This window comes from Elaeis guineensis, chromosome 12 (genome assembly GCF_000442705.2).
Source record: "Elaeis guineensis isolate ETL-2024a chromosome 12, EG11, whole genome shotgun sequence".
Taxonomy (NCBI): Eukaryota; Viridiplantae; Streptophyta; class Magnoliopsida; order Arecales; family Arecaceae; genus Elaeis; species Elaeis guineensis.
In genome coordinates this window covers 13004220-13076308 of record NC_026004.2, presented here as the reverse complement: position 1 = coordinate 13076308, position 72089 = coordinate 13004220, and the positions used below count along the sequence as shown (strand labels likewise).

Sequence of the window (72089 nt, the reverse complement as noted above, 5' to 3'; positions counted from 1 at the left end):
AATCGGATCATCAAATTTCTATCTATATCCGAATTAATTTGAATACGAAAATAGATCCGTACGAATAATATCTATATTACTTTCACTTCTATTACTTAAGCTATTATCAATTGAGCAGAAGAATGACCAACTTAGGCTAATAAAACAATGTGGCACTTCTTGATCCATCGAAGTGTGATCCATCCAAGTGTGACTATGAGGCTTATGTATCAAAATAAATAGGACATAGGTCAGCTACTTTGTTGACCGAGACCTTTTTCTAAGAGAGGTTTTGGTTCGAACTAAAGTAGTGGCTTTTTTCATCATATTTTTAACGAAACGAAAGAAAAAACATAAAATCTTCAACCATAAGATATGGCAACTTAAGACTGATGAACATGATGCACCCTTGGCACCTTGACAAGCAGGATTTGTAGTTCCTAAACAGGAATAAAAGCGACACATTCTACAGAGAATGTGAGTCTAAATTCCAAGCATTTTATGATACATTTGCATTACCGTACAATTTTTTTTCCAATTTTTTTGCCAATTATATGTTATGTTGACTATTTTTAGTTTTACTGTATCCATGGCTAAACATTACAAAACCAAATACCTTATACTTGTTACCAAAAAAAAAACCTTATACTTTATAAGCTTCGTTCGGCCTGAAAGTGACCTTTTGTGGGCCTTTACTCCATGAAATGTCAAGTACAATTTTAAAATGGAACCGACGTCTCTCATCCACCTCTCATTATTGCGTTGGGATCTTTTTATATTTCTACCCAAACCAGAGAGCACTGGTTCTCTGTTCATGATTGGCTCGAAGACCATGATTGAGTAGGCCGTATAGCATAGGACCCATTCAATCGTGATCATCACACCAATCATGAATGGTCATGATTGGAGAATCGGCCGGCTCTCTCATCAGAGAGGATCTAGACTCGCTTATCAATCCTTCTTTTCGCGTCTGTAGCCGCAAAAATTTTTTACCAGTCGAACGTGGTAGTATCACTTTACCAGCCTATTACTAAAAAAAAAAATAAAAAAAAATCAGCTATCATCATTTTTTTTTTTTGAAAGGAGATTTGTTGAATGGACGATGTGCTGAGAGCTTTGTGATGATTACATTTAGCAAATATGTGATCAGAGAAAGTTGGAGTCTAAAATCGAAGTAAGAATGGATAATTTTTATTTCAACCATTTGGTTGGAAGAAGTTTTATTTTGATTTCGATTCTGATATCGAAACGAAATGAAAATAGTCTAATCTACTTAAAATTTAATTCTTATTCTTTTGTAAAGATTCAAATTTTTATTCTAATTCTGATTCTAATTTCGATCACGAATCAAATACTTTGGAGAATTTGATCATTTCGATTCTAGTTGCGAACCAAACACCTTCTTATTGTCCTATCCTTTATACTAAGTAGATTTTAGATTCAAATTTTAGTATGTTATTTCTTGAATAGTTACATTACATAATTTTCTTAAGCAGTACCTTATTATTATTCTAAAAGGAGTATAAAAATATTTCAATGGTAACTATTGTGTGTTGGAATTTGGTAGTGGATACTTCTTGTACATATGCACTGATACCACTTTATAAAGATGGATAGAGGAGTACTCAATTACATATGATAATAAATGCTTGAGAGACGAGAGGAACAATATCACAACTTATATTTATTTCATATCGAACTCCTACTACACACTCAGAAAATCACTTCTATTTATACTACTCATAAATACATTAATTATTCAAATTATATGACTCTTTGATCTCCATAATATATTAAGTAGTATCTCACACACTTTTATAAAAGACACACATATTTCTAAACTTCTAATACATGCATTCGTACTTTCCTAAAAGCTACAAATATATTTCTAGACATAAGTTCATGTATCCACATTTAATACATCTCTTATCTAGACATGCATGCATAATCCCACTCACATAATTCAATGTATTTTATGATAACAATAAATTCATATTTATCTTCCAACATCTCCTCTTAAACATAAATTTTTGTTTAACTTTTCTTCTTTAGTTTTTCGTAATTGATCCACATCCTGAAGGAAAATCTCTAACAGCTAAAACATATCTTTGGATTGAATATTCTTTCTTCCTGTCATAATTATTGTCGAATTTCTCTACAACATTATCCAATGTCGCTAGCTTCTTTTTCAATGCATCACATTTCTTTACCACTTTCTTGTACATCTCAGTCTTAATAGTCATATTTCATATCACATAATTTTTTGTAGTTCACATCTCTTATTATAAAGTCATAAATAGTTCTGAGATGTTTGATTGTTTTTAACACTGCTTTTTACTTCGCTTCTCTCTTTGTACTAGCTTTACCTCTATAAATCACATATCTCCCGTATCCATCATTAAGATTAATATAAGCCACAAAAATAGGATCATGGTCTGATCCATCCTTCTCACATAAAAATGAGACTGATGGTAAATTTAATTTCTCAAGTAAATCTTTGAGTACTGTTTTAAATGAAATTATCACAACAGCTGATATTACCTCACTAGATATATAGTTTTCCATTATACTTTACCAAAATTCATAATTCACTTGACAGTTATGCTTCTTCAGAGACTTTCTTTCGTCTCTTTCATGAAAGACTTCTTATCTTCTTCACTTATGAAGTCACTCTTTTCAAGTCGCACTGTCTTAATGGGTCTTTATTTTCTATCCTAAATCCGAAGCATCACACAAGTTGCAAACTACACACTCAATAGATCTTCTGGCCTGGAGTTTTCTGCTTCAACTATGGAGAATGTTCTTCCACTTTTATAGTTTCTCGGATTATACCTTGCTTTAATTGTTACATTAGAACCATGCTGGCTCTTGATTATTGTCGAAGGATTGTACCAGCTTTAATACCACTTTGTTGGAATTTGGCAGTGGATACTTCTTGTATATATACTCTAATACCACTTTGTAAAGATGGATAGAGAAGTACTCAATCACATATGATAAGAAATGCTTGAGAAAGGAGAGGAACAATATCACAACTTATATTCATTTTATATCCATCTCCTACTACACATTCAGAAAACCACTTCTATTTATACTACTCACAAATATATTAATTACTAGAGTTATATGACTCTTTGATCTCCAAAATATATTAATTAATATCTCACATACTTCTCTAAGAGACACATATATTTCTAAACTTCTAATACATATATTCATACTTTTCTAAAAGCCACAAACACATTTCTAGGTATAAGTTCATGTATCCGCGTTTAATATATCTCTTGTATCTAGACATGCATACATAATTCAATATATTTTATGATAATAATAAATTTATATTTATCTTTCAATATTGTGCAACTATGACTTACTTAATGATCGTATCTGTTCACCTCTAGGGATTGGGGGTTGAAGCTAATGGAGTTTTGATTGATGCTACCACCCACAGCCACACCCCCCCCCCCCCCCCCCACCTCCTCCCCCGCCCCAGTAGTGGCATTTTTCTATGCTAAACTGTTGGATACGGGTTCAAAACTAGCTCAACTATTTATATACTAGTACTCTTTTCTACCTTAAAATATTTTTAAAAGCAAAGGACTATTTAGCATGACCCACAACCAACCACGCCTAAAGCTTGGGCTCTGGTGGGCTGTGGAACGTTGGAAGTTTTGGTGTCTATAAGCCGGCTTTTATATTTTCTACTTTTAAGATTAAAATCAAATCGAATATGGATCGGATATCAATAAATTCATAACATATTAGCTTACAATCCTATGCGATACATTGAATGAGATGATCAAGTAAGAACTAAAAATTATTTGATCAATGTTTCATTTTTTTAGAGTAAAGATATCTCAGAACAAAAAATAAAGGGCCATATACCCAGCTCACTCGAACAACTAAGAAATTCGACAGCAGCCCACCCCTCGATCTTTAAATTTTATCATTCTCTACCCTCTTTAAAATCTTCTTTTACCACCTCCATAATTTGAAAATTTACGTCATTGCCACACATGCTGCCATCATTGAAGAAATACACTGCCTCTTTTTACCTCGCATAGAATCGCCCACGTCCCACCCTCCCATATGCATCCCAAGATTTATTTGTTATCCTCCCTTCCTTTTTCTTCTCCGATTGACGGCGGTAGAAGAGCGGTGGCGGCAGCGGTGGTAGCAGCGTTATCGTAGCCCCAGAAGAAGGGGCTCCGTAAGATCAGTCTCTTGGAGTAGCAAATCTCCCCTAACTTCAATTAGCCTCGAATTTGGCAATAGTTCCAGCACTACAACCAATTTTCTGATTTCAATAACTATCTTATCTTCATCTTTGCCCATGCCGAAGTCTTCTCCTTAGCTTCTTCTCCCTCTTCTTTTTGGCCTTATCTCTTTTTTCCATCTCGATTGTGGATCATATGTGCAACCATGCCACCCCCTTATTGCTATAATCCCCTTATTTCCTCACCTTGCTCTCCACTTTCTTATTGATAACATGTACACATGTCAAATAGAGTTGGTAGAGCTCCGTTTTAATATATATATATATATATTAGATTAATATGATTGCCTCTGTTAATTTTTTATAGCTATTATCATAATAAAGAAATTTAAGATTTTTTTTAAAAAAAAACTTAGACATAACTATAGTTTTTTTTTTATGTTTAAAAAAAAAACTAAGGCATAACCACAATTCTTCTTTTTATTTTATTTATTTTTTAAAAAAAATAAAATTCAAATATTTATATAATCTTAAATCTGAATAATTAAAATATATTCAGATTTGAGATTTATCTCCCAGATATCCACTATTTGAATCTGGATAGCCTAATTCTTTATTTTATTTTTTAAATAAAAAATAAATAAAATTTGAAATATTTATATAATTTTAAATATGAATAATTAAAATTTATTCAAATTTGAGATTTATCTCCTGAATATCTGTTGTTTGAACCGGGATAACCTAACTCTATATTTTTATTTTTTAAATAAAAATTAAAAAAAATTTGAAATATTTATATAATTTTTAATTTGAATAATTAATTTTTTTAAAATAAAAGAAAGATAGAAATGTATGTAAATTTATCCAACATAAAAGCCCTTTCCTGTTGGGCCACTCTAAGCCTCACACCCGATTGGAAATAGAGTAAAAATGGAAAAATATGGGAAAAATCAATGTAAATGAAGGACAGATGAAAAACATGCATTTTTTTTCTCATACACATGACGGATATAACTGACGACATGTGGCAAACAAAGGCATTGCATTGGCGATGCCTCTATTTTAATACATATATACATACATACATACATACATACATATATATATATACATACATACATACATACATATATATATATATATATATATATATATATATATATATATATATATATATATATATATATATATATATATATTTGTTTAGTTTGATAAATATAAATATGAATATGAATATTATTCGAATGCAAAAATTTATATCCATATATTTTTTTTAAACGGATACGACTACAATTCGGATATTGAAAATATAGATATAATTATGGATATAATTTAGATAATTCAACTTTATGACTATAAAATCAAAGATATTATTAAATAGATGATAAATTAAATTAATAATATATTTATATGATTGTATATTTTTTTAAAAAATTAATAAGTGATATATAAAATTATATAAGATTATATATAAATTTGAATAGAATAGATATCTATCCACGGATATCGATACAAATATAAATATTTATCGAATCTTCAAATTTCTGTCCATACCTCATTTGATTAGGATACGAAAAGAAATTCGGAAGGATAAGATCCATGCCTCTTTCATCTTTGCGTAAAATGTCATTGCCTACCCAACACCTCCATATTGCATGCATTAGATACAATTGGACGGCATCGAATGCCACGGTGTATAACATGCTATGCTATCTCTTGCATGTCATCAATTTTCGATTGCGCACTATCAACCATACATATGCTTCGAGATTTGCCCTGATTCACTTGCATACGATGCATGCAATAATTTCTCCTGGCCAATACGTACGGGTGCGGAGGACCCACAACAAAAATGGGAGCAGTGAAAGCTACATTAATTGGCCTTGCTTTTGGGGTAGCAACAAACCTGGTAGCTTGTGGATTGATCTCATGATCCGTGTGACATATTTGAGGTAGTCCAAACGTGCACTAACCGTGCTCGTTGGGTGATACAAACTCTCGGATAGGTGCAGCATGTGCTTTGAACTTTATAAAAAGATAAAGTTTAGGCAATTGATACGTGGCACCGACCCTTTTTTTTTTTTTTTTGAGTGGTAGTGGAAAGTTTAAAGCATTTCCTCCAAATTTATTTTACTTAATTAAGAGTATTCACAAGTGATGATAATACGAGAGAGTACAAGATTCAAGATTTACTTGAGGTGAGCATCCATGGAGTCAAGGAGGACACATCCGTATGTATAGATTTCTCCGCAATTTGAAGGCACGAAGAACTTTACATGACACCATGTGCACTGGGAAGTTTGCAGAACACTTCGGATTTTTTGTTGGACTGATATATATGTGATCCTAGATTTTTTAAAAATATTTTATTTTCTAATTCTTTTGGATGTATTTACACTAGATGGATATGAATGATCCACCTTATCAAAAAAAAAAAAAAAAATGCTAAAAAACTTTTGTAGCAAGTTGTTATCAATCGTATTGGAATAATTCAAATAGTAAGCATCAGTCTTAATGCTTCCCTCATCTATATTCTGGGTAATGTATATGAAATGTGAAATAAGTTAATAAAATAAATAATCGGCACTGACATGTACAATTTAAATCATTAAAACAAGGCTATAACTATAATAAAACAATAACCAAACTAACTAAGTAAATAATTGACATAGTAGGGATTCAGATTGATGATTTCCAGTAACTTGAGCTTTAATAACATGCCATTAGCCATTAGATCCAAGATCTTAAATTATAAAAGAACAAATTAACAACATATATCAGACTTGACAACTATAGCATCTATCAAATGACAAACAGATAATGTAAATGTTTTCTCTCTTAATGTCACTTAATCCTCTAGAAAAATATCATATATGGTGGCTCTTGATTGAGACACACTTGCACAGTTTCAAAGGGCAACATCGTCCCTAACCAGGCACATCATCTACCAACTATGGATTTTTTTTTTTTTTTTTCTCTGACGAGATTGACGTTGCTTAGTATTAAACAACCTTAGGCTACATGGTATATAGTTTCGGGGACAATTTGCATCCAATCCCAAGTCCAAGCTTGTATCATTTCGGAAGGCAGTACTTAGATCTGGCTGGAATTAGCTTAACAGAATAACCAGCAAAAGCATGAGTTATGCATTAGAACCAATTAATTCAAGTTTGGCTTATCAGCAAAATCTCTTAATATATTTGTAATAAAAGTTACCTTCAGTAAAAGATAAGTATCAAAATTTATGGAACTAGAACATAGTATGCTAGCTACACACAAAATTCTTTGTACATGCTAGGATGGGAAGTTTGCACATTCACAGCTAGCTATAAGCAATATAAGATTCAATACCGTACTCCTTTCTGTCTCATACAATGAAGATTAAGGAGACATTTTTGTGGACATGATGTTGAACTAGAAGGAATCTACCTCATGGTTTTTCTAATTTAATAATTATTTAAAAAATAATAAAAATTGGAAGGAGGAGGAAAAAGTACTCTTGGTTCCTTAACAATCTTCCTTGTTGTGGTTGTTATTGCTGAACTAATAATAACCAATGAGTTAAAGTGATCTAGCTGATGCGTTACAAAAACTATATGTCTTGGCTTGTACCACTCAAGCTACTTTTTGGGCAACTTCAAGTCAAGCCAAAACTCTAGTATTTATTGAGATCTTTTCTTAGCTTTTCACAGACAATCTCATTGGAGACTATGAAATTAGCTAATTGAAATTTGTTAGTCTTTGTGAAAAGGTTCTATGTGAGAAACCTTAGTAAGAAATCATCCATTAGAACTTCACCAATATGAAGGAATCAAATGCATTACTTATTAAGAAATCTAACCTCTCAAATGCCTTGTTAGGTGATTAGCTTGTTAATCTTAATAGGAAGTGTTGAGACTTGCCCTATAATATGAGCAATAACAAACACATACAAACAACAACCCTTAAGCTGCATCATCAAGTGCTAAATATCAGGGCACAGTCATATATGATTACATGTAAATAGGAAGATTTACATTCATGGACCGTTGAAGCACATATTTTCATTGCCATGCACTCTTGGATCTTTATTTGCGGAATGAAAACAATGACCTCCTAACAAGCTCGAACCGGAACATTAATCTGAATGTTTCGATGCTTCGAGTTACAGGTTCGACTTCAGATTAGCATCACTAGGATGGCGGGCAACTCTAGCAAAATATTAAGCATGCCTCTGCCATCTTTACTCTCCAACTCTGGACCTTAGAGCTTGAACTGCAACCGGCTAGAGAAGGTCTGACCAAATTGCCAATTTGAGGGAACAATGTCAGGAAAGACCAAGGACTGGCCATCAGTTGTTGTGACTCTGAAGGAGAGGGACTGGCCATTGAGATAGGCATTGGATTGCCAGTTTGCACCCCAGTTTCTGGACATCGACAGCCAGCCAGTTTTGGAACCTTTGACGGCCATCGACTGGATTGATCCGGCGCCTGCAACATTCGACACGAGGACAAGTTCGAAGTAGTCCCTTCCATTGACGGTGAACCTTACTCCTCCATGCTTCTTGCATGCAACCCTGCATTGTTACTCAATACAATTAGTCAAGTTTAATGTTGATGTCATAAGAATCAACAAAAAGAAGAGATTGTTTTTTGATTCTACGAAGATGTTGGAAAAGAAATGAAAGAGAAATAAAGTTGAAGATGAGAAAATGAAGATCTAATATTATTCTCATCAAATCTCTGCATCATTATCCTTCTTAATCAAGAAATCAAATTCTAAATTGCATCGTTAAGTTTGGCCATGGTCCATTTTTACTGCGCTATCAAGGACAGATACTGGTAGGCAAAATTTGAACATAGTCAGGGAATCTGATCCGGGATTGGTGCACAGATTCCGAACTTGTCAAGTTGGCAAAGCAACCAATTGTCTGCTAACGCAACCAGCCAGAATTATCAAATTCTGTGATATGGAATTAGATCCAGCTCATCTGGCAGATGAGACAGCCCTGCCAACGAGCAACCTAGCTAGTCAAAATTTTGTCGGCTGCTTACCTATTATCTGATTCGTAAGTTTAGAGACCAGATGGAGGAGAGGGGTTGTATCCTTCGCGTTAAAAAAGGATCCCCCTTCCTTTGCATGAATCCATCATTAGATCGCACACTAATTGCTTTGAGATCTATGCACATAGATGAATGAGATATTTTGGAGTGCTTTGAGAGCTGTGTGGATCGCTATCCAATGGTAGATTTTGCAGAAGAAGATCAATCATTCTTTCGTGCAAAAGATACAATCCAAGCCTATAAAGGAAGACAAAAAAAAAAAAAATAGAGAGAACCACCTCTGGTAAATCACCGGCACGATCCCACCACGGTAGATCCCAATCTTCTCCCATGCAGGCTGGGCCATGTCGAAATGCTGGCGAGGTGGGTTGCACCATCCACCGTCATCATTGGGAAGTGCATAGTTTGGAGGGCAGAAGTTGGTGGCGGTGATGGTCACCGACACACCTCTTTTGCACCATTGAGTGTCCGTCTGGTGATCACACATGATCTTGTAGCACTGCCCGCACGCAGCCCCATCATTGAACAAGGCTGTGCTCAAAGCGGCTGTTCTAATCCCATACCCCGTAGAGTACAGGTTACCATAGCCGCATGCTCCACCTATAAACGATCCACTGAGATTCAGTCTCAAGCCATGTGTACTAACAAAATAGCCACATGCATTAACAAAGTAACAATAGCATGCCATGAGCTAAGGCAACAGATATGGAGGATTAGAGGAATTATATCCATACCCATAGTTCCCGACGCATCGCTTCCCCCATAAAATGTCGCCGAGCCCTTGATCCACCCAGAGGATGTCAAGCCCTCAACAATGAACAGCATGCAGCTCATTGACAGCATGATTAGAAGCCCAAAGGTGGCACCCATCTCCATATCTCACAATGAGACCAAGATGCTAAGTGGAAAAAGAAGATGAGAGCTGGCTCCTAGTCTTAGAGGTTGCAATGGAATGCTCACACCTTGTTGTGGGTCTTTAAATAGGGAGGAGAAGGCACATACATCATTGGTGCAAGCTAGCACATGTGACTTCTGCAAGGACACCCATAACTTGCGGGTTTGTAATAGTATTATTCTTGTACTTAACTGATAAGGCCGACTCTTATCTTTGCTATCCCTGGGAGATCTCATCACTCCCATGTTCTCCACCTTAGAAAAGGCTTTTATTATTTGTTCTCTCTTTGTTTATTTGGATGCTATGGCTGTATATGTTCCCTTGGTTCTTTTAGATTGGTGGGAATATTAAATGAGAGGCATCACATGATCACATGCCCCTAACAGTGGTGCACATGGACTCTGTAACTTTGTAGATTTGGTAGCTTGGATTTTAACTTTATGCTATCCTATTCTGATGAGGAGATCAGTTCCTATGACTGTAGGTGAGTTATAATTATATGCCAAGTGAGTTAAACTTGATACTTAGCTAGGAAAAAAAGATGAAAAATAAACATATGATATCTTACAATCAACTAGCAAGTTTTTCGATGAGCTCGAGGAAATTATAATCGAACAGATTCGAGGTTAACTCCAAACAGCAGCATTGAGAGTATGTTGATGGAGAAGTGACAAAAGAGTTTGCAGACTATTTGGCATACCATCTCTGATAAATCAACTGAGCATTAATATGATCTGGTTTGTTATAGACTACATATCAGGAGGGATAGAGGATATTCTCAACAGTGATCACCAAGTTAATATAGGAAAGATTCTAATAAATTCATCTAAGGGATGCATCCATCTGAAATTGACATGTAAAAATCATGCATCAAGTATTAAGATTCTTTGAATTTCAAAATTCAAGCCGAAAACGGATATATAAAATGTGTCATTAACTCTAGTGGGTGTACGAGTATCCATGTTAATTAACAAGGTTTTCTTTTCAATTTTCATAATTCTAGCTAAAGAAAAAGAATTGTCATTGACACGTGTACAAAAAGCATCGATTGAACTATATGGGTGAACACCATACATCAATTAGTAGTACTTTTTCTGGCTTTCAGAATTTGCTATGTAGTGCACAAACAAAATGCTTTAATTGAACAGGTGCTTAAAAGTATATGCAACTAAGAAAAAATGTTTTCTTAGGAATAGTCATAGAACATGTGCTGTAAGTTTGATGTCTTAAATTGAACCTTGGTAACAAAAGGTAGGAAAGTTTGTAATGTATCCTAAGTACATACTTGGATTGCATCATACAGTACACAGAAATGGGGAGTCTGCAATGTTATCATTAACTAAGAATTTGATTATACATAAGAAAACTTGTAGGTTATGGAATTGCCTCACTAGATTGTGGGACAAAAGGGTGGGAATAGCAATTATTTCAGCAAAACATCCAAATTCGTTAGGAACTATTGTTTCAGTATATATAGCCATAGGTCAAAACTAATTGATGCATCCTACTACCATTACAAGCTATATATTCTAACAATTAATTATGATGATGTCAACAGAACGTTTGTGATAGTTTTATAGTGGAAGCATGGATGAAATATATCAGATGCATATGTTAAAGATGGCACTATAATTTATAAACAAATGATATGAATCAGCAAACATGACACATTACTTACAATATTCATCATGCTTAGGGGTGAAATTGGACAGGATAAATATCCGCTAGGATCTGTTCATATATTCATATATAGATACAAATTTGAGTATCCGACTAATATAAATATCCATATCTACGTCTATCAAAGAAAAACAAATATAGATATAGACAGACAACAATCTGATATCAATAAGTATCCACTTATCTGGTTTTATTTGCAATCTATTGAATTTTATATAGTTCTCATCTTTAACTTAATTTACTTTTAGTGTTATCTTTAATTGAATAATTCATAAAGTCTAACTATTTGATACACAAACGCTAGCAATATCTAGTCTATATCTGTATTCCTTTAAGATAGATGGGGACATGAATCTTAATGACTTTGTCCATATTAGTATCATTATCCATATTTGTATTTTTCAACGGAAAAAATAGATATTGATATGCATCCAATCCACATTCGATCTATTTTCATCTCTGATCATGTTCATTACAATGACCATTATTTATGAAAGACTTGAAATTTCTTTCTAGCTTACCCATATTTTCATTTTAATATTTTCTTCATTATTTCTTCCATCTACTTTCACCTGTAAAGAAGGCATGCAGATTTTTAGGCGGCCCTTTCTCAACACTCTCTTGTTCCTATTCTCGTATGCATATTCCACAATTGTCAGCCTTGAATATTGTTGGAGATGTTGGAGGACCACCTCAAGACACCATAAACAATATTCTTCACCAATCCAACCAATCTTCACCAAAACTATCCTTTTTATTTCCTTAATTCTTATCAAAATCTTTAGTTAGATCCTGCACCAGTAGGTTCTGTATTTAGTTTGTGGTTTCTTGAATCCCCTACTGTCATTAAAGTGGGAGAGGGGGAGAGAGGATAGGAGGTGCAGGTTTAAAATTTGGAAGGGAAGGGTGACATCTTCATCTTACTCCATCCCTTAATCTCCATCCACTGCATTTCACCTCCCCATTTTACTTAATCTTACATCAATTCAACTACGCAAGAAAATTACATTAATTCTTTTAGAAAACGTGGGGAAAGAAACTTTGGTAGGTTAACCGGGTAAAATGCTATGCCACCACAAAAGCCACAAAGCAACGCCACAGTTAATCCCAGAGGCTCTACAACAAACATTTATTTTTCTTTTCATGAGCCATTTGTTTTTTAAGCCTTTGAGTCAAAAGGTACACCATCTTGGTACTGGGCCTCATACTGATGCCATTCTGTCAATATGGGGCCAGTTCAACGTATCAAGTGGCCGAACGTCTCTCATACCATATATTAATATCTAACCGGTACGGTATAGTACGTCTCATACCACCCAGTTCAATATGGTATGACATGTCTTGCTTTGAGTAATATCAAAGAGAGAAATTGAGAGTGTATGAAACTATTTGAAGAGAATGTAGGTGACGGTGCAATGAGATTGTTCACATTATGAGCAGTATACTATACACGATATATGAAGGGTATTCAGGAATGTAAATTGGCATATAGTTTAGAACATCTAAGTTTTTTCTTGAATAATTCATATATTAGTTATCTGTCTTCCATATTATGTATCGGTTATTACTATAATTTGCAGAGGTATCTACCAACTTTCTTTGAAGTGTATTCTAAGTCACAGTCAGCACATGGGTCTTCGACCATTTAAGCCTTCTTCTTCCCATACATAAAATGTAAAACCACTTGCCTCTTCACGTTTCATGATAAAGTCAATGACAAAAGGACGAGAATTTTAGAATGATTACTTCTCAACAGGGAAGTTGTCGCTTCAGGTATTGTAATAAGCAAATAATATCTGTCAACCAGGTGTTTGATGAAGAAACAAGGCTCAGTAGAAGACTACAATATCTTTTTATTTCATTTCTACCCCCTTTTTTTTTTTTTTTTTTTTTTTTTTTGAGGAAAACAGGAGGCCAAAGCCACCTGAATTTATTATTAAATAAGAAAAGGATCACAGAGAGAAATAAGAAAGAAGAAAAGAAGGAAAAGAACTTCTTGGTCAGAGGCCAAGGGTAAAGAGAATACAAACTAAGACCCAGATATTGCAACTTATGTTTGAAACCTCAGAATTTGCAATTCTTAAATTTCAATTTGGGCATAGCATTTATTGCTTGGAATATATTTTGTCATTGAATAATCCCATAGGAGAACTTTCTCTGCCCAACGACACGATCCAACGTGACGCAAGCTTAAAGAAACAAATTTTCAGACGTCGATCCCTGATATGCTATCAAGGTCAAAGCTAAAGTTGAATTCAGATAATTATTCCAGTTCCTCTCTTTAAATACTTGGTCATTTGGTCATGTTACGTAGAATGAAAACAAATCAAGGGTGTCAAAGTTGTTTCACGACCAAAGGACTGTGTTGCATTTTAAATAACTTCTGTAATGTAAAATCTACAAAACTGTGCTCAGTACCTAAGAAACAGAACACTTGCAGTCCACTCCTAGAAAACCACTTCAAATTACGCATGCATAATGTGGAGTCGAAGGTACAGCTACCCCTTGTTTTTATGCTTCTCGTAGTCCATAAGTCACCTGTAAATGATTTAAAATCAGAGATACCAACCACTATCTTGGTACAAGCAACAAGAGAGGACACGTTCTTCAATCCCACATTGCAATATTAATTCCATAAACCACGTCCAAAGTCATAGCCAGCTGAAAAGGTTGACTCGTACACAATGATTTGAAGCCCTAGTCAAGTAGCATTGAAGCATCAGTTGATCGTTTCACACGGTTCTGCCGCATTGACTTAATCTCCACTAGAGCTTCCAAGCTGTAGAAGGAAAGAAGCGCTTGATGAGCTCGATCGAGATCAGTTAGTCGTAGATACACTCTAATAGCTGCCAATCCATGCACACCATTATTTCAAGCTACCTGTAAAGCAGACAAACAAAACAACTGGTGGGCGCACAGTTGAATTTGATCTGATTTTATTTTTCGTTGAAATTATTCAGTTTCTTTGCTTGCATATTGTTCATCCAATACAAGAGACTAGTACCCATAGGGGTAATAGTCAATGCAGCTTCAGATGTCTTCTGGCCACCAACAACAAAATTCGACTTACACTGCAGTATTCTGGATTACATCCCATTAACCATATCATCAACAACTAATATTCTAGCAAATTCAACCAAGAAAAAGAAAGTTGGGATAACAAGCCATTTGTTCAAACAGAACCGTGAACAGGTGGTCATTGATAAGTACTATAAGATAAAAACTAGTAATAAAGATACAAATGATTGTGATGTTGATTCTTGAAGTACATTTTGGTCCTCATGATTACTTCAACTAAAATTTGCATAAGGAAGTCCAGAGGAAAGGAACAAGTCTCACTCAAAACTCATCATCATCCTCCTCTGCAATATGTTTAGCAAGCTCCTGCTCCTGCTGCTGTCTCTCACGTCTCTTCTCTTCACTTTCCTTCTCCCTGTGGGAGTTCGGAGGAAACTTCAGCGCTCTAACCGCTTCATTGTGCATGTTAAGGCAAAAGGCAATCCTCGAATTGAATGCAATCTGGGGTTCATTTGTAGAGTAGACATCACCAGTCTCTTTGGATAGCATCCATCCATTAGCATGATCAATTGTAGCATCAATTGCTCCATCTCGGATGGCCTTGGCTACAATGCTCTCAGCATCTGCCACTGGATTATCAGAGTCTAATCTCAACTTTCTGGCAACATCAGCCAAGGATATGCGTGAATAGGAAATGCTAATGTTGCGGAGTCCAGTTCGAATCACGTTATGGCGCAACCTCACAATCAAATTACGGGTTCTATCTGAACTGAAAGTGCCAGCAAATTTTTCCGCAACAGTCCTAAACAGCTCCAGATCTCCAATTCGCACAGCCTAATATCAGGAAATTGTTATATTAAAACTATAAACATAAACTGTGACGGTTTCTGTTAATTGAGTTGACAATGACAATCTCACATTTGTAAGCTCAAAATAGGGTGTTAAAGCCTTCTTCATGCCTTTCTGCATAAAAACAGTTCTCTCAGGGATTTCTCCTAAAAGTAACCGGACTATAACAGCCCACTTGTTGCATTGGATTCGAAAACCTCGTGCACCAACAGGAGCCTTTCGAGCAGCTTGCAGAAGGCTTTCTTTGGCATCAGTATATTCCAACTGAATGGTCCTGATCTTTCCCAAGTAAAACAGGTAGCGACAGAACTATAGGAGAAAAACCCTCAAGGTTAGAACCTGTGTTTGTTTCACAAGTGTCAAGTTAATTTTCATAAAGTCATAAGAGAAGGTATTGCCTGCTGATTGGAATGTGCTTCAAAACGTGGTGCCTTTGACCTCAGTTTCTCAGACTGGTCATACAAGTTATAATGGAGGTAATTGCGAAGTAGCAGGTTGAGAAGTGTTTCCTGCATCTCACCAGTATTAATTGGTAAATTTCAGAATATCAATGTACCACAAAACACTTTCCGTGTAAAGCTACAAACCTGACCCAGTTCATCATGCCGTAAGGTGGCCATGCGATGCAGAGCAAGGAGGGTCCTGAGAAGAAAAGATCAGTGTAAGAAGAAGCTACAACGATTACACCAAAGCACTGAGATATCACAATTTGAGGCATTTCATCTTTACAATGCTGTGTAGGTCATGAGAGCTGCAATATCGGGTAACATGAAAACTAACTCACCCACGAATTTCAGCTAGACTGTTTGTAAGTTCATAGCTGTAGGAATAATAAAAGTACAGCCGAGATGCTAAAATGTCAACAGTTCTTCTGTTCATATTCTTAAGGCGAGCAATACTTGCAGAGGAACAAGCTTTAGCCTGTGTGCGTGTGAGAGAGGGAGAGGAGTAAAAAGATAAAGAACCTTTTGTCCATAAGCAAAGAAATAAAAGCAAGCTCCAATCTAAAAGAAAGTTACCTCTTCGTATCTCTTTTGGTCAATCAAAAATATTAACACGAGTACGTAACAGTAGATCTCAAGCTCTGGTAGAGAGTACTTAAAAGGAACTTGACCTGCTGAAGATGCTGTATCCACGTCCATATCATGTTCATCTTCCTGAAATCAGAAGTACAAGTCACATATTGTATCTAAGTGGAGAAATTCCTCGATTGAATGAGAATTGTTCCATAATTGCAAGTCTCAACACACAATATAGTCTACCTAATTAAGACAATAGACAGGGTAAAAAACCCAAGTATGCACACGTGCAAATTTTGCAGCAAGGTAGCAACATCAAATTCCAAACTAGGATTTATTGTTACAACAAAATTAATTGCAAACGTGAGAGGCCATTACACCACGTATAGTTGCAGAAGATGCCTGAGCACTGCCATGAATAGGTGATAACTGATAATGTAGGAATTTTGCAGTGGATGTACCAAGAGGAAATGGCATAAGTTAGCTCAATGTTTCAAGTACAAATATAACTTTTTTTTAATTATTTATTTCCATTGATTAAGTTTATTTCTCTAATCTGGGCCTCACACTACTTCCAATGATGTGGATATCATAAATTTAAAGATCTTCAATTGTTGGCAAAAAAAAGCAGAACAAGACACCGGTACGATGGGAAACAATCAAAGGGTACATTCAGCGAAGCAGATTTATGACTTTGAAGAGAAGATGGACAAGATACATTAGAACATAGCATGGCATACTATGCAAGCACTCAATTTAGTTTAGAACAAGTGACAAGTAGAAAAGAAAATGAACTGTAAACTCCAATGCTGTGGCAGATATATGACCAATTATGACATTAAAATTGGCAATGGGCCTCCCCCACCACCAGTTCCATCTGCCAAGTCTTAATAAGGCCAAACTTAGGCTGACAAAATGAGTTTCTGTTGCAGCACACTGTCGAATCTAAGGACCAAATAACCAACATTGGCTGAACAAGAAGGCAGAACTCAAATATAAATTAAAAATAAATAATATCATCCCTTCCCCAATTCCTCTCTTTCACTACATATACATACATACACACATACATATGTATGTATGTACATATATGTACATATATATATATATATATGTACATATATGTATGTATGTACATATATGTATGTATGTACATATATGTATACATGTACGTATGTACGTATATGTATGTATGTATGTACGTACGTATATGTATGTATGTATGTATGTACGTACGTACGTACGTATATGTATGTATGTATGTATGTATGTATGTATATATATTGCCCATTGCTCAACTAAATGTTGCTACAACATACATGCCACTCCCAGTCCCCCATCCCCCAAACCTGGCCCCCTGTCAATGTTTTGCTTCATAATGTAGGACTTCTGCAATGGATATCAAAATTAGTACTGATATTTGCATTATTACTTCCCATTGACTTACAGTTTATTTGATATGTTTTGTGCACAATCAATTTTTCTTCCTTGTTAGGTGTTTAGTTTTCATATTTGGTGCAAATTTCTGGAGCTTTGATTGTCAAGATCCAAGGGATGATACAACTCAGGAATAAAACAAAATTACAAAAATGTTTCATATTTATGATGTTCCATTAAGATCTAATTTCCCACATAAAGTTCTTGGATTGGACATACTGCATCCACAATAATCAGAAATATGGATTTCAATCTTATGATGCTTTCCATCAAGAAATTCAGGGGTGTCTTAACATAGAAATCATGTGGTCCAGTAAACACATCAAATAACAGCAGTGGTGGTGGTGGTGGTGGTGGTGGTGGTGGTAACAATAAGAATAAGAAAAAAAATAACAACAACAATAATAATGTACAAATAGGTTCATCATGAATACTCTCTGCCGATCTAAACTACCAGTCTATTTAACTGACCACAAAGTTGTGCTGGCATGGTCAATAAAATGTATCTTCTAACCTTACTAGATGCTATTAACTTTTCAGTGGTTATCATTAAATAATTTATCAAAACTTTTCATTCACATCATTGCACTGACGACGATGATAGCTTCTATACATACATGTGCATGTAGATGGTTTGCATCTAAATGCCATATACAATACATGCACAGCATTTTGGGCCTCAATGGAAGGCCCACACGAGGTATAAGCATCTCAAATACAGCAAACAGGTTTGTATGTGGCACACACAAGAAATAAGATGTCTCCATCATAGCACAACTAGCACACCATATCACAAATATATATGGCCACAAGAAGCTGAGATGCAGCAACTTCAGCAAGAGTACAACTAGTCAACATCATGCTTAGCACGTGTAACACTTCTGGGAATCTCTTTCCAAGAAAATTATTTCATTTAGAATAAATTATAGCAACAACCCTTCAACATTTCGGGATTTGCACTTATACCCCAAATTTTTTTTCAATTAGACCCAAAACTTGAGTTTTTGTTGCAATGTGGCCCAACTGTCCAACTCCATCGGGATCCGTGAACACATGATAATCACGTGAATAACTTTAGATAGGAAATACCAACAATATCCTTGTTGGAAAGAAATACCAACATACCCTTGTTTTGGCGAGGATGGAAGGAGACCATGTGGTGATCATGTGGCCCTTCCATTCCTCTTTCTTTCTTATTGAACAGAGGCTTCCTAATCCGGTTTCAATCCAGTTATGAGAGCGAAGAGGAGAGAGCGAAGGGAGAAAAGACCGTTGGGAGAGCAGAGGGAGAAAAGAGGAGAGAGCGGAGGGAAAAAAGAGGAATCTAAAATTTCCATGGCTTCAAATATGACTCTCTCCAAGGCTTCTTCCAAAGCTTCAGCCAAAGCTTCCATCCGCTCTTTCCCATTTTCTGCAATTGTGGGCTGAGGGCTCCATTAAAGACCTCATGGACCACAGCAAGCACGTTAATTCTATGGGTGCTCCATGTATGAGATAAGAAAAGGATGTTGTTTTAACTATTTTTTTTCAAGCAACATCTCTCTCTCTCACAAATTTCTTATATATGGACACAAGAGGTTTGTTGGCAATGAAGTGCGGGAAGTGGGATGGGATAGTTAATATGAAGGGTTCTAGCCAAGGGAGGGGTCAAGTGTAACTTTTTGAAAGTTTTAGGATGTAGATGAAAATCACAAAATGTTGAAAGGGTGTTTCTATAATTTTTCGACAGTTTTTTCTGATTCAAAATAAGAGGATAACTTGATAATTTGACAGTCACCGTTAACGACATTAGACTTCTCCTAAATGGCTGGGCCACCTTGCAAGCTGTAGATATAGGTCTTTTGAGAATAGTTTTAGAATCTGATTAAAAAAAATTATAACTGTGTAAGTGCAAATCACGAAAAGTTAAAGAGGTGTCACTATTATTTATCCTTTCATTTATAATGGCCGCTGGCCTTAAATAGACTGGATAGAGTCATTATTTTTTGAAAATTTCTAGTTGGTGCTTTACTGAATGATAGCAGATCGTTGGTTGAGATAGTATTGATTGGGTGGCAAGTCATAATTCTGTAGATCAATAGAGGGAAGCTAAACGTCAAAAGTCCATATAAGAAGAATGGAGCTTTTCCAGAAAAGTAGTAAAGGATGGTAGGCTATGAGAAGCTCGGGGAAAAGAGGTAAAACAGAAAAAGATATTACAATGTTATAGGCATATAAGGTACATTCAATTTCAGATCAGACTTTCAGACTTAAGCTTCGCAAATTATCAAACTTCCATTTTCTATCACCTCTACTATAGATTTCTTAACACTCAACCCTTTGTTCATCTTTAAATCCCTAATGTTTTAACAACCTGAATCCCTCCTCCACACAATTGGAAAAACCTAGCCCATAAGAACCACGTCACTGCATGAATGACCAACCAATTCTCAAACTTTTCCATGTTTCAACCAATGTCATCGTCTTATAGTTTCACTGCTCCCGCCATCAACTGACATGTAAGCAATCAAAACATAGCAAGCTTGCAGTTTTTATAGACCATCTTGTAACACAGAGCAGCAGCAACTCAACAACCAGTAACCCAATCAACCACAAATCGTCTTAAAGATCAGAGGTTAGAACAACCAAGACAGTTAGCAACAACAAATCAAGCAGGACGGGCATTGCAGAGGTATAACCTTGGGAAGGTACGAGGAGAGCCGGGAATGGGCCTCCGAGACAGGAGGGAGGACGAAGTTGAGGAAGGAGGCGATCACTGGAGCCCGAAGCTTGCGGCGGAGCATCATGGTGAGGCGCACGGCCCGGACGATCCGCCGGACCTCCTTGGCGTACGCCCCGCTCTCGATCAACGCTGCGATCTCCTTCAAATCTGGCACCGATCCCCGATTCAAGGCATCATCACAGCCGACTTCGAAACGAAGACGGAGAAGAAGAAGAAGAGGAAAAAAAAAACTAGGGTTTAGGTTTAGGGTTCTTACGCTGAAGGGTGGAAGAGGCAGTGGCAGAGGAGACAGAGCTGGTGGGAGCCGCCGCCGCCGCAGCCTGGTGCTCCACCATCTCCACTTCTTGAGTCATCGTTTCTCTCTTTTCCTCTCTCTTTCTCGGTGAGAAATCGGAGATGGTTGATGGAAAAAGAGAGGGGATTTGGGGCACTTAAAAATGAACACCAGTGGTGTACGAGGAGAGGTGAGAATACCATGATGACGAAAATACCCTCCCATTTGGTTTGCATTAAGAGGATGCCTTGTTCTTAAAAGACGAGTTTTTTAAAGAAAAAACCAGGGCTTTGCTAACTAGGGTCGAAGCAAAGGCCAATGCCATTTGAAATCGAACCCTCCATACGAAAGGTAAATAATAGCTGAGCAAGTGTTTGATGGTAATCATAAGAATCTATTTGGTTTTAGAATGAGAACAAATCGATGCCCCCATCAATTCCTTCACATATAGAAGATAAAAGATTCAATCACATTTTGCCCCATATAATACTCAATTTTATCTTTTTTATGCAGTTAAATTGATTAATGCAAAAATTGTTGGTGAATTGGCAGCTCTGTTTCCATACCTAATTATTTCAGAGAAACGAAAGGTCTTAGCTGAGGGAGTTAGGTCATCTGGTCATGCAGTAAAATACATACACCTGCATTGCCAAAATAAAGAGAGCCCCAAATAAATATAATCGTGAACAAGTTCTATGGTTGAGTAATCAATGAATCTGTATGACATGGACTCTGTTTGATAATCTCGTTGAAGAGTAGCAGAACCTTATTGGATCCACAGCCTCCAGCATACTCATCGATACTGCGAGTAAAGGTGGCCAGATCGATCATCTCCAATGGCATCTGATCAACCCAAAAAAGCTAGCCTTTAAATCAGGACTACAATACCAACAGATCATCGTGTTCCACATGATCAAAGTCTTTGCAAGTGCCTGATCAAACAACACACATGCAATCTCCAACATGCTACATTTCACACTCAACCATCGATCAAACAGTTACAAGACACCACACCAGTCTGAGGCATCTCTTTTATCAAGCAGTGGAACATTTTTTTTTTTTTTCCAGTTTTCTCTACTCTCACTGCAATAACAAGTATTAGGCCCATGAGAACATTTAGTTTGATAGCCATCACATCATGGTGGAAATTAACTTAGATTCAGTAAATGTGAAGAAACTGCCAAGCCATGGCCACACATGAACATAAAAATAAGCAAACTCACCCATGCTCATCCTTGACTATAACCATCCAACATCATCTCGGCTATTTGGAGCCAGCTCTGTATATCCTCATTCACCAAGCATTTCTATTTAGGACCATCTCTAATGTAATTTCAGCTTTACCATACCTAACCCCTATTTATACAACATACCGCTGTTTACCACTACTTGGACCTAAGCCATTGGAACTGACAAAGAAACTAAGCATCAGAGGCACTGGATCTAACATAAAAATACTCTTGTAAATATAAAAGAAAATAAAAATCAACAGAGCTTATCTAATCCAATCATATCATCAATGGCTTAGCCAAATGATATGACCCACTTTGAAGTGGCAATCCATTACTCCAATATGACTCCCACCAATTTGCAAGCGAATAGCAACACCAGCATCAAGCGGACAGACGCACCAAAATGTACAAGGTTAATAAAAATAAATAAAGCAAGAAACTTCTGCTGACACAAGCAAAGAAACAGCCTTTCAAGGAAAGTTTTATTCCATTGTCTGTATGCCATGCATGCCAAGACATGAATCCTATCTCATATAGTATGAAAAATACCAAATGGTCATTGTAACGGTATTCTTTTTCTACAGAACAATCTCCACAAACTCGTACAGACAGCCAACATCTGGGAAAATCATTAGTAGAGAGACTGATAAGAGCAGTATATTTTATCAAGCTAGCCTTAAGGAAAGAAAAGAATGCACTTCTCTATTCATCAAATCCTACAATTAGGTCAATCTTGTAAGAATTGAAAATGGAAGAGCTACCCAACCCTACATCATCATGGAGACACCACTGCCAGGCCGCAGCATGACAGATTATACAAACTATGGTTAATCTATTACTGAAAGACAAAAGATAAACCTTTATAGAGGAGTAGGCGTCCAACAAGTCATAAATAAGAAAGTATGCTAAAACCAAGATCCAGTTAAGCTCCATCAGTATTCGCTTGTATCGGTTCATTTGATCCAGAATTGCGTCCCCTTCCTCGAGTTTGTCCCCTACCACGACCACGACCACGACCTGCAATCAGATGATCGATAGCAAGATATTAGGACAAGGAAAAGCTTGCTGCCTTAATACCAGCTTATTGCTAGTGCAAGATCATAGATATCACCTCATCGTCCTAGAATTCACATCTATCACATTGAAACAATCAGGTTTGGAGCCTTCCCCAGGACCATAAGTCCCATCCATTTTATACAACCAGAAAGATGTGCAACTGATGTACATATTTGAATGCACGTTCCATGGTATTTATGCAAGAAAAGAGCTGAATCGGTGACATACCTCGGCCCTGGACAGGAAGAGGTGCCTCGCCATTATAGCCACCCATGTCATGCTGATAATCAGGCCGGCCACCATACTCGCCTCCTCTGCCACGACCCCGGAAACCATGGCCCCTGCCACGGGGATAGCCATCTCTCCCATATCCTCGACCTCTATTGGCCCAGCCTCTATCACTATAATCCACCATACCATTACCTGAATATAAATTGCAAAGACAAGTTATAATGGATGAAAAGCTGAAAAAAGAAACCATTTACATATCATCAAACTTACCACGAGCCCTTCCTCTGCCACGACCACCACGGCCTCTACCTCGATCAGCAGATGAGCCCTCTGCATTGTAAATAAAATCTCATCAAAATGAGCTTAAAAACCATCTAAATAAACTTATTAGTGCAATCGCAAATTTACCTCCTTCAAAGTCAAATTCAGCTAATGGTTTCACCTGGTCTATGGGTAAAGGAGGTTGATACCTGGGGAAATTAATCGTAAGGTTATGGGCATTCTGAAGAATTCAACAGGAAAACAGGATGATAAATTTTTCACCACAGATGCAAGGAATGACCAGCAAACATGAAGAAGACAAGCATGCAAAGTCTTAAAATATCTTTTTTTCTTATTTGAATTCATCGGTACTTTCCCTAGACATTATGAGAATAAATGTAATTTAAATAAATTTAGGTAGCCATCACTTGTCGATACCTAGTAACTCATTCAAGAACTCACTCTGCTTATAAAAAACTTCCGTACAATGCAAAAGGGAGAGAGGGAAGTCTTATTGGCACCATGAGGATAGGATTCACTTCTCTTTTACAAAGTTCTGATGATACTCTATCCATGACATAAATATGGTGAACTTTTTCTCTTTCATGATTCCATTTATTTGCTTCGAGCAGGTTCTATGCCTACATTGAGTAAAATGATATGGACTGAATCCGGATTCACGCAAAGAGAACAGAGGATTATATTAGCCTGTCAAATTGTATCAAGATGTTATCTCTGGTATTCAGTTCAAAATAGACTGGAAGAAATAAAGTTCATGGTCCAAACATGGTGCTGGAGACTATAAAGATAATTGAAATGTAAAGTAGAATAATTATTGAAAAAAGATTATTTGAAACTAGCTTTTGCTTGATGTCTTTGGGAAACTCATACGAAACACCTGGCCATCACAAGTGGAACAAAAATCATATAGGGGCGGGCACTATAAAATATCATATGGGGCGGCCTTTGTGCCACGTTTCTTTTAACATCAATTTTAAAGAATAAATCTAAAAGTTAAAGAATTTTTTTACTAACGAAGTTATTAGTCCCGTAATTAAAATATTCTCTTTCTTCTTCATTTTCAGCACATAGCGATACATACTATATGACCATATGATATACACTAAATATATAGCTAGATGATACATACTGTAAACTTTTTTGATACACATCCAGTAACGATCCAATACAAATCTACAGCTAAAATGATATATAGTTTATCAAACTTAGTTTCATCGGTATATAATATATGTCTAGTTAATGCACACCTAGCAAAATATTCATCCAACGTTCCAATACACATCTATAGATAAAGCGATACACAATTTTTAAAATATAGCATTCATCAATACACAGCACATGAGTAAATGATACACACTAGATGGCTTATTGATATATACTGTAAGCTTTTTTTGATATACATTCAGCAACGATCTAATACAAATTTACAGATAAATTGATACATAGTTTATCAAACTTAGTATTCACCGATACACAATATATAGTCAGTTGATACATATCTAGCAAAATATTCATCTGATATCCCAATACATATCTTTAGGTAAAATGATACACAGTTTTCGTGAACTTTTAGATGCAAAGATCTTAGAGGAGAAAATGTATTTGAAAAAGAAAGGCTTCGAGGTGTGTATTGGATCGTTGCTGAGTGTACCAAAAAAGCTTATAGTATGTATTAATAAGCCATGTAATGTGTATCATTTGCTCATATGTTGTGCTTATGAATGCTATATTTTGAAAACTATGTATCACTTTATCTGAAATTGTGTATTGGGATGTTGGATGAATATTTTGCTGGATGTATATCAACTAATCATATATTGTATACTGGTGAATACTAAATTCGGTAAAGTATATATCAATTTAGCTGTCTGTATGTATTGAATCATTATTAGGTGTATATCAAAAAAATTTATAGTATGTATCATCTGGTTATATATTTAATGTATATCATACGGTCATATAATATGTATCGCTATGTATTGAAAATAAGGAAGAAAAAGAATGCTTTAATTACGGGACTAAAACTCCCTTAGTAGAAAAGTCTGACTTTTAGATTTATTCTTTAAGATTAATATTAAGAGAAACGTGGCACACTATGAAGGCCGCCCTATATAATATTTTATAGTGCCCCCCAATATGATTTTTGTTCATCAAGTGGACCAATATCAAGTGAAGCACACACATTATACAGAAAGGCTCATATGAGGCACGTCTCATGGTCTATTCCACCCCTTTCACGTCATGTTGAAAAGCCAAATCAGGATGTAGTTGGATATTTTATCTAAAGCTTCACACAAACATTTTAAGGCATTGGAAAAGGAACTCTTAACATCAAAAGCAGATATTTTTACACACTTTTGATATCATGAAGCAGGCAGAGGATGCATTTAGATGTAAGCCTTGTAATCCATGAATATGGTGCTACCCAGACCCCTTAGTTTAGCCCTAGGTACCCACACTTGACACTTGATTATGACACTGGCATCACACTCCAGCACAGCTCCACAAGAAGAGATTCTTAGACATTGAAAGGACTGGAGAATTGGACACAAATTTTCAAGGTATTCTTCCCTCACTTCCAAGAAATGGTTTCAAGCAAAGTGTTCCACAAGCATATCTCCTTTAAAAAAAAGAAAAATGTAGTTGGCAGTCACATTTTCCACCTTCACAGGCTCATCTTACTCATGCCAAATAGTTAAGATTTGAATCACTTCTTAGTTGCATGCTTCCAGCACTATTTTCAAAAGAATGCAAACTAACATGATAGAATAGGAAACCATTTAATTTTTTAACTGCAGATCTTTGCACATATGAAATATGTATACAGTAAACAATAAGATCGATGCGTAAAAAGAAGGCACTTGATGTTGTTTGTATGATAATCATCACCAGGTTAGTGAGTTCATTTCTGGCAAGTGTTCATCTATACTGCAATTGTAGCACAGTAGTCTGGATTAGCGAGTTCCCTAACAGATTTTCGTTTTAGAAGTCACGTAACTTAAATATGTCAGTGGAAAATTTATTGTTCACTTCAATTAGATTGCTTAAATGTACCATGCTCTTAAACAATGATGATCTCTGAGGGCTGGTGTCAACAAGCTCCACAACAAATGTGATACCTATACTATTTCTAGTCACTTCATAAATGAAGAAAACACAGCACAAAAGGAAATATGGTTTAACACCAGAATTAGTTCAACAAGTCAATACCACCATATGATCAATTAAGTAGCTCCACCGGAAGAAACAAGTGAGTACATGTGGTTTTTTATGCATTTCTAGCCATGGCTTGTTAGTTTCTGCCCCTACTTTTGCTTTCAGATTCCTGTATGTGGACCAGTAACAAGATGGCAAGCACTCCAATATAACAAAAATGGAAAACAATGAATAATAACAGGCAATCAATTTGTTACCTTAGCCAAAGACAAGATAATATATACATCAGACCCCCATAAATGAATCTGCCTTCATCAGAAGGCTAGTGCAAAACATTTAAGAGGCCAGTTGTAAGAAACCAAGTGCAAGCAACAAATTTTACAGAGTCGTGCCTATTTCAGATTCACACATCAAAAGGAAAGGAAAAGAAATGAAGCAACGGGAATAATGCATGCAAAAGACCACATGTTTTAAATTAAAAAGAAGTCTCTAATGCAACAAAAGAAATTTTTGAAAAAAATCATATGAAATGCTCTTGATTAAAATTTGGCAATGAAATTTTAATCAAATTTTGAATGTATTCTGCAGAACAATAGGTGGGAGAGTAGATGCTTTTAATACTCACCCAACAGTGGATGTATCAAGCACCTTCTTAGACAATGTTATAGCGATCATACAGACATGCCTAATGGTTTCGAGCCTATAAAAACATATCACTGTCAGAAACAGAGTAATGAAGATTCAAAATTTAAAAAACTAGCAAGACACTGACTGAACCCATGCTACACATCCAAAAATATCTATATGCATGCAACCTTCCATTTTCAAAATAAAGCATTAGGTCTTCTTACGGAAGTAGGCCTTCCTCTAATGGTTCCCATGTATCAGTTATGTCAGTAGACCCAATAGCAGTATTCTGATGGAGACCAGTGATCCTTCTCTGCATTACCAGCATATTTACAACAATACTAAGTTGGAAGAATCACCAATCACATAATGTACTTTAGCATTTAAGAAAAATGACCAAAGATCAATTAACTGACAGATAAAAAGAACCCTTTGAGGAAAACAGAGATGGATTTGATCATTCAAAGGAATAAGAGGAACATTTTGGTACCTTCATCAGTTCCACAATCATGACAGTTTTATTGATAGCTCTTCCCATTGCCTTAAAGACGATTTCATTTGAACCTTTATCCTTGAAAAGAATAAATAGCAAGTCAGCATAATGCATACAACCAACAAGAAAGAATAAGACTATGAACTTGCAGTCTTGCAACAATTAAAGAAAATACTGAGTACCCTTAGCATATTCAGTTGATGTATCTATTAGTGTGCAAATGCACAGAAAAGCAGAATCACTTCTTTGGCAGGATAAAGGTGCAGTTACATCCACAAGAGTACATAACCATGGAGTCATTCGAGGAGTAATGTCAGCCTGTTGTATGTATTTCATATATATGACTGTTGCCAATAAAAGAAAATCAGTTGATGTCGCAGAGGATTATGCTATTCAATCTGTGCAGCCATATAGATGCTCATTGGGCATGATCCAAGTCCACTCATCAGATCAGATATGGTCTGGATGCCCAAAAAATGACAACATGAAAGACACCTGATCCAGAAATTTAGTCACAGTATGTCATATGCATCTTCCGTTTGATGGGACAAGAGCAACCGCATAGAGAAATTGATGCCACAAAGTAATACTAAGGCATGCAAAAAATTTACTCTCTTTCTGTGTAAAATGTTTCTTATCGAGGCCAAAATGTTAAAATGATGCAAACCAAACATGTCCACCTCATCTCAGTAGCAGCAGTAGACTCATATTTTTCCTCTCTATGCAAATCGAAGTCACAAAATTATTTTTCAATAATAAACTGTCCTTTTTCTTTTGAACCTCCCTTATTTTGGCAAAGATATTAAAAAATAATAATAACATTAATGATGTAAATACAGTATGTTCATTTACTTTAATAGCTCCTCTGAATTCACCTTTCCTTCTCCTGTCTTACTACAAACTTTTGTAACTGCATGAATTAGAAATGCTTATGATCTTTCCTTCACTGAAAATATTGCACAGGTCAGATATCAAACTATAGGACAAGAGTGCAAAAAGTTTAATACAGGCTAGCATAGTAATCCAATGACAGAGCAAAGATGTACCTCTATACCAAATAAAAGCTGAACTTAGATTTTTTAAATCGTCAAATGCTGTTCTCATCTCAGGTATCACTTTTAGGAAAATAGAAACAAACAAAATTCCCAACAAATACTTAGACAACTCGGATGCACATGGTGTCCAGGTCTCCAGTCTCCACTATAACCTGCATTGGCTCCATGCATAAGGAAATGCTTTTGGCTTAAACTTCAGCTTCTCACCATTTATATTTTTAAGTGGAGTTATTAATGACTAACTGCTCTAGCTTCACTGAGATTAGATATTATCTCCATTCAGAGAAACCATTAAGAGTAATGGTTTCCTGAACAAGCAGCGGCAATAAATCAATAATCATTTGCTGCTGCTCAAATAGGATGTTTCTTATAATTTGAATGACAAGAGTGTCCCCCGTTGAATGTGAACAGGGTTGCCAACTAGCATATAAATAAATAAGTCCACCCGAAAAAAATCCTTAAATGCGCCATCACAGAATTTCCTTAAATGTCTCATTCTAGAATTACATGATCCTAGAGACATCCAAGTGTTTTCCTCTAAAAAAAAGTTCTAATTTTGTGACTGAAACCTGGTTCTGAAAATCAGAAATAAACCACATCATAACTTATCACTCTTAACAGCATTTCCTGAACTTGCCTCTCATAACAAAACCATTTACCATCCCCACACAGTTTTGTCCTAAACACATACAAAGTCTCTAGTCTCTACCACTTATTAATCTTCACAATTTATAACCACAACCAATGATACATAAGAGAATAAAAGTGAAATAACACTACAAAAGCCTCAACGATAGACTGGACATAAATGGCGTTCACCTGAAATAGGCTGGTGGCATAAGTGATGTAGCTACGCATTCTCCCCTGAGCAGTAATGCGGATCTCATCCTCATTAATTGGCGTCTCCTCCCGCGGCTTCTCCACCCTCTGGTACCGATCCATCTTTGGACCCACCCCCCCCCCCCCCCCCCAAAAAATTATCAAAAAAAAAAAAAAGCGACCAAATAATTAATGAAACACCCAACAGAGAATATTCCAAAAAGGATGTACCTTTATCAAAATCCAACCCTGGCCCTTTCAAAAAATCCCTACCCAGTGCAGAAAAACGCAGAAGAACAAGAAAACAAACTAAAAAAAGAACACCACATCAAAACTCAAGCAACAGATCTACACGAAAAGCCAAGAAAATCAGATGAAATCGAGGGAGGAGCATCAAGCGAGAAATTTGCAGCCTAAGGAGCGGAAGTGAAGAGGAGTGAACCAAAAAGGTATCGGATTTGCTTCACGACTGATGAGGAAAACTAGGTTTCCTCGGAATGGAACTGAGAACAAATAAATTCCTTTTGGGATTTTTTTTTTTTTTCTTGGGTCATTATTTTTCACCTTTCTTCGCTCTTCGCGCCCTGAAAAAACTCGTCCGCAACCGTCCGCGCTTCATATAAGCCCGCGAGGGAGCGAACTGGTCTTCTTCGGCTAGGGTTCGTTCAAAATGCCTAAATCGAACCTCTAAGTCAACGAAATTACCATCAAGGCATAGCTACAATCGCCTCCGTACCGCGTAACGGATGGATAGTGATGAGTGATACCATCGGAGATCTACATTTTGTTCCTTTTGGAGGGATGGCCTTGTGGCTTGGTCCCATGGGGCGTGTCCCGTGGACCCCGTATCAGCCCCAACAAGCCAGTCGTTTGGTTCCTTGGTACATTTGTGGAACGCTCATTAAGATTATGTAAAATAAGTGAGGAACGGTAGCTAGCATTTTTAATACAAGTGAAGAATGCATGAAGTCTAACTCAACTATATCTCAGCCCTAATTGATATAAGACAATCTGCCTTGGTCCAGGCATGCTCATAGATGATTATGATTTATATGTATGTTGATAGTTTAATATATAATAGTGAACATAACATGTACAGAGCTTTTTTTGCAAACTAATGTGTGACAATATGTTTAAAATAACATCTCAACATTATCCTTTTTAAACCGTAGAGGGCTGGACAGTATCATCCCATCGCAGAGATGGACAGCTGTCAAACACACGCATCGCTTTTTCTGCATGATAAACATGCTAAACATGCAGAAGATCCTGCCTCTATATACATAAACTATGACCCCTTCACGAAGAAATTGTAACAAGCACGGAAAACATGCAATACAATTCCAAAACCAAGTATAAAGGCTGGAAGCAGTGGCCCTTAGCTTGCACTCTGGCCCAAATATTTCGAGCACCAGGTTCAATCCAGATGAGCCTTGTAAGGCTGTCTTTTGCATGGGATGTCGAAACCAGGCACATTCAGACATCAATTATTCCAAGAGAGATTCCCACGTCATCGCCCATGCATAAATAAATGCAGATTTTTCACGAGGCTCTAAAATCTTCTCAAAGGTTTCCAGTTGCGCACACTGGCGGCCCCTGCTTGACCGGTAAGCTACAACATCTCCCATACATTAGCCAAGATCAACTAAACAACTTGCACAAAAGCCCTCCAAGGATCAACGTCTCCAGAACTCACTAATCAAGTCACTCTTTTGGATACAGCCGCCAGAAGGGAAGAGCCAGATAAGTAGCACATGTTGCCTTTTTTTGTTTGAATAAAAGGACATAATTGGTCGGCTGAAAATGAAATGAAGAATGAGATAATATCAAACCTTCAAGCAACGGTAACTGCTAACTAGAATGAGATAACATTAACTTTTGAAAACAATATTGTCCATACATTATTATAAATATATTCACAAATAAGTAACTACAGCTGCAATCCAATCAAGGATATTAAGACCACGGAAGGGTCAGCAAGGAGTGCTGAAAAGCACCGGGCTTGAGCTTTAAAACAACAAAGAGAGCATTTAGGGATCATTGTCCACAGTTCTGCTGCACGTCTCTAAATATTGCAAGATGGCAATGTAAGACACGGAAGCTGACATTGTAAGAGACAAGAAAGGGATGTAAAAAGCAAGCCCCTTCTCAGCTTAGTCTCAGAAAAGCTGCCCCAAGGCTTCGGTATAGCATGTTCACCTTCCAACTACCTAGCTGGCGCTTGGAAATTTTGCTTCATAATTTTGAGGGAGCTGAAACATGAACGCCAAAAGCTGAGTCTGGGATTCCAAGCAAATGCAGTCAAAAAGAAATGACTCTGAATGCAAGTGCATTTACCATGAACGTCGCAGTGATCATCTTCCCTGCAAACCACCTTCCATGGAGGGCACGCTGTGCATTGATGGCTGAAGTTGGACTGTCAAAACGAATATATACATGGCCAGCGCTATTTCTATTTCCAAAAAACAATGAATAAGGTGAGTTTAAAAATCTCGTACGTTAGATATAACTCAACTAAATAGACCTCCACATTACACAGAAAAGTAAGATATTTAATTGGAAAACAAGTTATGGCAATATTGAGATACAGATATTTCCCTGACATCAGGATTTTTTTTGCATAGGATGTCATGGGACTGACAAGTTTCCACCATGATGAGCAATTTCACACAACAATTATTACAAGCATTTTGACCACTAGCCTCTCATGGTTGTTTAGTATCTTCTCAATTTAATTAAGCTTCCATTATGTTATAAACATTTTGAACCCAACTGCAGTACCATCATTCAACTAATCGCTTTCCTCATATATGCTAGTCCAGTGTGAATCATACGTGTGACTTATACGCTGAGAGATCATGCTTCAAGAATCATCAAGAATCATGAATCATGGCTCAGATAAGTATAATTCAAACTTCTGCTTCTGGTAATGAGTTATGAGTATACAGTTAATGCAAAGATCCCTATCAATACAGTATCAATATAATCACACACAAATTTGCAAACACCAATCACTTACTTGTCTACGAAGATATGCTTTACCGGGCCAAATTTTGAACACTCATCTTGAACATCTTCCTTAATGTCTAAATCAAAATCTGGTTCAGTCTGTAAAATAATATACCATGTCAGCATCATGGTTCCTTAATATGGTAACACAGGCAATAGCAAAACTCAAAGCTATTGGTATTGCAGGGGTAGCTAAACCAACCTCCACATTTGGATCAAACATATTCTTCAGCAGCAAACATTCACTAGGGGCACCAACAGTTTCAGCAGGTTGTGGAGCAGTGGAAGCAACTGGAAGAGCTGAACCTGGTAAGCCTAAGACAGGAGGTAGAGTAGGCTGTAAAAGAGGAGCAACCAAGGGAGGGGCACCAAGTACTGACGCTGTTGGCACAGTCAGGGGAGCATTGGCAGCAGGCGTGGCTAGTGCACCAGCAACACTGCACATAAAAATGGATAAAAGTTCAAATACGTGCTACACTTGGTCACTTTCAAGAGAGCCCATCTTCACATGCGCACAATCTCATGGGCATGCAACTGTGTGTGTGTGTGTGTGTGTGTGTGTGTGTGTACGTGTGTAAGTGAGAGAGAGACAGAGACAGAGACTGCAACTCAAAAGTGTGCAGATAAGAATCTTCAGCTTGAATAGATCAAATCTGAGTTATAACCACAACCTGCATACACGCTAAACCTTTATATCATACACATTCAAAAATTAAGTGCACAAGCTCAGTTGCATCAAACCTCGTAGCAGTTCCAGTGCGGTCCAATTTCTGCATCAGCAGAGCTCTAGAGCGAGCATTTAGAGACTGCAGAATAGAAAAGGTATTAGCAGGACATTAAAAAGAATTAAAGCATAACAATATGCATCATGCATCTGGATGGAAAAAGTAAATAATTAAATATACATGCCCAATATGATCAACATACGAAGTGGAAACTGCAGGGCAATGTAAAATATACTTTCAAATTTCAATTCTTTTTGGCAGTTTTAATTTTTAACCATGTGGTCCTGGGACACAGAATAGCTCAGGAACAAGCATTGCACAAGCCAAAGTAAAAGACAAACAACAGAAGAGACGCAGATAAGATGCAGCCCCCAGTGATAAGCACTCTGATAGGACAAAAGTATCGTCCATCAAGCATTTAGCACCAAATCTCACTTCTAATGAGAACAAGTTAAATGTTAATATTGCTATTTGTTCTTTTACAGTATTTCCAAATTGTTTGTCATGTACTTACAGTTCAACAACTATATAAGTTTGCGGCAATTTCCTTTATTACATGATAAAGATGACATCCACGAATTTCTATTTCTTAATATCATTTTAAAGATGCTTCCATAATGCCCCTCTTAGTCTGATTTTGCACTCACTCCACCTTTAAGCCACTAAGATCAGGACAAAATCATTTTTATGCTTGTTAGGTGTGTCATCACAATTACATGCAAAAAAAATATCCTCAATATTGTGAGTTAACATAAATGCAATTATTTACTTCTGCTTACTACCAATCTGCAGTTATACAAACAAATTAACAAACATGTTGGCGATACTAAATTGGAGGCACCATAACTAATTCTCATGCCAAGTACATACAAAATAGCAAATTCTAATTCCAATATGATCCCTATCAAATAAACCAATAGTTTTAAGTGAATTAAAAGGGGAAAAAAATCATGCTACACGCTCAACATAGAGCAGATGCAATGTTCTTCATGGAATTAGCACCAGTTACGCTATTATGCATTATGCTCCAAGAAAATGTTTTGGAGAACATCACTATCCTCATCCAAACTTCAGACACCTCACATCTGAAGTGCACTCAGCTTTCCACATCATTAACTTGTCATGTAGACGTCACTTTAAGCAGAATTTGATCTTTTTTTCTCTGGTTGCAGCATAATCTATCGTGTGCCAATTGGAAGCTGATTCTTATATGACCACCCCAGTTGGATGACAGGACCAAACAATTCCATCCCAAGTTATAATCTTAATTGAGGGAATATGATAGTCTTTAAGTGCTGAGGCCAGCATATAATCAAGGGGTGAAGCTAATAAAATAAATTAGCTGAGTTATAGGTGCTATGATGGTCGACGGTTCTAAGACCACATTGCGGCTGATAAGGACAGATCCACCAATCTAGGACAAAAGAGAGGTCCAAGGAGAAGCTCTAGGGGAAAATAAGGTCCAGCACAGCTAGCACAGGAAAATCATGTAACAGATTAATTTGAAGAGTTTCAGGTCAACTACACATAGATTTTCAGGCATATGTACAGTTTTAGAGAGATTTTTACCAGTTAAATCTGTATAATAGAGTTTCTTTAAAGTTAGCAAGCTTGAAAATAAAGTTACAATTTCTTGATTGACAATTAGGACTGCTAATATGATTCTCATGTGGATTTTAATGCTGGACACGAACAGCAAAGGTCTCACATGCAGAAATTACACCATCGGAAACAAGAAGGGTAGGACGAAGATTGAAATTGGAGAGAGAATAGAGCAGCAGCAATACAGTGTCAAACACATTCCCTACCTCAATTATATTTTCATGATTGCTTGACTTGAAAAGAATGCTATAAAGCATCACACTCTTAAGTTATGTTGTGGTAATAGTGGCACGGATGTGGCCCACTGCAAAAGTTCCAATCCTCACTAAACACACAAAAACTCTGTGAACCATGCCAATCCACTCTTGCCACATTGGACAAGTTAATAAAGAGGGTAAGGGAGAAGCATCGTATCAAATTTTCAACTCTTTATATTATAGAACAGAAAACTGCTTAATAGGAACATTCCTAAGGTGAAAGAAAATAAAATATATAACCGGAAATTGGGACATTCCTTTAGGAGATTGCCATCATTTATTGCTAATGATGCATCTTTTTCTTATTGTACATTACTTTATTCACTAATTATCTTTCTGCATTTGCTCCTAAAGACCTTCCATCTCAATCCCATTACTTTTTGGCTTCAGATGGGTAAATAAGTTCATTTGAGTGAAGCATAAATAGTAGGAATGTTATTAAGATCGGTATCTAGTCGTAAATCGTAGAGGGAGCTAGATTGGATCGAACCATGAATTAAGTAGTCAGAAATTCCTAATTATAAAAGAAAAGTCAAATTGAAAGACAAATCAACTATAAAGCATATGAATGAAGAATAACAACCACATATACAGCAACTCTAGTTTCACTGACGCCCACAACATAGTATTTTTAATGACGCACGTGTTTTGGTAGCTTATTCAAGATGTTTATATGCAATATATCAATTTAATTATCCCTTTATCTAGAATGCTTTAGAATAAATGATGATAAGACTTTAACATACGCTGTAGAAATACAAAAATATGCATCATATTCATAATTCTATGACATTCAACAACAAAATTGCTAATTTTACTATTTGAGATTTACTAGTGATAAGCAATTTAAGAACCATATAGTTATAGAAAATAGACCTATACATGATGTAACATGCAAATAACATAATCAAATAAGATACTTTGATCCAAACGAATGTATAGTCCATCATATGGATCTAAATATTGTGATCCTAAACTGCTCTTGATCCAAGGATGGGATCCAAATTGCTTAAGGCCTTGTTGATCCAGATTGTAAGAACTGGATCATGAATTGGGACAACACCAGACTTGAAGTTGTTGACATTTATGAAAAGAGATTGCAACCTATATTAGGAAATGTAGGTCAACTTCAGATTGTTTGTTAGTGTACAGGTATTGATGTCTAGCGTTGGTCCAACACAACAGTGATATGTGTTTTACCAACACAGCATCTGAGTTGGTGCCAGAATGTTAGGATTAACGCCTAAGTTTGTGTTTGATACTTAAGTATCCTATTTTTCAAAATGAGAAAGGTTGCCTGAATGCTTTCAGGATATGCTCAAGATGCTTCCCCAATACCTCCATGAATAAGAGCGTTCTCTTTCCTTTTCTCTAAATGATTGTTAACCTTGATGCTTGTTAAATGTTAAAAATGGAGTTTGTGATATTGATATTATATTGTGGAGCATATATTGTAGCCTATGGATATAAATGATTGGTCAGAGTTGATATCATTGTAAAATATTGAACATGTTATTTGACAGACCACCATGCTTTATGCATATTTTTATATATGTATGTATTCCTTATCGTGCCCTAGCCATCTTGTATCCTACCTCTCCAATATTTGATGTACCAGGGCACCTGTATCATGTTGTATCTTCAGGAAAGGAAAGGGATGAAGAGGGGTAAAAAAGGAAAGGACGGCATTATATCCATAGGAATTGATCACCAAAATGTTACATTATCATCTTCTGAGATTATAATAAAGTTTAATCAATGATCATGTGAAGTTCCAAAGATTAATGTAGCTGGTTATATTAAAATACCTTTTTTATGTTAATTAATCAGGATGGAACAACTAAAGTACTAGTTTAATATGTCACTGCTTGTTTTTATTTTGAAAATGCCCTAGGGTAGTGGCGTGGCAACAGAAAAAATTATTAAGTCAATGTGATGATGGGGTGGCAACTCACAATTCATGCAATCCCCCATGTATCTTACCAACTCCCACTAGTCACACCAATCTCCTCATGCCATAAGGCATGAAGAACTTTTCTTATGACTTATTAGGCACCCCATAACATTATTCTTTTTATTCTGAAATATTTAACCATCAAATTCTCATCTCATCTGAACCAGCTCTTAAAAAATTGGGCCATGAACTCAATGGTTCATCTCACACCAATACGTCCTTTGGAACTACTGTCATACGACACCACTTAAGCCCAATCCCCTTTCTAACTTCTTAACTATCTTTGACAGAGATTTTCGTAGAACCCAACATTTCCTTGATCACTAGCAAAGTTCAATTGATAGATATATCAAGCATATATTGCATAATTGGCATTTTATGCCGTAAACAAGATCAAAGCCATTCACAAAATTTTTTGTTCTTTTTCTGTTTTCAGTAAAGCAGTGACTAGACTATAAAGATTTGGTAATATAATGAGACAAAAGGATTAAAATGCCTGAGAAAAAAAATAGAAAACCAGAGCAATTCAAGATAAGGATGATAAACATTAAATAGCTTGACAATTCCAAAAAAGAATGAAAAAAAGAATTAGCCAACTACAGTCAAAAAACAAAAGCAATGAAAAAGAGAAAATACAGACCAAGCCTCCACCCTCATCATCATCAAAATCACCAGCATTTGCACCAAGATCTTGCATTCCTCCTTGCTCCGTCACAGCAGAAACCTACATATATACGGAAGACATTTAAAGAAGCATGCATAACATTGTCATCCAATCATCTACATAACAACAAAAAGCAAGCAATCAATGCGCACAAATCAGGAATCTACCTTGATTGTCTTGCCAGCAATCTCTAGCTGCCCATTCAAACTCTGAGCAGCTCTAGCATCTTCAAGACGTGCAAACTAAAATAGTGAACTAGAACCCATTAGATTATGCTTTTAAGGATCTAGCAACAATAATTTAAGGTTACTACTTACTTGAACAAAGCCAAAACCTTTACAGAGCCCAGTCTCTGGATCAAGGGGCAGTTGAACTAGCTCCACAGTACCAAACGGTTCAAACACCTGCATGAACCGATCATGAATATTAAACATCAAAGCCCCAAAACAAAAGTTTGAAGCTAAGATGCTAGCCTTTACAAGAAAGAAACTGTTGCACCATTGAACTTCTTGTTTTATGTAGAAGCATAAGGGACAGTCAAATCATGGATGTTAAATCATGCCATGTGGTTGAATGTTAATGATCAACATTATTTACAAAAGAAAAAAGTACAAGCAGCAGCTGCTAGCACTTAAAAAGTCCAAACACAGAAAACACAGAAACGAACATAGTCATGATTTAACTCAACTGGAAAGCAAACCACATCAAGAACAGAAGGATCAAAAAAAAAAAGGAAAAAAAAAAAAAGATGCTCGACTTCCACAAGAACAAGGTTTAATCAATACTATCAATCCATGTAAAACTTTAGCTTTACTCTCTTTTTCCTAAGTTGTAACAAACCTCACATTTTGATCCTCTGGGAAAAAAAAAATTTCATAGATATGGTCAACTCAATCAATGCAAATGAAAAGCTGCATGCATGAGCATGAAAATCCTCCACCTCCTGTAAGATAGTGGCTCTCACCAGCAGGCACTCTATTCAATGACCAGCTCAAAACATCCACCACACCAGGCATCAAGAATAGCGGATGGCATATGGACAAGATAAAAAGTGGAGAAAGAATGGGCAAGTTATGAAGAGACAGAAACTGAAAAGCATGGACTACGTGGCTCCATCAACTCTGAATGCTTCCTGGGTTGACAACCTATGAGGTTAAATTATTATGATTCTATTTGTAAGTGTTTGAGCACTTGTATGATACATTCATGTGTTGAGCTTTGTAACTAAGCCCAATTCAGGGGGAAAGAAAGGAAAGACGTTGAAAAACATGCCTAGTACCCCAATAAACTAATCAAATGATAATAAATTCTGTATTCAATTTCAAACATTCAAAACTTCCACAAGCTATAGGATATGTGTCATGGTAATCTACCTTGCAGAAACACTTTATTAATTATGATCTCCTAAGGGTCAGAATATAAAAATCAGAAATCTCATCCCTATATTTGATGCATGGAGCCACTAATTCAAAATTAATCTATCCATAGATAACATAATAGTTTTTAAAATACTTTGTCATGATATATTGGAATGTTAGCAGTATGTGCACGTGCGCATGTAAGGTTACCACATAATGGACCTCTGATTAAAAGCTGCACCTGCTAAAGAGCTTCAAGCCACAAGTATGCATACAGACTGAGAAAAGCTTCAAGACTCATATCATAACTTGAACATGCCACTACCTCGGTTCAAAGGTCACAAGTCACAAAACACCGACACTGTAGTAGACTGTGGTTGATCTTTTGCCATTATTAACATGCTTAATTAAATCAGGATAATATAACTTGGACATGGCCGCTTCATTTGTGCTTAATACCCTGACCTAGAGCACCTTTCAAGAATATACACACTGAGATGAGATTTCCTAGGTGCATAGGTAACTTGACTTATTAGTTAAAATATCTACTACAAATGAGATATCAAGACAAGTGATTATGAAAAACCAATTTCCACCATTCCAAAAAGACCTACAAAGTTCTAATAAAGGTTCACTGTAAGCTTCATATCAGGGCCCACAGCATCAAGCAGCATATCTCCAAGCATCATCATATCCAACAGTGCATAAATGGCGATATTCTGTCATTATAGATTGGCTCCTTTAGTTCATTTTGCTATTTGACACCAGGAAAATATTTTATCTGCAAAGAACTTAAAATGAAAGGCCTTACCAGAAAACTCATCAAACAATTCTTTAATCCTCCAAGGGCATAGTACCACATCTTGTGAGTCCAATGTAAAAACATGGTAAAGAGTATTACATCAAATAAAACGAGCAACCTAAATTCTTTATCCAAATAACAACCACTTCGGGAAATTTTTCAAACCAAGCTCTCAAGGACAATTTAACATCAAACTAGATTTATGTTATTTTACACATATATTTGCAGACTGAGCTAAAACCTCAAAATCAGGAAAATGTCCAGAAAATATTAATTTGAAGCTCCTTAAAATTTGGAGTTCAAATCTTACTTGTTTCTGAAATCTTTCTAACAGGAAAGCTCCTGGTTGATTTAATCCTAGTTCAAGAACAGGTTGCAATAAGATGGTTCGGATTTAATTGGACTAGCTTCTGGAATCCAAGAACTTTGTTTCTTATATGGACTAAAGGGAGACCTAAATATCAGAATATTATGTAAACCTGGATATTAACCAGGCTGGGCCAGACTCCTACTGGGTCGTTGCTTAGCATTAGCCCTAAGTTGCTGGCTTTAGCTATGCCTGGCCTTGGGCCTAACTTGGCCATCATCCAATCGAACTTGGCATTTGCATCTCAATGATGCAAACCTAGCCAAACTGGATACAGAAGAAAGGAGAAAGGAATGTCTTCAGCAACCCAAGGTCATACGGAGGGAAGAGGGAGGAAAGAGCGGAGGGGAGGGAGGGAGAGAGAGAGAGAGAGAGAGAGAAGCACCAACAAGGTAGGTAGGCAAGAGAGTGGAGGAAAGAAAGGGGTGCCAGTGGCTAGTTAAGAGATGGAAGCAAGGTAGGAAAGTAAGAGAGGGAGAGAAGGGAGGCAGATATACCAGTAACAAATTTGGAGGCAGATATACCAGTCACAAATTTGGAGGCAGAGAGAGAAAGATAACTACAAGGATTCGTGTGAGTGTGTTTGGTACTATATCAGGTATGCATTGGGGAGACCTTGGATACTTAAAAAAGACGAAGGACCCCAAATAACAACCTTATGGCTCGCCCTTTTTGGCGAGGTCCTGGATTATCACAATTGGTATCGAAGCCAACCCCGCATGCAAACTATATGCAGCTCAGGGAATATTACAGCACAAGCCCTTCCATGGCTAACCACAAGAAAGTCATGGCATTTTTTCATGTATCCTCCTTTGGGAGGATAGAGCTTAAACAAGAGGATTGTGCTCTAGGAAGGTATTAGGTATTTAACCTTCTGGCTAGCCCTTTTCCGTAAGGTCCTAGATCATCAAAATGCTGATGACAAGTCAATGGGGGGAAGCAAGCAACCATTTGCATGAGGCAGTAGCAAGGGACTCGAGGGCAGGAGGATAGGTCTGCACATACCTAAAAGCAGGACAGTAGCTATCATTCAGAGTGACTAAGATTCTGAGATATATATGACTTTGGTCAGGGTAAGCCAATTTTCAACAAACTAAAATCAATCTGGCTTGTTAGGCTTGAATTATCAACTCAAGCCCAGGCAAGTGAAGCTAGAAATTCCAAGGTTTATTATGATGATTGACTTTTGAATCTAGAAATATTTTCCTGTGGAGAATTTCACTTTCCCATCATCTCTCTCTCCTCTTCTTTTCTTCTTATTCTCCTCCTATTTATTCTCTCCCCCCTCGTATCAAAAACAACAACATCTGTCCCCAAGGCTGCATCCCACACGGATTAAATAAATGGCCTCACACTTTTTAATCTTAATTATATAAGATCCAGAATTGGATTTAACCTTGAAGTTTGTAATCATAAACTGCTGTAAGTGTTCAAGTACTGGAACTTCAACGAGAGTGAAGGTAAGCAATTCAACTCAATACAGTAAAGAGCACACAAAAATGGCTAAAAGCATGTGCATCAAGATTTCAACAATTTGCACCTAACCATATTCTGAGCGTCGCTGTACACAAGCAATCAAAAGGATTAATATCTTTCAACTGACCAATGGCAATCTCTTCAATACCAGTCAAGCAAATAACTAGCCATTATGGTAGCTATCTAAAACCTGTACAGTTGGCAAGTATCTAACTTCATCAAGAACTTGGAGCATAGCAGAGAAATCATAACCGCTAAAATTCATAATCACCTGATGCATGGCAAATAATAGCTGAATTGTCATTAAATAGAGATGTGAGATAGGCAGCACCATAATCAACTTTGCAACACTCAAATACAAAATTTGTTTTATTAAACCATCAATGGAAGTTCCAACAGCAAACTTAGAAACATTTTAATCCAGAAAATCCCCAACAGAAATAAAATTCATAGTAACATTCATTCCAAGATTAATTCAATAACCAAGATGCAAAGTAAACTGCAAATATTTACTATAGATACAACTGAATGCAGTTATAAGACAAGAGATACAGCTATTTAATGTTCATTAACAACAAAACAGAAGCATTGCACTGATTATAGTTCAGTGGTCAAAGTTCAAAGAATCAATATACCTGTCGAAGCTGACTTTCTGTCATGTTGAAATGAAGATTGCCAACATACAATCTTCTAGCCCCACCAGAATAAGGCCCAATAAGCCCACCGGCTCCTCCAGCTGTATTTGACTGCACTAAATTCTTCTCAGCCTCTGAAGGCTTAACCATTACCGGTTGGCCGTTAAGCAGCTGGCCAGAGAGAGCTATTGCCATTGGAACTGACATGGCATCATAAAACTCAATATATCTGCAACCAAAGCTTAAAAATGCTAAATGATATAGAAAGAGAAGATCTGCTCCAATTACAAAATGAATAGGTGTACACAGAAATAAAAAAAGTCACTGCATCATTAAATCAATGCATCTGTATATGCAATTTAGAATTGATTTAGGTGCCTAGAGAAAATAAATGTGCAACAATGTGCCACAAACTTCAAAAATTTTAACCTAAAAGGTAGGCTGGCCTAAAATGTGCCTGTTTTGGGTTTTTTTTTTAACTGGTTCCACCACTGTTTCTTCTAGTTTAATATGTGTAATCTGCAGAGCATATAAGATTCTATTATATACTGTAACAGCAAAATAGTATAGAATTGAGAAAGGTATGCAAATTTAGGAACTAAATGAACTTAAAAATAACAACTAATTACAAATATATGTCAGGTTGTACGACCCAGATGTGAGATCAATATTAGATGCAGCATACAGATACAAGCTGGAGTCAAGAAGTGTTCTGATTTTTTCCTCCGGAAAAAGATATTGAAGAAAAATCAGTCCAATTGGATGTAGATGATCCATCTTAGCATCCATGTATCACTTATTTTCTGTATTTTTTATTTAAAGAGATTAGCAAATATAAAAAAATTATATATAATATGTTTAACTATGTCTATATATATATAAATATATGTTATCGACATGTATAGTATATATGCCTAAGAATATGCGTCATTGCGTACTACTCACACATATAGACACAACCAAATGCACATGCTTATATGCATGTGATGATCTAGATGAGAACAGCCGAGGCATCCTAATATGGTCGACAGCCTAGAAAGCTGTCTAGTGCCCAGGTTACTGCCTCTAACAAGAATCTCCTTTAGTCTACCATGCACAAGACTGAATGATTATGATAGGTTCTCTAATACATCAGCTAACTAATGAGGTGCAATTCCAAGCTTCAACAAATACTCACAACCAGTTTGGCCATCTAACCTATGAATATGTCTTCTTATCCACACTTATAGCCTAACATTTTTATCATACAACTCCATGTTTTTTAGTCTATGAACATATGCACTGATCACATAATGCCTAGTAACATATGCATTGATTGTATAAAACTCCAAAAAGCATCTCATCACCCATTTGCTTTGATTCTATTGTAAATTCTATCATCTCCCTCCTTTCTTTGATAACAAGTCTAGCAACATATATCAACTATCTGCTTTTGTGATTTTATTAAGGAAAGCTGGAAATTCTTACCAAATGTTTGCTTTTACATTCAATGACCATATAGAGAGTAACATGATGGTACACACATAGACAAAACACAACGTACAAGAACCAAAAAGCCACCACAAACAAGAACTCTCTGACTCATCACCGACTGCCAATTTGTTTGCTCCTTATCAGTAATCTATAAAAATATTTCAAACACATTATCTCCATGATATACTTCCCCCAAATCAAAAATCTCTTTTACCATTCTTGCATCCTTAATTTATACTTGCAATTTCCCCAACAAGGAAAAGAGACTAAAAGTTCAAGCAATGAGTAAAAAGCCAGGTCTCACCAACACTGATGACAGCCATATGCGGTAGCCTCATCCTCCCATAAATTTATACTGTGGCTCATTGGTCAATATCTGACATTATTGTTTTAATATTCATCTCTATCTTCACATATTTGCAAAATAGAATTTTTTCCTTCATCAAATATTACAAAAAAAATAACATTATTAATCAACCCAATAATTGTTCACCTGAACACATTAAGTTTTCTATAATTATTTTATCTGGTTCGAACACCTTTTGCCTCCTCTTTTTTCTTTTCTTTTCTTTTTTTTTGATTTTTCCTCATATTGTCAAATAACGTTTAGTATGCACATCCCCTCCTGGTGTGTGCATTATCAATGGTAGCCTCTTGTAACCACATTCAACAACACATGGAGTTACTATCTCACTAATTGCATGATTTCACCAATCACCATCTTTCAACAGGACCACATGATCCTCATATTTAATGAGCCTTATGTCCCTCATTTTCACTAGCTTTCCACATTTACAATTCCATTCAATCATTATAAGTTGCATATTTAGCCTAACTAGTTATTATTCTTCTAAATATCTTTTCAACTCATCTACAATTTTCCTTTTCTCCCAATCCTAGAAAGCAATACATATCATAATCACTCAGGCATAGACAATAACAGGTTAATAGGTAAATAGTCACAGATTAACCAGCCAAATAGCTACCCAATCCCACTTTAAAAACAAATTATAAGGCATGAACATGTGTCCTGCAGGCCAGCCCAGCACCTTTACGAGTTTGATCTTGAGCCTAGTCTACAACCCCTCGCTCATCACTATAACCCAGCTAAATTTGGTCCAACCCCAGGATCACACTAAGAGCGCTGATTGAAAAGCTTTTAAGCAGTAAACACACTAACTGAGAACGGTGTCACAGGTTAACCCCACACCAGGCTTATTCCAACTATTAACTACATGGCTGTGATAGAAGCGTTTGATATGGTGTGGTGGCAACATCAAGCACAACAAACTTCACGAGCAAATCTTTAAAAAAAACTGTGTTTTGAATATATCACTTTGAGTTATGATTTAGCATTATGTATTGGCTCATAATGGTTCAAGAAACCATACCCAACACCCTTAGAACGTCTTGTATTGCGATCCATAATGAGGCGCACATCCCGAACCTAAACATAGCAAATAAAATTCATTAGTAGAATGTCTAATTCAAATGCACATTCTAATTTTTTATTTTTTTAACTTACGAAATACAGATCCACAGATATAGATACTTTACAGGTTATAGAATTGCACCACGAGAGGCAGCCTATATGATTGCCTGTCCCGTTACAGTGGACTAATGAATTCAAAAAAATGAACTTTTGACAACTTAAAAATGACAAACAAAAATATCACTGATAGGGGAAGATCACCGCAATCAATCTCATGCCAATCTATTTCTACCAAAAAAAATCTCATGCCAATTTACTAAAGTTCTTAGAAAGGTAAAAGGTGGTTACTTCCTCCATGCAATTTTTTTGAACTGCATCCACTCACCTAACTAAATTATAAGTTGCAAGGATGTGATGAGAAATACTTTCCAATAACAACCGCATGGCTGGGAATGCAATCATGTACACGCAATATGTAGAAGAGACAACACTGCCTGTAGTAATTTGCAGGTTGCATGTAGCAGATATTTGTTTAGCTCTGTTTTTGCCTTGGATGTATTCCTGATATTGTGGCAGCAGCTTTTTGTGCTCTGTATCCAAAAGTGCTTGGTGTTTGTTCTCCTTGCTCAGGTGTTCTAAAAGGAAGTCCTAGTGGCCTCATTTGTACACATTTGCAGCGTGGCCTAGTTACTGCACTGCACAGGTTGAAATGCTCAGTGAGCTGCCAGGTGCCCACCACAACTGAGGTTTCACTTAAGGGGACTCATATGTTCTATATTTAGAGTTTTAAATTGAGAGATGCCTCTATATTCCTCTCATCTTCCTTGCACTGGAGGCATCCCTATAAATTAATGTCACCATAAGGGCCATTTTCATGGAGATACAAGGAAATTATGTATCGTGATAGTATTTATGATAAGGATAGAAGAATCTAAAGATGATGGTGGAAGGTAATCAGGAAGAAGATGATAATTCGGGCATGTGGTGGAATCAAACAAATCAGGCTAACACCAGTCTAAACACAAACAAAGGTCTAAACAATAGTACGTAGATTGGATCAAAGATGGAAGAACGTATCTGTACAGGATTCCGCCAAGGATATCCAAAATTTTAAACAAAATAGACCAAATACCATCCTGAAACATATATTTCTGTATGTACATATGCATACATATACGATAGTTTCACAAACTGAATTAGACCTCACCCCTCACTCATTGACCTGTGGACAACTGGAGGTGAGGATACTAACTAATTAGATCTCACTCACAAGTCTTGGATGCATGAGACGATGCAGCCAGCTAAAACACTAATGAACAATGCACTGGCATTAACTCATTTTCGGTGTTTCCTTTTATTGCAGACTGCTCAAATCTACAGGGAGTGCTACTTCCAAGACTTGTGGTTTGATTCTTTGCTAGCTCTTGACAGGGAAGGAAAAATAATAATGGAAATATACACTTCCATATTGCATTTTATATAAGACAGTGATGGTGTCATCACTTTGACATTTACGAATTATGGAATATATCATCACACTGACCTTCCCAGCCCTTGAGAAAAACTCATAGACATCTCTCTCATCTGCCTTCAAACAAATCTGCAAGTAAAAACAAAAATCAATCAGGAAATATATTCAGAATAAAATAATACTTAAAACACCTAAAATAAAAAGAGAACCTGGTAGGCAAATACGGTTCTTTGATCCCGCTCTGGATCAACCTCTGGCTCCACCACTTCCTCTTTTCTTCGCCTATATGAGAAAAGAACATTCAAAGATTATGCATGTCAGTTAAAAAACAAGAAGAGCAGATTGATTTTGAACAATGCCCAAACATGGACACAAGACAAAACCAGCCTCCAGTTTTTTTTTCCTTTTTTCTCTTTATGAACTGAAATATTTTTAAAAAAAAAAAGATGATGGTGCCAAATTTATGGTGAAAAAATCTGCAAGGCAATTTTCTTTCTCCAACATGAATTACTAGATCCACGTAATATAATCCTGCAAGGCACTGTAAAGGATTCAGTAAATATAATGTAAGTGGACAAAACTACAGCAAGAGAATTCACATTGACAGCAAAACAGATAGAGAACAGAACCTATAAAGATCAGGTAAAGTTTCCTAGTAATTGCTCGTGACCAGATAATCAAAAATGAAACAATAGAGGCATGATAATAACACTGAGGAAATATTAGAAGGCTCATGCACATGTCAAAAAAAATTACAAAAAAACAAAAAATTTATGACCCCGCAACCATAAATTGTTAAGAAACATCGAGGATCATGTTAACCTGGTAAATAAATGAAAATGCACATGACAGTTAAAACCATATCAGTCTTTTAGAAATTTGTGGGGGAAATTTAATTACTGATAGAATATGAAAGAGGAGGCAACTTCAGAATACATTAGTAGATTGTGCTACTAAATGCTAATATATTCAAAATAAAATAGAAACACTGGAGAAACTATAACGAAGGGGCAAAATAAGAAGGGATACCACAAATCTACAATTTCAAAGAGAAGACCTTTCTAGAATGAATTAAATTCGAAGTACATAACAGAAATTACGGATTCAAAAGATAACAAGATTTGAACTTCATATCAAACCCATACCAGTACCATGCTAGTACAAGGTCAGTGTGCCAGTATAGGGGTTAGTTCAGCATACTGAGACTCGGTAAACCTTCCGTATCGAGTCTTGGTTCGACACTGGCATGATATGGTATGCCAGATACCAGGCAGTACATGCCAGTACAACAAACCTTGCTAGCAAGGAAAAAAAAAGAAATTCTTCAAACCAAATATTTAATGTCAAAACATTCAGAAGCCATCTACCAGAGGCACCCTGCAAATAAACAAAAACAGGTTGTCCAGCAGTCAACTGAATAGCCATTCCCCTAAAAGCAACAAAATATGATATGCTGCTATGAATCCCCTCACCAGCATGTCTGCAACAGAACAAATACAATTCAGCCACAGTGTTGCAATGCGGATGATAACCAAAACATAACACAACATCACCATTGATCTTCAAATCCTCCAATATTACCATCCCAAGTCTTGCAAAGATACATTCTAGTTTCATAGATATCAGAAATTCTAATAAAAAGGAACTTTTACATCCCATGACCTGAGTTCCTGAATCAGTCTTAGTTGCCAGAATGACCAGCTGAAGGGTGCTCTAGTGCATCTGCGAGTTCCCAGAATCTTTTGTTCAATATTCATAATATTGACATTCATTAAATAACACAATTCAGCAGCTACATGAAACTGCAGCATGTAGCAGCACAAACAAGAAACCATTCCATGAGAATAGTGACATAAAATCTGCGAGGAGTATGAATATGTGGTGTAAAAGAAATAGAGAAGTTGACAGGAGGAAAAAGAAAACAGGAAAAACATAAAATTTCAAAAAGTGTCTAATTGCTTATCGAGGGAGAGAGGAAAAAAAAGAAGTGGATATATAACCATCCAGCTAGAGATCAGCATTTATTGGCCCAGGAAAAGGATAACATACTAGAAGAAACAAGGTTGTGACTCAAGCAGGTGTCAACAAGGACTACAGTGGTGTTGCAACTGAAGTACTATATACAGGTGTCATGGTATCACCTCCTGCTCCAATTGTAATATGGAGTGACAACTCAAGGTTTATGATCATTTGGTGGATGATGGCACAGAACCTTGGATGTCAAGGATAGAAAGAAACAAGAAAATAATAATAATGATAATAATTCATCATGCAACATACATAATTGTCCCAATGTTGGACAACTTGCTCACACTATTGCCTACAAACTTATAAAAGAAGTTAAAAATATATACATGATCACACAATTTGGCTCCACTTGAGGTTAATGCTAAGTTAATGCTTCACTGCGAAGTCAACTGTTTATTCCTTTTATCTTCTAATTCCATATAATATAGGTTTTCATCAAAACCCAAAGCAAGGAGAAAAAGGAAAAAAAAAAAAAAAGAAGTTTTCTAATCACCTCTACTTCAAATTAGAATTGTCCTTACATATTTGCCATAACTCAAAAAAGGCAGAAGAAATTGCATCAGCAAACATGCTCCATCGGGGTTGCTTCACTCTTTTGGAATTTAGAATATTATTCAGATGAGTGCTCAATATATACTCAGCCTAACAGGGATCCAAATCACCAAGAAATGCACTTCTGGGCTTCGAGAAGATGATGTCCAACAAGTACCAATGACTATATGGCTCCAAAGTTTGAATTGTATACACATAAATGCATGCAGACATGCATGCATACAAACATGTATGACTACATATATATTTACTTTTCGCGAAGGAGGTTTTAAACTTGCCAAACAGCTATTACCTCTTTAACATTCCAACAACAAGATGCCAATACACACCTTTGTAAGAATGGTTCATATGTCACATATTGTAGCTCTCAAAGATAACATCTAATTGACAGCATTATAGCAGTAATCATCCTCCAACCAACTTGCTCTAATTCAGCTAAGCAACATTTGCAGGCTATTACGATCATTAACCTAACCAAATATAACCTTGTTTGTTTTAATCCCAAATTTTGGCCAAAATGAAATTGTTCATGAAAGCTGTAAAATAATTTCTAATTGATAGAAAGATGCAATGACCTCTTTCAACGGGTTCCTTGTCTAATGAGGGAGTTTATTGGTAAAATACCTAGCCCATGTGAATTTGGGACCAAAGTAGCAGCCAATATTCACAGTATAATTTGCTCAATTTAATAATTTCCTCTTATGTGTAGGGCAACTGTTTATCCTCTTGAATCATATTTAGTATAACTAATTTGTCACTGAAGATGGGTCAACATCGTAAATATTTAGGTATGTATCAGCATTCCACATAAACAGGGCAAATGGAATATTCATGACATGCATCCTCAGGAGGTAATTTCCCATGGATTTCATAAATTTCATTCCCCATATGTTTGCTTCAAGACGACTTCCATAAAAACAAAAGCAGGCTAGTTGTTATGTGCATCATGTTATATGTATATATATGTATATATTTATATATATGTATATATATATGTATATGTATATATATATGTATATGTATGTATATGTATATATATATGTATATGTATGTATATGTATATATATATGTATGTATATATGTATGTATATGTATATATATGTATGTATGTATACATATGTATATGTATGTATATGTACGTATGCATCTTATACATATACATATGTATAGATACACACACACACACACACATATGTATGTATGTATATATGTATATAGGAAAGAAGGGGAAAAAACTTCTGTGGCACTCTATTAAGTTTCATTCCACAGCACATCTTGTGAAAGAATTAATTGCACTGTCGACAGGGCTTAGTCACAGAATGAGACACCACTAAATAATTTAGCTGTGTTCCAAATCAAGCATACAACCTCATGAAATTATATTTTAAAAGAAAAAATAAAAAAACCTTTCCCTCTATGATAAAAGGGAGACAAGTACACAGCCAAAGACCAAACTCATGAGATTGATAAAGGAAACTGCAAGAATCTTTCTGTTTGAGAATGTTTTTGCTCTGAATACTAACCAGAACCAATTCTTTGAAGCAACCTCCAAAAGATAGAGCGCAAATGCTACCCTAACGTTTGAAATAATACTACATATATTTCCTTTAATGCACACTTATATATAATTTATGAAATATAGGACATCTATATTGTCTTCTAACCAATGATCAAAATCCAAAGTCAATCTTCCAGATGCTTCAGCAAGCAAAAGCAGTAACATTCAAATTAATCTACAACCAAATTACCGATACAATAACAAATAGAACAACAACGACAACCAAAAGAAGATAAAAGAGCACCTGGCATCACGATCACGATCTCTATCTTTGAACTCCCTCTCCCTTTCTTTGATCTCCCGCTCCCTGCTCTTCTCCCTGTGCCTGTCTCGCTCCTCATCTTGATACTTCTCTGAGCGGCTCCTGCTCCGGCGCGAACGCTCCCTCTCCCTCTCGCGCTCTCTGATCCTGTCACGCTCCCTATCCCTCTCCTTCTCCCTCTCCCTATCACGATCCCTCTCCTTCCCGTTCCTCTCATCCCGCTCCCTGTCTCGGCGATCCCTCCCGGTCCTGTGCCAGTCCCGCTCCCCATCTCTCTCCCTCTCTCGTCGCCGATCCCGGTCTCGGCCACCATCATCCTCCGACCTTGTCCGCTTCGAGCGGCGATCCGAGTCCCTATCCGCCTCCTCAGACCGGTGCTTGGAGCTCCTGCTCCGGTCCTTCGCCTCCCCGTTACCACTCACCCCTTCCTTCTCCTTCGGAACCTCCGCGTTCTCCACCGTCTTCTCCAAGTACTCGTACTCGTCGAAATCCATTAGAATCCAATCGCTCCCACCAATAAATCTGATCAAAAAACAGGATAATTATCGCTTTTTGAGAAGAATAGCAAACCCTAGCCTAGAAAGAAGAGGATTCCGGTGAGAAACCCTAGAAATTAGGGAGTGTGGAAGGGGGAGAAAAAACCCTAGGTTTAGAGGAAGAGCACGAAGAGCTTACCTTTGGTGAAGAAGAGCTGCTATTTATTCGAGCCAAGGACGAGCTATGGATGAAGAGGGAAGGCGAGTATCGAGATATGGTATGACCAAGAAAACCAGCAGACCAACGCAATGAAGAAGCGCGGCGGTGCTAGGGAGCTAGCACCCCTGCAGACGGCAAATGGTTTGCCGTCTTACGTGTATCCTCCTCTTCTACCCTCGAGTTATCCTCCGGTTAAGCGTAGGTCCCACGGCGATGAGATGCGGAGGATCCCGGGGAAAATTAACGTGCGACCTTTCGTTCGGCTTCAAGTATTTTCTAGCTTATAACTCTATCCGGATGTAATTTGTTTAAAATAATATTTAATTTTTTTTTTTGAAAATCTTTGAAGACGGCATATGGTTTGCCGTCTTCCTTGGATCCTCCATTCCAGGGAAAATTTACCCTCGAGTCATCCTCCGATTAATGCTTTGGCCGGAAGTCTAGGGAAAAAAGAAAAAAAAATAGTAAAGAAAAAAAAAAAACATATCTCTTTTTTCTTTTAATTGGGAGTTAAAAATAATGATAATAATAATTCCTTCCTTTCTTGATTGAAAATAAAAAAGAAAAAAAAATATTATAATATTTTTTACTATTATATCTTTGAAAGAAATCGGACAAACTTTAAAAAGAAATCAAGAAAAAAAATTATTTTTTTATTTTTTCTATTTTTTTTTAATTTTTGTTAATTTTTTTCATTCACGAGAGTCTCAATGAGATGGGATGCTTAAGTGGGATGCTTGAAATAAGCCTTAGGATTGAATGTAATATTAATTTTGTTCTTTATCATTGAAGGGATAAGATGGAAATTATAAAACATTTATTTATTTTTAATTTTTTTCTCTCCATTTCCACTCAATTTGGAGGAGAAAAGAATTATGAATTTGAGGGAATTTGTATTCCCTCCATTTCTTTCATTTTCTTTCCATTTTTTTTTTAAAAAAACTCCCAATCAAGAGAAAATAATAATTTTCTCTCCCATTATGTTCTTTTCTCCCCTGTTCTTCTCCCGCAACCAAGGTGTAAATGTAAATTGAGAGAATCCTACGGAAAATTAATGTGCGACCTTTTATTTGATATTCAATTATTTATTAAAAAAAAAAATTACCAAACTATTTAGAAAGAGAAACTCCAGCAAATTTTTATGCTTCTTGTTCCTTTGGCCATTCTTTGCTTCCGACTCACAACCAAGGCATTCGGCTAGTGCTCAAGTTCTTGAAGGTTTGGTGTCCACTATGATCATTTTAAGATATATTTAATTGATGAAAATTATATTAAAAGAAATTCAAAGAAAAACTCAAAAATTTATTTAATTTTTAATTTTATTTTTTTAATATTTTAATATTTTTATTATCATGATTTTAATTTTTGATCATTGGGCTCCTAATTACCAACAATCATATGCATTTAATTTTATTTTTTGATCATTGGACTCTGTATTAAAAAATTTGATTGTTGGACTTCTCTTTAAAGATCTTAATGGATCAATAAAAATCCTAATGATCATAAACAGTTACAACGATCATATTAGTTGACTATAAAAAGGATCTTTTGGAATCTAATCCTAGAAGCTATTCAAGAGTATTCAAATTTTTTTCTCTAATAATTTTCTCTCTTCAATTATAATACTTCTTCTTCTCTTCATCTTCTTGGATACTGAAAGAGTCTTCATCAACCTCTTCTACGATCATGCTCGCAAGCGAAAGATCTTGATCGTATTTTAGGACAGTTTTTTCAGATATTCCTGCATAAGGGACGAAAATATGTCTTAGGACAGTGTCTAACATACTTCCGAATTTGATCTTTTTTATTTTTAAATTTTTTATAATTTTATAATTAAAATTTCTATTAGTTTTCTTAAATCATATCTGATTTTTAAATATTGTTCCAACAATCTAAGGCGTAATCCCCAGATCATGATTAAGAAGATAACAAGATGCTAGGTATTCATTGCTTGAAAAGTTTCATTCGTGATCTCAGGATAGAGGTGAATATCGGTATTTATTTTTATAAAAAAAATCAATCCATGTTGCTGACTGATCTCTTAAAATAGATGATCAGTAAAATAGAAATTTTGCTAGGATTGCTTTATTTCTAAATAAAATAGAAATGTCCAATGATATGTTGGTTCCGTGACATCACTTACTATTTCAGTAGTTTAGTTCCAAATACTTTATGTTGGGATAATTTAATCGACCCCCAATTTCGACTCTAGATCAATTTTATAAATATAATATACCGACTATCAATCAGTTGACCAACCGACAACCAGTTATTCTCAGCCATCAATGAACAACCACGATAACTCGATTAATCTCTGATCGATGACCATCAGCATATCAAAATTATCGATTGATGCTCATTCGAATCTTCATAACTACCGACGTACTATCATTACCGACATATAGTCGGCTTATCTAAAATTGTCAGCACAGAAAGCGCATAATGGCCTGAACATGTCAGTGATGGGTGTAACCACTCATCCCACGATCACATAATATCGGAATATGCGAAACCCACGTATCTAACCATTATAAATGGTTATCAACTACATATCACGATCATTAATGAGCATAAACAGCCCATTAACTCCATGATTATGGACCGATAATTGCCTTTTAGTACCAGAAAAAATGGAACCACGTGCTCGATGGTTACATCTGAATCACCTATAAAAGGAAGGTAAATAAATAGCATTAGTAAGATAATTCTGAGTTGATACTCTACCACTTTCAATATTCTATCTGCTGTTCATCACTCTCCACTGATTTAAGCATCGGAGGGTCTCCGCCAGACATAATTTTGGTCAGTGCAAACTTTTTTTGCAGGTGCTCTTCTCTGACGACGGGCACAATAGGAGATTGACCGCAACAGATTGGTGTGCCAGGAAGGGGGTGGATACGAGCAACCATGGTAAAAATCAGAGCTCAATATTTAACAGGATCCACGAGGCAATCTTTCTATTGGAAAGATATTCCTCCCCCACCTCCATTGGTAGAGCCCAGCTCTTCGTATCCTGTAGTCACTATGGACGTACAAATTGATGTCCTAATGCAGCAAATAAAGGTATTAACGAAGGTGATCCACAGCCTCCAACAGCAACAAACACAACAGCAGCAATCGATGGAGGAACAGGTGGCTCATTCGGTGCCATCTAGGCATAGCAGCCATCTTCCACGGTGTTCACCCTCATCATCTCCAGAACGACGATCGTCTTGGCACTCTCACTGAGATGGGCAACCGCATTCTCGGCACTCCCATCGTGCCACCCATCCTTCGCGGCATTCTCCCTCTCCTTCCCATGTACATAGTATCAAGAAGGAAAAAAACTGCATACACCTTCTGCTTCTCCATCCTCAAATTCTTTGAGAGATTCTACCTCGGATTATCTCGATAATGGCGGCTCGACGACTACGAGCACAAGTTCAAGGAGATCGACCACCAACTTGCCCGACTTCGGATGAAAGGTCAAAAATTCTCTAACGACTATGACTTCCACACTGCCCAACCTCTCTCTCAACATATTCTGGATGAACCAATTCCATCTCGATTCAAGATACCGCAGATGGAGCCATACGATGGCTCCATCGATCCAATCAACCATTTGGAGAGCTATAAGGCTCTCATGATGATCCGAGGATAACTGACGTCCTCTTATGCATCGGCTTCTCGGTGACTATTCGGAAGGCTGCTCGAAACTGGTATTCTGGGCTTTAACAGGAGAGCATTGACTCCTTCGAGTAGCTTGAGCATTCTTTCGTGGCCCATTTTAGCACTAGCCGAAAGATGCCATGAACATCAGACAGTCTCTTCTCCATTAAGCAAGGTAAGATAGAGATATTGAGAGATTTTGTGGCTCGTTTTAATGTGACCACACTTGAGGTCAGGGATCTCAATGAAGATATAGCCATATCGACTATGAAGAGGGGTCTGAAGGGATCTAGATTCACCTATTCTCTGGACAAGACTCTTCCCCGGACCTATGCTAAGCTTTTGAAGTGCGCATACAAGTATATCCGTGTGGATGAGGGTGCTTCTGACCAGCGCCAAACAGAAGGAAAAGGTCAAAAAAAGAAGCAAAAGAAAAATGAAGCTCCCATCGAATCAAGTCGGCCAACCACCAATAAATGAGCTTCACCTCGATGATGGAGACCAAAGCCAAACAACTATGACAGGTATGACTCCTATACTCTTCTTTCTGCTCTCCGTGTGTAAATCTTGATGGAGATTGAAGGAGAGGAGTATCTTCAACACCCCCACACCAATGAAAGCACCATCGAGGAGTCGTGATAGAAAGAAGTACCATCGGTTCCATCGTGATCACGGACACGATATCGAATAGTGCATCCAACTCAGGGATGAAATAGAGATTCTGATTTGATGAGACTACCTCAAAAAGTTTCGATGAGATCGTCCAACTCAACCTCCCATCGACTAACAGTCTCAGCCACAAGTTGAGAAAATGATCAACAATCGACCAATGACAGAAGTCATCAATATGATTTCTGGATGACAGAAAGAATAGGGGGCAACTTCCGAAGAAGAGTCGGTGAAGAAACGATGACTTGATAATGTAATTTTTTTTTTGAAAGATGATGTTCGGAGAATACAAACTTTTCATGATGATGCTATCGTTGTCTCGATGATGATAGCAAACTATGATGTAAAAAAAAATTTAGTTGATAATGAAAACTCAACTGATATTTTTTTTACTCGATTTTCTCTCGGATGCGACTACCGACTGATCGACTCAGAAGAGTCTCGATGTTATTAGTCGGTTTTACTGGAGATGCAGTTACTGTAAAAGGAGAAATCACTCTCTCATTAACCATAGGAACAGATCCACAACAGAGTACTGTTTTCTTGACATTCACAGTTGTTCGAATTCTCTCAACTTATAATGCCATATTTAGACAATCTGAACTTAATGCCTTAAGAGCAGTAGTCTCAACATATCATTTGCTGATCCAATTCTCAACAAAAAATAGAGTTGAAAAAATACATGGAGATCAACAGCTTGCTCGATGTTGCTTCCTCGTCTCCACACAAAATAATTAATCTGAAGACTCTATCCGTCGATAAATTGGACCAAAGAAAAAATGAAGAAAGGGGTAAACTAACCGAACAACTGATTTCTATCCCACTAAAAGAAGAAGATCCTGAGAAGACAGTCCAAATTGGATCGCAGATGTCTGATCCAGAGCAGCAACAACTGATAAATCTATTAAGAATAAATATCGATATGTTTGCTTGGTCGGCCACTGATATGCCAGGCATTCCTCTAGAAATAATAACCATCAGCTAAACATTGATCCAAAAGTTAGGCCGATGAGACAAAAAAAAAGACCTTTTGCTCCTGAAAGGCAAAAGATCATCAACGAAGAGATCGACAAGCTCCTCGCAGCTGGCTTCATTAGAAAAATTAATTATCCCGATTGGCTCACCAATATACTGATGGTGAGAAAAGCCAATAGAAAATGAAAAACTGCATCGATTATATGAATCTAAATAAAATTTATCCGAAGGATAGTTTTTTTTATCGAAGATCGACCAACTAGTTGATGTAACTTCGAGACACCGACTCTTAAGCTTCATGAATGTCTTTGTAGGATATAATCAGATTCGGATGACGTCTAAAGACAAGGAGCACACGGCCTTCATAACTGACAAAGGCATCTACTGTTATAAAGTAATGTCGTTCGGTTTAAAGAACGTCGAAGCTACTTATCAACGACTAGTCAATAAGCTATTCAAGGCACAAATCGAGTGAAATATGAAAGTCTATGTGAATGATATGCTGGTAAAAAATATTCAAGCTTCTGATCATATCTGAGATTTGAAAGAAGCCTTTGACACACTTCAACAACATCAGATGAAATTGAATCCGACCAAATGTACATTCAAAGTAACTTCTGAAAAATTTCTTGAATTTCTTATGTCACAACGAGGAATTGAAGTCAATCTCGAAAAAATAAAAGCTATCATCAATATGAAGCATCCAAACTTCAAGAAAGAGATACAACAACTCAATGAAAGGATCGCTGCACTTAATCGATTTATTTCAAGATCTGCAGAAAGATGTTTACCCTTCTTCAAGATCCTAAGACAAGTAAAAGATTTTTCATGATCGGATGAGTGTCGATAATCTTTTGAAGATCTAAAAAGATATCTAGCATCTCCATCGCTACTTACAAAATCAAAAGAGGTAGAAACTTTGTATCTCTATTTAGTAACTTCGACAGAGATTTTTGGTTCGGTACTCATCCAAGAAGATAAAAATCAAATTCAACGACCTATTTACTATACTAGCAATATACTTCATAATGTCGAAATAAGATATTCAAAGGTGGAGAAAATGATCTATGCTCTAATCATATCAAAGCAATGACTTCGTCCATACTTTCAAGCACATCCCATTGTCGTCTTGACAGATCAGTCGTTGAAAGAGATTTTATACCGACCTGATACTTCAGGTCGAATGATAAAGTGGACAATAAAACTCAGTGAGTTCGATATTCAATATCACCTATGTCCGTCGATGAAGGCACAAATTTTGACTGATTCATCGTCGAGTGTACTATACCTGACAATAATCTTGAAGATGAATCTAATAATAAAATAAAGCAAGTTGAAACTCTCAACTTAATATCAGTGTGGGTGCTACATATTGATGAAGCATCCAATGCACAGGATAGTGGAGCTAATCTTATCCTTATCAATTTCGAAAGAATTATAATCGAATATGTCTTTTGATTTAATTTCAAAGCTTCAAATAATCAAATCGAGTATGAAGCTCTCCTAACCGGCTTGAAGATTGCCAAAGAGCTTGATATTGATAATCTGAAGGTCTTCATCAATTCACAATTGATTATCAGACAAGTTAAGGATAAGTTTGAAGCCCGAGATCTCGTTATGATGAAGTATCTTCAAAAAGTGAAAGATCTTACATCGATTTTAAAATATTTTGAAATCTTTCACATTTCAAAAATAGAGAATGCTCAAGATGATGTATTTTTTCGACTTGCAACTACTTCATTCAACTCATTAGGTCGGACATTCGTCGAATATTTCGAGCAACCGAGCATTGATAAAGTCGAAGAAGTGTTACAACTCAATAATGAGCCAAGCTGGATGGATCCGATCATCCAATACTTGACCGATAGAACTCTACTTGCAGATCCTTTAGAAGCCAAACGACTAAGATGAATGGCCTCGCAATACATCTTAATGAATGGATAGCTCTATAAAAGATCGTTCTCTCTTCCTTTATTGAAGTGTTAGAGACTAACGAATGCCGACTATGTACTTCGAAAAGTTCATGAAGGGATTTGTGGAAATCACTTGGAGGATAAATCTTTAATATATAAAGTTTTACGATAAAGATATTATTGACCCACCATGAAGAAAGATGCAGTTGAACTTATTCGAAAATATGAACCATGCCAGAAGTATGCTAATATGCAACATCAACTGGCCAGTCGCTGACATCAATTATTGTACCATGACCCTTCGCACAATGGAGAATTGACATACTTGGTCTTTTTCCTCTGACATTCGGTCAAAAAAATTTTATTGTAGTTGCCATCGATTAATTTACCAAATAGGTAGAAACTGAATCTTTGGCACAAATCACTGAAAATAAGATAGAAGACTTCATTCAGAAGTCAATCATATATAAATTCGGTCTATCACACACCATCATCACTGATAATGATCAGCAATTTGACAATCAAAACTTTAAAGAGTTCTGTATGAAATTTTATATTATGCACAAACTCACATCAGTCGGCCATCCACAATCTAACGGTGAGATGTAAGTAACCAATCGAATAATTTTACATGGTCTCAAAACCAAACTGAATAAAGTTAAAGACCTCTGGGTAGAAGAACTATATCCGATCTTATGAGCATATTGGATAACTCCTCGTATACCGACGGAAGAATCACCGTTCAACTTGGCTTATGGAATAGAAGTGATGATTCCACTTGAGATCGAACTACCATCAGTAAAAGTTGAACAGTATAATGAGCCGAGCAATTCAAAATATCAGAGAGCCGATCTAAACTTACTTTCGAAAGTCCGACAGTAAGGTCAAGTTCAAATGGTAGCATATCGATAAAGAATAATTCGATATTATAATACAAAAGTTAAATCGAAGGTCATCCATCTAGGAGATCTGATCCTAAGAAAGGCAAAAATTTCAAAGCCTCTGGATCAAAAAAAATTATCTCCAAATTGGAAAGAATCCTATAGAATAATCGAGATACTTTGATCAGGTATATATCGGTTAGAAGCTCTTGATGGAACAACTATTCCTTGAACTTGGAATGTTGATAATTTAAAAATATATTTTCAATAAAGTTGTTCACATGTAATATTTAGAATGAAATATTGAAATTCAGGATCATGAAAGTTTTGATCAACTGTATCTACAAAATGACATCAGGTCGATAAATAATCGATCGATCTTTACTGACTATATCTCGATTTTTCATTACAAAAATCGACATACCGACTATATCTCAATTTTTTACTGTAAAAATTGACTCTAGTAGAATGACTACTTATGCCGACTTAGTTTTAACTAAGCAGAATATTACATAGATTTGATCCCGATCGAATCGAAAATATACTGACTTGACTACGGTCAGTCGAAGGATATTCAGCTAACCATCATCTATCAAATATTTAGACATACCAATTTGATTACGATCAGTCGAAGGGTGTTCGACTTATCACCATCTATCCAAATACCTAAAAGGTAAGGTATGTCGGCCGACACTCGACTAACAGAAACTCTACTACAGTTACTGAACATCCGATTCATCGATGGATAATTGGTTGTCCGATTATGATTCCACAATATTGAAAGTACAAAGAGGAAAATATCAAAAAGAGTTTGTACTTAAAAAATTTTTCTTTTCATCCATTGAAGAGAAGGTTACAAAATTGAACCAAAATTCGATTACAAAATTTATCTGACTACAAAAAAGGAAAAAGAAAAATGTTACATCGATCACTAGTCATTTTCTTTATCACCTTGCTCTGGCACAGCTTCGGTAGTTGGAGCAGGCCCTGATGCAGTCGGTGCATCTTCTTCAGTCGGTGTGGCACCCTCTTCAGCAGCCTCTTCTCCTGAACTAGGAAGAACGATGCTGCTCAAGTCTAAGTCCGGATATAATTTTCCAACTGCATCTCGACTATCCTCGTATTCGACACAGTAGGAGGTGAATCCGCCTTCGAGAATCTCCTCCTTGAATTCTTCCTAATCTTTGAAGTTCTCGATAGCCAGACTCAGAGCATTTCTCACTAACTCTGCTTCAGCCTTTGTGGAGGCTGACTCAGCATTGGCCAGTGCTAGCCTCTCTAGGGTGGCCCGATGCCTTCTGCATTCTGCTTCCAGCTCTTCAATGCAGCCGTCTCTCTCTCTTCGGAGCCAACCGATGGAGGGCTTCTTGCTCCTAATTTGAGACTCGAGAGATGTGATGTTCTGATAAGCCGACTCGAGCTCGGCTCTGGAGGACTGAAGGTCAACTGTCATAAGGAAGATTTCTTCCTGAAGCTTCTTCTCCCGTTCAATTGCCACCTGGAGTTATTTGATCGCAGCAATCTTTTCAGCATTGGCGGCTGCCACCTTATCCATCCATGATCGACAAAAATCGACGATCTTCTGATATTCGCTCTCTAAAGCATGCATATCGTGCGCCTACTAAAAAGAAAAAATAAGTCAAGTCAGATAAAAAAAAAGAGAGAAGGAATGTCGAAAAATTACCCCAATTATCGTCGGATAAAAGGAAGAAAACTTTTCAGACACCGTCCGATTCTTCCTATTCTCCCTATTAATTAGGAGAAGAGCAGCTTCGATAAGTCGTCTGGCCAATAATGGATTAGCCAGGGCTGACTTACTGATCGAGATCCGGATGTCGAAGAAGGTGGGAAGGCCCGTCGATGATCCATCATCGGCAGAAATGGCCGCTGCCTTCCTCCAGTCTGCAATCAGCGGTCGCGCACTTGAGATCGTCGAAAAGTTAGTACTTGACTGTGTCTAAGACTGCTCCACTGAAGGAACCACTGGCGTAGTAGCAGATTGTTCGAGTTCGGCTGTGACTGCTGATTCGATCTGAACCCCCACTGATGAAGCCATTGATGGTTCTGCCGCAGCCTCTACATCTCTTACTATTCCGACTCCAGCGGACGGTGCATCAGTTGGAGGAAGCATTGTCGGGGCCAATAATGCTAGGACTAGCTCGAGAGCTGTCTCCAACGGAACGTCAAGTTCCCTTGCCAGTATCGATGGGATGTCAACCTGACTCTTTCTTGGCGGTCGGAAAGATCCAGTATCGATCGCTGCCCTCTTCTTGACAGCATGCAAATGGATGTCAGTAGTCAAAACTCATGTCTTCATCCGCATAGCTGCAATCAAAGAAAAAAGATCAGTACAGAATTCAGAAACAAATAAAAGAAAAAGTGAAATGACCGACTATGTTATACCTAAGGAAGTTACTGAACTAAGTCCGACATCATAGAGAGCTTGTTCGATCATCAGCTCTCACTGCGGTAGAACTTCCATATCCTTTAGTCGGAGGAAATCTTTTCGATCAATGGCATCCACCCGACTATTCTCGTTGGGGCCAGTTCTTAGATCACCCCAGTATGAAGGAAAGCCCTAGGAAGAAAAAGAAGAAGTAAAGAAAAATTGATTCTTCCATCCATGAATGAACGATAAAAGATCAAAGATAAAAGAAAGACTCTTTTTCGGGTTGAAAAACCACCAACCCTTGACCTTAGGGTGAGGATGGAGAACAAAGACAATCTGAAATAAAGAGGGACGAGGATCAGTCCGGATAAGACGACATAATAAGACAAAACTAATGATCAGTCGGATAGAGTTCGGAGCCAGCGGAGCAGGACAGAGACTATAATAATCAAGAAGATTTCGGATGAACTTCGAAATCAAAAATCGAAGATTAGCCTGAAGATCCTGGACATAAAATGCGATCTGATCCAGAGGAGGAGAGTTCACCCGACCGTCCGGATCAGGAGCGGAAAGCTGATATTGCTCTGAGATACAGTATTGTTCCTGGAGCCGCTCAACATTAGGTTCGGATAAGGAAGAAACTTTCATTTTTGGACCCGAAGGAGAATTTGTCAGTCAGATTCTCCGACCGACTATCCTGAGAAGATGAAGCTTTCTTACTTATCATTGAAAATGAAAATCCTAGAAGAAAAAAAATCCTAAAAGAAAGAAAATCCTAAGAGAGAGAAAAGAGAACTCGATCTGGAACCAAAGATGATGCAAGGAATAGAACTCAAAAAGCTCCTAGTACTGGGGCAAAACCTTCTGGCAGAACCTTCTATTACAGAGGAAAGCGATAAATGTAAAAGTAAAGTCCAGATGAAAGTGACTTTGTATATATAGGATCTCTCAATAGTCTGAATAAAATCATTCAAATCAGGGTCTCCTCGGATGTCGACACGTGGCTACATCAAGACCGACCATTGATCGGATAATTTGATGCACCTATTCTCAGATCACGCCACCTCACCATTATCCGCATGAACAGCTTAAAGCCAATGATGTTTGGACATGTGGCCAAGATCTGCTCAAATCGTCCGAATTCTTCGAACACTGAATTATCTTCTCGAAACGACATCTCAATGATGATCTTGCAGATATCGAAACGACAAAACAGCTGGAGACCTCTCGTATTTTAAAAATCATTAATGCAAGCAGCCGGATCGGAGCTCGAAGCAGCACGTGACGTGACAACTCTCCTTTTGTCCAACATGATAGACCACGTGACGATATGCACGTCAGATCACCTTGGACTTGAAAGTGGGGGGCAACTATTGGGATAATTCAACCGATCTCCGATTCCGACTCTAGATCGACCTCATAAATACGATATACCGACTAATAATCAGTTGATCGATCGACAGTTGGCTATTCTCAGCCATCAACGGACAACCACGATAACTCGGTTAATATTCGATCGATGACCATCGGCATATCAGAGTTACCGACTGATGCTCATTCGGATCTCCACGACTACTGACATACTATCATTATTGACATATAATCGGCTTATCTGAAACTGCCAACGCAGAAAAAGCATAATGGCCTAAATATGATTAGTGACGGGTATAACCACCCATCCCACGGTAATATAATGCCGGAATATGCGGAACTCACGTGTCCAATCATTATAAACGGTTATCAACTACATGTCACGATCATTAGTGGGCATAAACAGCCCATTAACTCCATGATTATGACTCGATAATTGTCCTTTAGTGTCAGAAAAAGCGAGATCACGTGCTTGACAGTTACATCTGAATCACCTATAAAAAGGAGGTAAATGAATAGTATTAGTAAGGCATTTCTGATCTGATACTCTGCCACTTTCAATATTCTATCTGTTGTTCACTACTCTCCACTGACTTAAGCATCAAAGGATCTCCGTCGGATATAATTTCGATCAGTGCGGATTTTTTTTATAAATATTTTTTTTCTGACGACGGGTGCAATAGGGAATTGGCCACAACACTTTATATTATATATTCCTGATTGCGGATTTTATTTGGTGGAAATGAGCCATCTAGTTTTTCTACAAATTTTCTTTTGAACTTATCCTCAAGTTCCCAATGGTAGACCAGGTTAATTGCTTTTAATGCTGGATCATTACAGCTCATAAGCATAAAAATAATTTTTCAGGTGACTATTTTACTTGATTCTATTACATTCTGTACAACTTTTGACTGGACTTCCCATAGTCATGCTTTATATTCAACAGAATGGTTATTTATCAGCATGATTTGCTTCTATAACTAATGCATTTTTAGGTATATATACTAAACAGTATGTTAAGTTGAATTAAGATTCTTGACACTGAGAATATATACTAAACAGTATGTTAACTTGAATTAAGATTCTTGACACATCTTTACAATTGTGTTTCATGGACACAGTTTGAAGCCATGTATCACTACGATTTATTCAGCCAGTTTGGCATCATGTGTCATTAAGGCCATTTCTTAGAGCAAAAAATGGTAAATGCAATGCTATGAGAGAATTTAGTAAATGCACAACTATTTTTTTAACCAACTTGGAGTTTATTCATGACCAAGTACTGGGAGAATTTTTTTTGGGTAGTTGTGCAGGCCAGCCTGTTTAACCGGTACAGAAACAAAAAGACATAGAAGTGCTGTCATGATTGCTAAATCTCCGTCTACATGGGAGACTGAATTCCTTAGATCATTAACGAAATGGCAAAGTTAAAAACTTTCTGTAGGAATTTTAGGTAATTATTGGATGAATGGTTTTGATCTGTGCGTATTCCTGCAATCCTACAAATCAATATATTGAAAATTTCATAATTTTGCGTTTCTGTTTTTTCCCCTGTAGATTAAAGGCGCATCAAATTGCTTAATTATTATACTGGAGCATTTAGACTGCATAATTGTCTTTGTTTCGAAAAATTAGATAGCAATTTTTAAGTTTTAACAGCCAAGAGGCAGTGCTGTAATCTAAAATATCCTCAGTTTTACTTGTTGGTTTTTATTTCATTTGAAGGAAAAAGAAAAGCCTTGCACATTGTCATCTTTTTTAGACGTTAGACACATTTATCATAGCCCTGAGTGAAGTTTTCAACATTGTTATATTACTTAACTAGTTTTTAAGCTATTGTGCGCAGGTTTGTAGTTTATATTCATATAATTAATTATATTTATAAAAAAAAATTAATAACATGTCCATTCATATCTTTAATATCCTTAATATTTTTGAAGATTTTAATAACATTAGTTAATGGATATATATAAATTTTAATATTTTTATAAAAAAAAATTTATGAATAACATATCCATTCATATCCTTAATATTCATAATTGAAAATCTTAATAACACTAATTAATAGATATAAATGACTTTTAATTTCATTCATTAAGAATAAAATATGTGTATTCAATGCTTTAAGACAGAAGAGTTTACATGGTATGCATAGAAAAAAATGAACTGCTTACGTGAACAACTTCATTTGCAAATCAATCTTCTCTCACTTCCTGCTTTCTAATATATATATTAGATTACATACACCCAATTTTAGTTATATTGGCCGTCAATATCCAAGCCATTTTTCTAGCAAAACTGTATATGTTGTAGTTATTTTTTTGATTCCTGATGCCCCTAATGTTCTTTTGATATTCTGCATTAATAAGTTTCAAAACCCCCCCCCCCCCCCCCCCGCCCCCCACTTTTTTTTTTTTTTTCCCCTGCATATGCAGCTGCATGCTTAATTTTGTGAATCTTAAATTATTGATAGTAGTAATATGCTTGTGTATGTGCATGTAGCAAACTAAACTAAAGGTGCTTCATCAATGTTCAAAGCAATTGGCCATTGTTTTAGAGCTGAATGCTTAAGATACTTATTGTTACAATTATCTATAATGGGTTTAGGTATTGTAAGTTTAAGCATAGTAAGATAAGCATTGCATTCACTCCTTTCTTAATTATGTGGATGGGTTTTATTTTGTGCCTTACCAATTACCGTATAGTGATACCTGAATGGTTATTATTTATTGTTTTTCTTGATTTGTATAGCTCATGCTCAATGCAGCATATTTCTCAACCAGTTTATACAATGTAGCATATTTCTATTATTTAATTATTTTGGATGTTGTCACCGGCTATGCTAAAATGAGCAGCTAGCATGAGCAATAGCATCTAATTTAAATTTTATTGAGTATTTGCGGCATTTCAATCAGCTTAATTTTTTCTTTAGTATCCTATCTGATCAATAGTAGACATCACATTTGTTTCAATGGCACTGTTATTACCAACGCTGAATTGCTCTATATCTGTTTTACTTTTATACCATCAGCATGTACTTGCAGTCATCCTAAAACTCTTGTATTCAAGACGTGTGGTAAGCATGCTTCACATAAACAAGTCTTCTCATGAAGTAAATGAATTAAAATATTTTTGTTGCCATGTTAATTCATAAATATTTTTCATCAAACTCTTTCTATCTCTCTGCTCAGTTGTCAGCAATCATTTTCTCTTTTCTCTTAATTTTGTGATTGAATTGCTTCATTTATTATATTTTGCAAATGCCTATTACTTTGGTATCTTCATGGACTCCACGCAGATATAATTTTAGTCGCAACATGTCGCAAAAGACATGCAAATGCTATAATATCTAAGACATAAATTCATCAAAAATTATGGGGAGAAAACCCTTTTATTTGTCTGTCTTACAAAAGATTTAAGTAAGACTAAGATCTTAGAGTCAACGAGGGAAATAGAGTTTAGCCTATAATGAACTTTTCAATAGTGAGAACCCAACCTCTGTGATAGGAGATCCTTTGAAAGAGGTTCAATATAATAACAACAAGCTAATTGATTGTTCAAAGAGCACATATAATTTATTTGATATAGCAGTCATAGACTCTATTCCATCCCTATGGTGATTAATGCTCTTATGTAGTGGTTAGAAAAAGCTATAGCTCTGAATGAGACTCAAGATGATATTTTTCATGAGATGTGACATTACACATATCTTTGGAGGAGCTCATCTATATAAGAGTATCCATATATGGCCGCGGATATGAGATGTAGGCTATCTCTAGCAACTCTGATAAAAAATTAAGATACATGTGTAGGACCACTAATGCACAGACTAGCGATGAAGAAATTCTGTACTAAGTGTGTGGTAGTGAAAGTCTAGATCAAAGAAATGTAGTTTAAGATCTGCTTCACTCTGTTTTCTTCAGATGAAAACTATTCGTACTAAGTGAGGTTAAGTCATCTTACCCATTGCATAGTATAAGCACCCAAAAATTTGTGTTATTTTATTTTATAATTTTTTTAAAAATTTTGAGTCTTGTAGGAGATTGTTGGAGAAAATCCAAAAAAAACTCAAAATTTTATTTAATCTTTTAATTTTATCTTTTAAATATTTTAATCTCTTTATTATCATGATTTTAATTTCTGACCGTTGGACTCTTAATTACCAACGATCACGTGTATTTAATTTTATTTTTTAACCGTTGAATTCTGTATTAAAGGTTTTGACCATTGGACTTCTTATTAAAGATCTTAATGGGTCAATAAAAATCCCAACGGTCACAAACAGATATAACGATCATATTAGTTGGCTGTAAAAAGGATCTTTCAAGATTTAATCCTAGAAACTATCTAAGAGTATTCTAATTTTTTTTCTCCAATGATTTTTTCTCTTCAATTACAATATTTCTTCTTCTCTTCATCTTCTTGGATACTGAAAGAGCCTTCACCAACTTCCTCCATGATCGTACTCACAGGCGGAGGATCCCAGACATATCTTGAAGTAATTTTTCTAGATATTCCTACATGAGGGATGGGAACACACCTTAGGATAGTATCCAACACACTTTCGGATTTGATCTTTTTTATTTTTAAATTTTTTGTAAATCATTTATAATTTTACAATTAAAATCTCTATTAGTCTTCTTAAATCATATTTGATTTTTAAATATTATTCCTACAAGTTAGACTTTGAAATGAAAAAATCTCATTTTTATTTTGATTTCAGAAGAAAATAGAAATATCACAATTCTCTAAAATTCTATTTTTATTCTCTCTTAATATTCAAAATATATTTTGATTTTGATTCTCATTTCTGTCACAAATCGAATATAGCAATTTCAATACTCCTTCTAACCTAGCATACTTTTAGAGTACTTAGTTATCTTTCCTCTGATTCCATCTCTTATCATATCTTAGCTTCAGCCTTTCTTGCCCGATGACTTGGGGCGATGGCTTTCGATGGATGAGTTTGTGGGTAATGCTTGACGAGTGAGAGACTGCTTAGTTAGAGATTAGCTTGGGTTCAAGATTATGAGGTACTCCAAGCCTAGGAGCTCGATGGGAGATGAAGATATTTATTTGTCTTCATTCCGGCGATAAATAATAATGGATGGAGGTGTGATATGAAAGTCAGATGCTGCGCACCCTATATTTTTGTTTATCTTTCTCTTTTAGGCTCGTTTAGTTTGTGAAAAAAAAAATATTCAAAAAATAACTCTTTAAAAAATTATTTTTAGAATAAAATTATTTTTAAAATAATTTATATTTGATTGAACATCTATTTTTTTAAAAAAAATTATATAAAGAACCTATTGTACCCTTTATATATATAACATCATACTTTTTTGCTCTTATACTTTATATAAATATAAATATTATATATATATTAATATATTATAATATTAGATAATAATAATTTATTATGTTAATATATATTAATATAATATTTTAATATAATAAAATTATTAATATAGATATAAATATAATATTATATTAATATAAATATTAAATATAATATTATATTAATATTAAGTATTAATATTATATTTATATAAATATTAAGATAATATTAATATAATAATGTATTACTATTCGGTATATCATCCTAGCTATCCATTAATATTTTATAAAATTTTTGTCATCGATCTTAAAAAGATATTTAAAAAAAAATATTATCAATTTTGATTCCATAAAAAATATCATAATTTTTTTTTTTTTTATAAATTTTTATTTTTCATAAAATATAAAAAATATTTTTTTTAAAAAATATTTTTTTATTCTCTCGTCTCTTAAAATTCTGATCAAATAAGAGCTCTTCCCATTTTTCAGAAGCTGCCTCTCCCTCCTTTTACTTTCCGCGAACCAAACGAGTCCTTTTGTTGTACGGGTTGTGAGTTGTTGTGTTGGATTTGCGAAGCATGTGATCGGCGTGTGTGATGGTAGCCAGGCTTTTGGTACCTGAAGCTTAACCCAATAAGGGCCGAGCAATGTTAAAGCCCAAGGTATGTAACTGGTTGCCTTTTTTCAACCGTTCATTAGCTATTAAATAAAGCTTTTTTGCAGCTGCATTTTCCTACGATCTTTATGTGGAAAATTTGAGGATAAATAACTTCACGATTTCGAGATAGATTTTTCATTTATGGATCCTATGATGCGAGTTGCATGTAATGCCTGTGATTCTTTATGTAAAGCATATAATAAAAAAATAATGTTATACACAAAAAATGAGCCTTAGACTATTATCCAAATTAGTAGATTGAGGATTGGAGGAGGGATTACTTTTAACTCATATATATTAATGAAAATTTTTTTGACTTATATTTATTTTACAAAAAATCATTATTTATATAACTTTTTTTAAAATCACTGTACTTTAATAGTGATATATCTCTTAGAGTCTCGAAAATGGTATCGCATGCCATTCAAGTTGCAAGTGCAAGCCATATCACTTGTTTGAATGGCTACAACTCAAGTTGCATAATCAGTTGAGTTGATTACTCCAGTTGCCGTCAAAATAGCTACAAGACTAAGCCATTTAAGAAGATATTTTTATTTATTATTTTTTAAAAAAAAAGAGAGAACATTCTCTCCTTATCCCTCCTCCCTTTCTTCTCTTCTCTCTCACCCACTCTCAAGTCCCTTCTCATTGTCATCCTTGATGCCGTTGTCAGCTCCTGCCATCTTTAGAGGCCACAATTGCCACCTCGTCCTTGAATTTCATTGTAAATGGCCTCTCCTCCTTCCCTTCCCTATCCTCTCCACTCCACTCTTCAGTCCCTCCTCATTGCCACCCTTGATGTCACCACCAGCCATCACCATCTCCAAGAAGCCCATGACCATATTCTTTGCCTCAAATTTCACCACTTCGGCCTCCACCTCCACCTCCACCTCCACCTACTCCTCCATCATCGTTGCCATCCATCCCTTTTGTCACTCTCTTCACCTCCTCTATCCTTCTCCAGGCTTGCACTTCTATCATTTTCTCTACTCTTAGGTGCCTAAGTTCACACCCAAGCTCTCACAACTAGTCACTTTGACACCAACTTCATCATCCAAAATATCCTTATCTTGATATACGTCAAATACTTCAATTTGATATATATTCACAAAGTGTTTGATACAACATCTATTAGAAATATATTTTTTTTTGTTATCAAACTCTCCTCTAAACACTAAAAATAAGCTCTCTTGTAGGTCAACTTTTACAATTTAAATTGAAATATGACTTGAGCTGTAGTACAATTTCAACTACCAAGCTCATAATAGCCCCTTATAGCTGATGGTATATAATAAGTACTATTTTGTATATAAAGTAACTTCAATATTTTTTTTAATAATACCTCTAAAAAAATACAGCAAAAATTTAGGCCTTTATAATGCAAATTGATTGATTTTTAAGAGATATTAATGAAAAGGAATGATAGTATAATTTTACAGTAAAAATGGCTAGTTAAATATTGTAGGTCAAAATACCAACAAAAAAAATTACATCATTGAAAAAATAAGATAATTTGAAGGATATACGTAGCATTTTTTTGATAAACATATGATAAATCATTTACAAGAACTATATTCCCATCTTTTGATTAAACTTTATATAAAAAATTTATATAATATAATAACTTATATAGTTGATAATGTATGTAACAACCAAAATACCCTGTCTTTGGCCACGTGGCAACAAGACTATATCATTATGCGGACAAATGAACCAAATCCACAAAATGATGATCCTCCTAAGTCCTAATCAACATAACAACGAAGTTCAGCATCTAATGCTTGTTGTAGAACCCAAATTATCATTCTTTAATAACTATTATCTCAACATTAAATTCACAAAAAT

General features: G+C 36.1%; 4 protein-coding genes across 7 annotated transcripts; all 4 read right to left on the bottom strand.

The window, feature by feature from the left end:
- Positions 1-8095: 8095 nt before the first annotated feature.
- On the bottom strand, positions 8096-10182 carry LOC105055127 (expansin-A11). Its single transcript, XM_010936856.4, has 3 exons — positions 9972-10182; positions 9516-9837; positions 8096-8750 (listed from the first exon to the last, which is right to left on the bottom strand). The coding sequence occupies exons 1-3, from the start codon at positions 10111-10113 to the stop codon at positions 8438-8440; spliced, it is 777 nt and encodes a 258-aa protein (XP_010935158.1). The 5' UTR covers positions 10114-10182; the 3' UTR covers positions 8096-8437.
- Positions 10183-14891: 4709 nt separating this feature from the next.
- Positions 14892-21282, bottom strand: LOC105055128 (probable 26S proteasome non-ATPase regulatory subunit 3). Its single transcript, XM_010936857.3, has 8 exons — positions 21114-21282; positions 20814-21004; positions 16699-16836; positions 16464-16600; positions 16267-16321; positions 16078-16188; positions 15749-15988; positions 14892-15664 (listed from the first exon to the last, which is right to left on the bottom strand). Exons 1-8 carry the CDS (start codon positions 21208-21210, stop codon positions 15152-15154), a joined length of 1482 nt encoding a protein of 493 aa, XP_010935159.1. The 5' UTR covers positions 21211-21282; the 3' UTR covers positions 14892-15151.
- Positions 21283-23010: 1728 nt separating this feature from the next.
- LOC105055129 (uncharacterized) lies at positions 23011-30703 on the bottom strand. 2 transcript variants are annotated; one of them, XM_073247079.1, is made up of 10 exons: positions 30314-30703; positions 30083-30205; positions 28391-28703; positions 28206-28286; positions 27940-28028; positions 27714-27788; positions 24059-24120; positions 23921-23980; positions 23648-23842; positions 23011-23380 (listed from the first exon to the last, which is right to left on the bottom strand). In XM_073247079.1, the coding sequence occupies exons 3-10, from the start codon at positions 28397-28399 to the stop codon at positions 23286-23288; spliced, it is 666 nt and encodes a 221-aa protein (XP_073103180.1). In that variant the 5' UTR covers positions 28400-28703; positions 30083-30205; positions 30314-30703; the 3' UTR covers positions 23011-23285. The 2 variants fall into 2 exon arrangements, with proteins under 2 accessions (XP_073103180.1, XP_073103179.1); XM_073247078.1 differs by lacking the exon at positions 28391-28703 and having other exon boundaries at positions 30314-30702.
- A 420-nt stretch (positions 30704-31123) lies between these two features.
- LOC105055130 (uncharacterized) lies at positions 31124-52575 on the bottom strand. 3 transcript variants are annotated; one of them, XR_012136019.1, is made up of 15 exons: positions 52383-52575; positions 51690-52229; positions 47517-47589; positions 47380-47436; positions 45796-45851; positions 42932-43160; positions 38611-38697; positions 38461-38535; positions 38270-38353; positions 33833-33897; positions 33294-33528; positions 33102-33190; positions 32420-32534; positions 31983-32334; positions 31124-31879 (listed from the first exon to the last, which is right to left on the bottom strand). XR_012136019.1 is itself a non-coding variant. In XM_010936863.2 (14 exons), the coding sequence occupies exons 2-14, from the start codon at positions 52199-52201 to the stop codon at positions 32293-32295; spliced, it is 1719 nt and encodes a 572-aa protein (XP_010935165.1). In that variant the 5' UTR covers positions 52202-52229; positions 52383-52575; the 3' UTR covers positions 31928-32292. The 3 variants fall into 3 exon arrangements, 1 of the variants encoding a protein (XP_010935165.1); XM_010936863.2 differs by lacking the exon at positions 31124-31879 and having other exon boundaries at positions 31928-32334; XR_012136020.1 differs by lacking the exons at positions 31124-31879; positions 31983-32334; positions 32420-32534 and having other exon boundaries at positions 33294-33382; positions 33472-33528.
- Between the last annotated feature and the right edge of the window lie 19514 nt (positions 52576-72089).

Bases quoted from the DNA above. Each gene is read 5' to 3' on its own strand.
- LOC105055127 (XM_010936856.4), bottom strand. From the start codon at position 10,113: ATGGAGATGGGTGCCACCTTTGGGCTTCTAATCATGCTGTCAATGAGC. The intron at 9,838-9,971 runs GTATGGATATAA...GATCGTTTATAG, and splicing joins CGATGCGTCGGGAACTATGG to GTGGAGCATGCGGCTATGGT. The intron at 8,751-9,515 runs GTGGTTCTCTCT...GTAACAATGCAG, and splicing joins GTGCCGGTGATTTACCAGAG to GGTTGCATGCAAGAAGCATG.
- LOC105055128 (XM_010936857.3), bottom strand. From the start codon at position 21,210: ATGACTCAAGAAGTGGAGATGGTGGAGCACCAGGCTGCGGCGGCGGCG. The intron at 21,005-21,113 runs GTAAGAACCCTA...GATCGGTGCCAG, and splicing joins TGCCTCTTCCACCCTTCAGC to ATTTGAAGGAGATCGCAGCG. The intron at 16,322-16,463 runs GTGAGTTAGTTT...TTTTCTTCTCAG, and splicing joins AGTCTAGCTGAAATTCGTGG to GACCCTCCTTGCTCTGCATC.
- LOC105055129 (XM_073247078.1), bottom strand. From the start codon at position 30,205: ATGGATCGGTACCAGAGGGTGGAGAAGCCGCGGGAGGAGACGCCAATT. The intron at 24,121-27,713 runs GTGAGTATTAAA...TAATTTCCCCAG, and splicing joins CTTGATACATCCACTGTTGG to GTATCAACCTCCTTTACCCA. The intron at 23,843-23,920 runs GTAAGTTTGATG...ATTTATATTCAG, and splicing joins TGGCAGAGGAAGGGCTCGTG to GTAATGGTATGGTGGATTAT.
- LOC105055130 (XM_010936863.2), bottom strand. From the start codon at position 52,201: ATGGATTTCGACGAGTACGAGTACTTGGAGAAGACGGTGGAGAACGCG. The intron at 38,698-42,931 runs GTATATTGATTC...CGGTTCATGCAG, and splicing joins CAGAAAGTCAGCTTCGACAG to GTGTTTGAACCGTTTGGTAC. The intron at 38,354-38,460 runs GTAGATTCCTGA...GTATATATGTAG, and splicing joins TTGCTGGCAAGACAATCAAG to GTTTCTGCTGTGACGGAGCA.